The sequence below is a fragment of the Impatiens glandulifera genome, chromosome 3 (genome assembly GCF_907164915.1).
Source record: "Impatiens glandulifera chromosome 3, dImpGla2.1, whole genome shotgun sequence".
Lineage (NCBI taxonomy): Eukaryota > Viridiplantae > Streptophyta > Magnoliopsida > Ericales > Balsaminaceae > Impatiens > Impatiens glandulifera.
The window spans coordinates 55,759,668-55,831,756 of NC_061864.1; the positions used below are offsets into that span (position 1 = coordinate 55,759,668).

Sequence of the window (72,089 nt, forward strand, 5' to 3'; positions counted from 1 at the left end):
GTATATTTTGTGTTGTGGTGGAGGTCGTCATGAAACACGTGCTGCCATCACAAGGAGTTGTTCTTCCCCTTCTTATCACAGGGGCTATCTTTGTTATTTGTGCCTTAATTTTTAAACTGTCATGCTTAGTCACACGGAGTCATGTATTTATATACTAACTGAGCATAGTTAATATTCACAGACATTGTAATAAGTCACATATAACACTTTTCTTGTGAACAAGAAACCGGCTAGAGGGAAAATAAATCATGGAAGGAAATGGAAGAAGATTCTTGTTATATAACATGTTCCCAACATTCTTGACAGATTTTGTATCCATGTGCCTTAGAACAGACATCTTTTTGTAGAATCATCTTCATTCACATGAAGATTTTTATTGCATTCATGGTCTTGGAAGAAAACACATTCATACTAGGAGCATTTACCCCAAAAATACTATGTTATTTAGCCAATGTATTGTACTCATTGGTTAGAGTGTCTGCTTCTTTGAGCGGGTGTTGAGGGTTTGACCCTTACTTCGCGTGTTTCACTATTTAAAAAAAATAAAAATACTATGTTATGTAGCACAATTAATCATGAAATGTTGAACTTTACTTTGAAGTTGAAAAAGTGGTATGTAGCTCATTTGGTTAAGGAGGTTGTTATGAGACTTGTTTCTCTTTCCCCTTTTGTCACATTTGTTATATTTGTTAGTTGTGCCTTTTTCTTCTTTTTACTTTTCCTTTGTCATGCTTAGTCACATAGAGCCAGCTTTCTCGGTGCTAACTAAGCCTAGTGCGCATTCACACGAGATTGTATTTAATCACTTCATTTTCTTATTTTACCTTGTGAAGATTGTAGGACAAGCAGGAAACAGGACTGTGCCCCTTAGATATATGCTGGTCAGTACCACACTTTTCAAGGGTTACCATCCAAATTACCAAAATGTAATAGATGAAGATTTCTCTTGATCCTTACAGTAAGTTTTCTTTTAGATGTAGTCGATATGGCTTGTTTATTAAAGGGGTTATATTTCTGCATATACAATGTTAATCTCTCATGTTTCAGGTTATGGTTGGACGATTTGGGCAGCTTGTACATATGCAACCAGTTTCTCATGTAAGATACAATATTCACATTTGCTCATAATTTTTCCATGTGTTCTATTATTTGTGTTTCTATCAGTGTGTTGAACTGCTATTTTATACCCAAACACAACACAGGCAAACCTCGATACATCCTGGAATAGACTATAATTGGACCCTGTTTTATCACATTTTAGTATTCTTACAAACTTCCTTATTATCAGCATATTGGTACTTTTTCTTTATGAAGCCGAATCAGACTAGCCTATCAGGCAAACCTCGATACATCCTGGAATAGACTATAATTGGACCCTGTTTTATCACATTTTAGTATTCTTACAAACTTCCTTATTATCAGCATATTGGTACTTTTTCTTTATGAAGCCGAATCAGACTAGCCTATTTGGAAACTGTGGACACCAAATAGGCTCTATGGAGGATATTCGTCTTGCCCCCCAAAAGGTTGTTTATCTTGTATGGAAAGTGATACTAATGCACACAGTAGGTCAGTTTTGTTTGTGAGAGGACAAGTGAAATCAATTACATACGAATTACTGACTTCAGATATTCATTTTTATTGCTAGGTATGCTTATTTTTAAAATGGATTCTATTACACTAGTTGGAAATTGGCATTTAAGTACATGGATTTGTTTTCAAATTTTGATTCCATTACAATAAAATATTGGTTTTGTAAAAAATGTATACATTTGGAAACAATGAAGGATGCGACTCATTCCTTTCTTTTTGAAAGCAAAATTTTAGGAAATATTAGTTTGACTATGATTGAAGCCTGAAAAGTTTGACAAAACATAAATAGAAAGAGTAATTTTCAGTTTGAATATATCATTAGTGCTTCTTCTTATCAACATCTTGATATGAATTCCAAAACTAATGACATGTACATATCACTTTCAAAATTATTAGTCCATTTCACCTGTTTCTTCTTCTACTCATCCCTTTCTTGTGGCGACTCTAAAAGCACTTCACTTTTATTTTATATTTAGAAATCATAGTTTATGCTCTGAAGGAAGCTAGCACGATTCCCTACAATCATGCCCCACACATAAATTTAGGACATTTTTAGTAGGAATCGAACTGAGACCTTTGGTCTTTTAGGCAAGCGTTTTTCCACCTATTGGGTTAAGAGCAATTCACTCTCATAAATATAGGAGTAAATAAAGCATCAAGATTAAGAAACATGATAAAACTAAATTTGTAAACTCCCAATAAAGTTTAAGAAGGAAAAACAATTATTTGGTGAGCTCCTTGTACAAGATTAGAAAACTAATATTGTACACAAGCTTCAGAATTTATTAAGAAAGCCATTGCACTTCTGAAATCAAAGCTAATCTGTCTTGGGCTGAACAGCTTCCTCCTTTCCATCATTCTTCATCTCATCTCCATTCCTGGCCTCATTTTCCATTATACAGTCTTGCACAACCTGAACGTAGAGGAGTTATCATCATCAACATTGATCAAAGGAAGTCAAATAATAACATATTTCAAATTTGTCAAATGGAGTGTTTGCTTACCTGCAAAAGCGCAGACAATCTCCTCATTTTACTTTCCTCCAAAGACCTTGAATCAGCAGCTATCACAGAAGTACTGTTGTCAACATGTTCCTTGTTTGGATCTGAGGATATTGTTTCAGACTGTTTTGTAGGCTTAGTTACTTCTTGCTGGAGTTGGTTTCTTGCTGGATCCACATTGATATCAGCTGAGAGGAGATGCTGGCCTGGCTCGAAAACAACACCTTGAAAAATAGTCTCTGTGTTGTCAATCTTAACAGTTATTAGATAGCCTCCATTAAATGTTGCACCAGCTACACCTGTAATTATTTTCCCAATCGCGTCATCATCTGTTACAGCTTCTAGGTCAACTCTTCGCGATTGGTTTCCATTATTATCCTCTTTTAAGACAGGTTGAATCATCATTGTATGAGCACGTCTTCCACGCTTTCTACTCTGGTCTTTACGGGGGCGACCTCTTTTCCTCTTTACTGATATTTCTGTTACAGCTGCTAGGTCAACTCTTCGCAATTGGTTTCCATTATTATCCTCTTTTAAGACAGGTTGAATCATCATTGTATGAGCACCTCTTCCACACTCTCTACTCTGGTCTTTACGGGGGCGACCTCTTTTCCTCTTTACTGACATTTCTGGAGGGATGTTTCCAGGGTTTTCTAGCTCCATCATTTGAAATAGTAATCTGTCAGATCAATAAGATATTGAAAGCTTATGCATCAGATAGGAAACCCTTCTCCAACTTATGCATTATCTGAAAAATCAATAATGCAGCATGATTTCAATCAAGAGCAAATACAAGATCGAAGGAGAACTTATCCGATCATAGAAGAAGAAAGAATGCTGTCGAAAATTACTCAAACAATGAATCAACAGTAAAATAGTGAAGGGAAATGCAGACAAACGTGAGGAATGGTACATCAACAGAGTATAAATATAAATCTGGCTTATAGACTAGGGTTTATAAGATATCTGCAAATAGAAACAGTGAGAAGAGCCTGAAAACCTTAGGGATTTCTCTTACGGGAGGAAGGGATCAACAAACAAAGTATCCAAACAAAGCAAAACAACTGACATGGTTCTTTCTATGATCAAACAATCAATCAACAAAACATGCAACAATATATTTTGATGAAAACAAGAAAACTTACTTCACTGATGTTGTAGGGAAATATGCTCAAATCTGCAATCTAATTCTGCAGGCGCCTGTTCCTTTTTATACTCAATTTTATTTGTCAGAGCTTGTTTGATGTAGGGTTTCTTCTAAATAATTAGATTTTTTTGAAAAAAAAAAATATTATTTGATTAAAAAAAAGATTATTTGATTAAAAAAAAGATTATTTGGGTTAAATAACTAAAGTATGCTTTGTGTAATATTTTGAAATGTTACAAAATAAAATAATGAGGATATTTTAGTATTTTGATTAATGATTTGAATAATTTGATTGATTAATTTATTGGTGAGGAAATAATAAGACCTAAATATATCAAATTAAAGTGTGAATCTATCCCTTGTCATAGCAGGCCTTATCAGCCCGGTTGAGGAAAGTCGGGATTTTTTTGTCAACGATGCACATTAAACTCGTCAAAGATTCTCATCAAACTTATCTTTCATTTTCACCTGTTTATATGTCTATCCTCTTATTAAAAGCTCGTCAAAGATGCTTATCAATCATATTTTTCCTTTTCACCCGTTTATATGCATATCCTCTTATTAAATGTAGCTCAGGTGGAAAGTGTCTTTTTCATTGGTTACTCATTTCAAACTCTTTCCGCGTAAGACTAAGAGCTTCTTTGATGGTACGATTATTTGAAAAAAAATGGATGTAAAAGTAAATTATTTGTTAAAAGACTAATAATTTCAGAAGTTTGTTTAATAAAACAATAAAAGATTATGATTAACACCAAATAACCCTTTGTCAAACAAGGCCTTGAAGGTTGGAATTAAAAGGACTCTTCGACGGCCATGTAGATTGCTGGAAAAGAGAGAAAGAACTAGAAAAGACACTAGTGTGTCGTCCCTAACAAATAGAGCAAGGTCTTCTCATAGAGTAGAGAAATATTTCTCATTAAAGAGAGTTTGTTGTAAATATGACAGAAATATTAAAATTAAGTTGTTAAAACGATGTATTGTAAGGAAGATTGTAAATATGAGAAATAGTTTCAAGGAAAGTTACAAATATGGTATTCTTTCCAAGAGGAAGAGGCAAATCAGATTTTAGAGGCAAGGGTCGAGGTATAGGAATCGAGAAATCTGCAATTGAGTGTTATAAGTGCCACAAATTAGGGAAATTTTGATTTGAATGCCCTAATTGAGAAAGTAACACTAAAGCACACTTAGCTGAAACTAATGAAGAAGAATTTTTGTTAATGACACTAACTGAATCAGAAGGGTCCAAAAGTAGTAAAGAATGAGTGATTGTGTTAAGTTAGTTAATGAAATGCTTACCTAACTTAGAAACTGGAATAATATTTCAATCGAGAATTGAGAATATGAGTTGAGAAAGAATTTCACAATTGAGGTGTGAGTATCCTGCAATTGAGCAATGAGATGAGACGCATAAGAATGAAAACGAAGAGAGAATGAAGACGAGATTAGGTAGAACCTGGAGACTCCTTCCTTTCTGTCTTCTTTTCTTTTTATTGTAAATACTAATTGCCTGATTTAATATCATTGTTGTTTAATAGAATTACTATAATTTACGGCTAATTAACAGTTTATTTGTTCCCTTTGATGACATTGCGTAACCAACTTGCCTAGTCAACTTATTATCTAGGGTTAGTTAACTAACTCTAGAATGAGTATCAGATTGATTTTGACTGTTCAAACTATATGAGTGGAGACAAATTTTATATTTGTTAGACTCGATTTAAGCTTTATACCTTCAGTCAAGATGGGTAATGAGATCAGTTTAGCTGTAATATTTTGTCAAATACTTTATTATACCAGAATTAAAGAGTAACCTACTTAGCATGAGACAGCTTCAAGAAAGAGGGACAATCATAGATTCATAGTAGTGGATAATGAGAATGTAAACTGTATCATCCCCAAAGAGGTTCAAATTTTATTGCAAAAATAGCAAAAAATAGGATTTTCAAATTTAGGAAGAACCCACTATAAAGAAAGATGTGGAGAATCTTTGACATTGCAGATTTGGACATGTTAACTACAATAATCATCAGACAAGAAATGCTCTCATTGTTGTGAACAAGCTGTGCAGAAGTACATAGAGAGCTTCAAGAAAATTAGAGCTGGTTTATTCAAATATTTATGGTTCAATAGCTCCAATTTCAAACAGCCAAAAAAGGTACTTACTTTTATTGATGATTATAGCAGAAAAATGTGGGTATATTTTTATGTGAAAAATCATAGGGTTTTGATAAGTTTAAAATTTTCTAATTGAAGTTGTAAGAGAGAGTGGTGAAGTACTTGCATGTTTAAGAGCTGATAGATGTGTTGAGTTCATTTCAAAAGCGACTTTTGTGAGAAAATGGGCATTAAACGACATTTGACAGTTGCATATACCCTCAACATTATGTTGGTTTTGAGAGGAGAAATCACATGTGTATTTATGTCTTGAATAGGAGCTATACTTCAATACTTGAGAATAAAATTCCTGAAAGCATGTGGGGAAATAAAGTTATTAGATCAGAATTTTTGGCTAAACATTTGTACACATACCAGATCAAAGAAGAATAAACTTGGATGATAAATGCCAAAAATGTGTTTTGTTTAGAATTATTAAAGAATCAAAAACATATCGATTATATCATCCTAAGTAAAAAAAGTTTATAGTCAGTCGAGACGTGGTATACGAAGAGAATGAATGATGGAAGTGGGAGGATGATTCATACTCAGCTGAAGTAGATTTGTGAATGGAAAGATTATTTTTCCAGAACTTTTTTGAAGATGAAGAAGTCTTTGTAAAGGAATTTGTCCAGCATTAACCTGCACCAATTGAGGTTCCAATTGAATCTAATTATGAAGCTGATAGAGATATAAAGCGTAATATAAGTCTACTCGAGAGATCTAGAAGAGAAAATAGGACTCCTAGTTGACTTCAAGACTATACTAGTGAGAGCAGTTTATCTACTTATGAAGAAGAAGAGGATCAAGTAATGTATGTAGAGATGGATCCACTAGTCTGATGAAGCAATTAAGAAGTTAAGTGGAAAGAAGCAATGCAGGAGAAAATTAAAGCAATTAAAAGAAATGAAACTTGGAAGCTTATGGAGCTACCAAAGAATGCAAAATGAATCGGAGTTAAATGGGTTTACAAAACTAAGTTGAACGATCTTGGTAAAGTAGACAAATACAATGTACGGTTTGTTGGTTTGTTGTTAAAGGGTATGCTCAAGAACATGGAATAGATTATAAGGAGAATTTTCACTAGTGGGCCGTTAGGATACTGTTAGACTTATTTTAACAAAATCAACTCAACAAGGTTGGACTGTATCAAAAGGACGATAAAAGTGCTTTTCTCATGATAAATTGATTGATGATGTTTATGTTGATCAATCAAGCTTTGAAGTGAAGGGTCAAGACCATAAAGTATATAAACTCAAGAAACAAGCATGTGAAATTAGTTTAGCAGAATAGATAGTTATTTAATCAATAAGGATTCAAAAGATGTCCTTTAGAGCCAATCTTCTTTGTTAAAGAAGAATCATAAGGTAAACTAGTCATAATTAGCTTGTATGTTTATTACGAATTACAATCAAGGCCTTTAAGGAGTCCACGAAGAAAACGAGTTTTAAATGACTAACTTAGGAATGATGAAATTCATCCTTGGAGTTCAAATAATACAAGATTATGAACAAATATCTATCAACCAACAAAAGTATGCAAATGTGATACTTAGAAGGTTTGGTATGACAGATTGTAAGAGTCCTATCATTCCTAAAACAATAATTGTGAAAGATAAAGATGGCGTAAGTGATACTTAGAAGGTTTGGTATGACAGATTGTAAGAGTCCTATCATTCCTAAAACAATGATTGTGAAAGATAAAGATGGCGTTAAAATGAAGGTTACAGTTTATAAGTACATGATTGGAAGTTTAAGGTATCTCACAGTTACAAAGCAGATATTATATTTGTAGTTGGATTGGTGAGCGTATGTAATATACATATATATAATCACCATCTGAATTACACATGAATCTTGTCAAGAGGATACTTAGATATATCAAAGGAACAACTAATATGGACATTTATTGTAAAAGAGGAAAGTCAGATGAATTGATTATATACACCGATAGTGATTATGTTGGAGATTTAGATGATCGGATAAATAAATCCGGTTATGCTTTTATGATGGGAAATAGAGTTGTTGCTTGGTCTTCCAAGAAACAACCGATTGTGACCTTATCCACAACTGAGGTAGAATTTGTTGATCCAGTTTATTGTGTTTGTCAATCTGATTGGATGAAGAAGTGTACAATTTTATTTTGTAATAATGTGTCTAATATTTATCTATCTAAAAATGTTGTGTTACATGAGAGTTAGTCCAATAAAAATGTTGTTGAACTAATTCATTGCAAAACAGGGGTAATCAAATTGTTGATGGCATGACTCATGATGTTGATGCAGTTTAGTTTAGAGGAATGATTGTTATTTATTTAGTTAGTTAATTAATTATTTTCAGATAAGATTTAGCTTAATTTGTTTTATTTCACATATTTATAACGGGATTAGACTTTAGTCATAAGTATTGACCTACTTTTAAAGATAATTTGTTATTAATCGTAACTTCGATGTTGATTTTTGTTTTTACTCTATGTTATCTACATTTCTAATGGTAAGGATCTTCCTTTTGCAATTAAAAACATTTGATATTGTTCTCAGATTTTCATTCTGAAAACTGTGAGTGGAGGGATTCCGCGGGTTGTAGCCTTGTTTCTTCGATTCTTTTTCGAACTTCAGGGTTTCTTGGTGCTAGATATTGTCGAGCAGAGAGCAGGAATAGGGCGTCAACATATTCTTCAGTTTCAATCTAGGTAAACTTAGAATTTTGGACTTTTCTGTAATTGTTATTGATCTAATAGAAATTGGAATAGTTTTTTTATTTAGAGTTCAATTTCATATTGATTTTTGTTCATGATTCTTTTGAGTTTGAAATATCAGTAGGTTAATTTTGATTGAGTTCGATTTCTCTGTTAGAAACTCAAATTTAAATGTTAAAACAGAGGGTGAGAGATGACGTAAACAATAAAGAAAGATATAGATTTAATGTGGTTCACAAAACTACATCCACTATAAAAGAGAATATTATTGAGGAGCTCAGAATATAGAACATAGATTACATCATTATAATACAAGGTTATAACACGGGTTTATATAATATTCGGTCATCCAAAATCTTAACTGATACAAAACTGAGATTGAAAACGATACTCTCAAAACGAAAATTTTAATTTTCTAAAGTATATGGTTATACTTTTAAATAAGTATCAACTAGATACTTTTAAATATTTTTCCAATTGTATAAGACTATGGTTTTCTTTGTAATAATTTTATTTTTTTATATCAAGATTATAAACAAAAAGATTTAGTTTCTTTTGTTTAATGTTCTATATTTTTGTACCAAACAATTCAAGATTACTAACTTTACATGTCAATGGAAAGTTGATCGAAAATCTATGTTGTTTCAACATCCCAATTTAGTGTTGATATCTCTTTTATCGATGATAAGTCGATTTCGTTATTCGAGTCGATTCCATCAACCTATTCGAATCAAAAGAGTTGAAATGAATAAAAATACAACAAAAGATCTCAAAGTTGTGGTTAAGTATGATATCATAATGTATGTTTTATTTTATGTGTTATCACCAAAACAATGTATTTTAACTATTATTTTATTAAGTTCATTTAATTTGATTTGAGTTTATAAAAATGTATGATCTGATAAGCTTTTATTGGAATTAATTTCGATAACTTTTAGTTAAATTTAGGCTCTAAAACTTTTAATCTCTTTTCCTATCTTAGAGAAGTTAACCAAAGGACTGTATACAAGATGTGAAGCCAAGAATCTAAATGAGATGAAGGAGACAATTCATTTGAAATTTTACTCCTACTCATTTGGAGCAATTGGGCTCGTTAAAGTTTTTTTTTTTCACTCTTGAATTGTGAATTCTTATGCTATATACTGCTACGAGTAGGATTGGTAGATCGTAATTTTTTATTAATAAATTATATCATACAGAAAAATTCGGTTTAAGAAAATCTATACATTTGCTGTACCTTAATAATTATAATATACGCTTAATAATTATAATATACGGTAAATATGTTTTTTTCGATATCAATAGTATAATACCGATACCATACCAAAATTAAGGTACGATAAATGTATGAATTTTTCAATACTAAAACATTCGATACAGCATAAAGTATGGATAAATATAAATATACTGTATATTGTACTGACTCACCTATAATTTCACCTATAATTTCCGTTAATAATGGAAAAACATATTACTTAAACAAACAAAATCAATTATGTATAGCTAATATAGAAACGTTAAACAAAACTAAAATTAAAAACCTTTATCATAAAATAAAATATTATTTTTAATAACAATTTTAGCAACTCAAATCTTCTGCTACCGAATTCTCTATTCCCTGTTCCGAACTAATCATAATGTAACATTATTATTTTATTATTAAATTAAGCTTTGTGTTGAAATGAAGAGACAGACCTGAACCCCAGATATAATTATGGGTCCACTTGATTTATGTAAATTCAAGTTTGAAAATCAAATCACAAAGGAAGAAAAAAATATTTCATATTAGGAAGCGATATTTAATGAAACTTGCTTCACTTCACTCAACTACTTACTGTAAATATATAATTCCTTTAATTTACATCTAAATTCTCTTACTCATTCATGTAAAACCAAAACCTACAAAAACAATACAAAATAAAATATATTAATTATTTTACTGTCTATATAATTATACATTATATAAATATATATATATATATAATATATTTATAAAGTTATTTGTGATATATTTAAATTAATTTGTATGAATTACTTTTTAATTTATATAATAATATATTAAATATATATATATATATATATATATTATATATATAAGTATATTTAAAAAGAAATTGTGTAAGATATTTATATAAATTTATCAAAACAAATATTTTAAAATTTATTGGTAATATATTTAAATAATATATTTTAATTATTTTATATTTTATATAATTATATATTAAATATATATATATATATATATATATATATATATATATATATATATATATAACAAAATGTTCAATAATTTCTGTAATATATTTAAATAAATTTTGTAAAACAAAATATTTTAAAATTTATTTGTAAGATATTTAAAAAAAAAATTTAAATTATTTTATATTTTATATAATTATATATTAAATATTAAATATATATAAATGTTCATGTAAAACCACTAACACATTTATGTAAAAACATTTATATTCATGTAAAATTCATGTAAAAGTAATGTAAAAACATTTATGCTTTCATGTAAATCTGCAAGAGAATAAAAAATGAAACAAGCGCAACCTAGTGAAGATTTGCTTCACTAAGTATTTATAGCTGATATGAGTGAAGCAAACTTCACTAGATATTTACATTTTTAATATATTTAAATGAATTTATTTTAATTATTTTATATTTTATATGATTATATATTAAATATAAATATATATATATATATATATATATATATATATATATATATATATATATATATATATATATATATATATAGATATATATATATATAGATAAAACAACATGTTAAAAATTTATGTAATATATTTAAATAATTTTGTGAAACAAAATATTTTAAAATTTATTTGTAAAATATTTAAATAAATTTATTTTATATTTTATATAATTATATATATATATATATATATATATATATATATATATATATATATATATATATATATATATATATATATATATATATATATATATATAAAACAACATGTTCAAAATTTTCTGTAATATATTTAAATGAATTTGTAAAATAAAATATTTTAAAATTTATTTGTAAGTTATTTTTTAAAAAAAATTAAATTATTTTTTTATTTTATATAATTATATATTAAATATTAAATATATATAAATGTTCATGTAAAATCACTACCATATTTATTTAAAAACATTTATACGTTCATGTAAAAGAATTTATGCTTTCATTTAAGTCTATAAGAGAATAATAATAATAAAAAAGCTACCTGGTGAAGCATTCAGCGCTAATAGGAGTAAAACAAACTTCACTAGATATATACATTTGTAAGATATTTAAATGAATTTATTTTAATTATTTTATATTTTATATTTTATCAAACCACATGTTCAAAAATTTATGTAATATATTTAAATAAATTTGTAAAACAAAATATTTTAAAATTTATTTTTAAGATATTTAAATAAATTTATTTTGTATTTTATATAATTATATATTATATATATATATATATATAACAACATTTTCAAAATTTTCTGTAATATATTTAAATGAAAATGTAAAACAAAATATTTTAAAATTTACCATGTAAAAACATTTATACGTTCATTTAAATTATTTATGTTTTCATGTAATTCTGCAAAAGAATAAAAAATAAAATAAACGTTATCTGGTGAAGCTTGTTTCACTAGGTATTTAGATATTTACAGTGCTAATAGAAGTGAAACAAAATTCACTAGATATTTACATTTGTAAGATATTTAAATAAATTTACTTTAATTAATTTATATTTTATGAAACATGTTTAAAATTTATGTAATATATTTAAATAAATTTATAAAATAAAATACTTTAAAATTTATTTGTTAGATATTTAAATAAATTTCACTTTCATTCCACCACTCCAAGAGATTGAAAGTTTGGTTCGATCTTTTTTTTCAATCTCATGGGTAGGATATAGATTGCATATCTTCAATAATATTTTAATATAATTATATTTTGGTATGATTTTTAAAAATTATATTCCTATAATTAAATTAATATCAATATATTTATTTCCTTATAAGTAATATATATTATATATTTTAATTTATAAATATTATTTCAGTATTTCGGTATATCTCGATATATCAAATTTTTAAAAATATCATACATTTATCGTACCAATAATTTTGGTATCAGTACCATACCCTACCTTTTTCGGTATACCTTAAAAATCGACATTTTTAATATATTGTGGTACGATATTATTTTCGATATATCTATAATATCGTTATTTTTCCTCATCCCTAACCTCAAATATGTTTGAAGAAGCTAATAAGATTTGTTGATTTGTTCATCACGGTTTTGATCTTACTAAAATTTTTATAATTGGTGTGTAAATATAATTTCTAAAATAAAAATTAAAGCATAATTATTTATAATTTAATTAGTCATTATTTATTACTTATAATTATTATATATATATATATATTTAATTTATAATTATTATTTAAAATTTTTGTATATGAGGAGGAAATTGTGGAGGGAATGAGAGATGAAATGACGCGACATCGCCACATTAATTGGAAAAAATAAAAAATGAGGAGAAAGAATATAAATAAATTATTTTATATTTTTAGACAATCAGATTACATCTCATTTTCTCTTTATTCTATTACTCAAATTCTCTCATCAATCATTTCTCTTTGGTATATATATTGATATACCTAAAATTTTGAAAATCTCATGCATATTACTTCACTGATAATTTTAGTATTGGTATTATACATTACCAATTTATTCGGTATATTGAATATAGTTTCTTTTTTATATATTTTGCGTATAACATCTTCTATATATTAAAAATATTTATAATTTTTCTAAACCTTAACTACGAGTCTATAAAATATACATAGAATGATTGTGAATAGTGCATGTTTTTCAAGTGTTGCAAACATATCAATGAAGAATTTCTAGTATATTTTTTTTACACATTTTTTTTTATTTTCTTGATTCCTTTAAGCAAATTGAACGCGACAAAAAAAGGAAACCACTTTTTCATAACATATCAATGAAGAATTTCTAGTATATATTGTTTTACACATTTCTTTTTATTTTCTTGTTTCTTTTTAAGCAAATTGAACTTTAACAGAAAATAAACCATTTTTTCTTAAGCTCTTTTCTAAAAATATTTCTTTTTCAACTTTTTATTATTTCTACCTTTGATGACCATCAAGAAAATTATCTTGAGAGTGAACTTTGTATGCTCTTTGAAATTAAAGTTCTATAGACTAAGGGTAGTGAAATTTGCGATAACATAGTTTAATTTAAATATGATTAAATATGTATTTATAATATAAAATACTGTTCTAAAATAATTATAATATATATATTCGATTAAATTGGAGTATTCTACAACGTAATCTAACAATAACATTGTCAAGGCCTCTCAATGAATATAGATGTCATGCGAAAATCTCAGACTGAGATAGTTATGTTTGAATGTAGTCTTTTCTGTTTGTAATCTCGGTTTTTTTTAGAATGTATGAATGCTAATCAGTTTTTTTAGGGTCTTTTGATTGTCATCCTTAATCATAGTTATGGTTTGTCTAACTTTGATTTATGACCCTCCCACTTTTGAGATTTTAATGAAATGGTTTTAACCGTTTTTCAAAAAAAAAATCAATAACATTGTCATTTAAATAACATTATTTTTGTGAGTTATATTTATTTGTAATTATTATAATTATATAATAAATATATAACTTATAAATATAATTATGGTGTTGGATTTAAAATAATATATTTTAAATATAATATTTCACAAAACAATAAATATATATTAGATTAAAAAAATATTAAATGGAGAGAAAGGAAAAATAAATAAGCATACTCATTGACTTGGTATTTAAATTTGTAAAAAGTTGGCAAATGTGGACCTCACTATCATTTAAGGTGAGATATCGGTTGTCATCTTTAATTGAAAATACAACATCCGTGAGGACCGTGACCTTTATTTATATTTTATTTTAAAATTTTACTCTTGTGTAATTATTTTTCAATAATTAATATATTTATGAGATTATCAGCATTAGAAAAGAGAAAAAACTTCATAAAAAAAAGGAAAAGGATTTGAAACATCTTCCCGATGGAGCTACTGTTTGATTTTGGTTTTATGAACTTTTACAAGTTTTTTTTTATAATATATATATATATATATATATATATATATATATATATATATATATATATATATATATATATTATTATCATTCTAGTTCTTAAATTATTAATTTTATTAACTAAAATATTTTTATTTTTATTAAATTTAAATTTTAAATATAAATAAATATTTTAATAATTAAACTAACCAAAATCCAAATAATTTAATTTTTAAAAACATTCTCAAAACCCACCATATTTTAAATATAATAATTATGTAGTCAAATATTGGACAGCACATCCAATAAATTGAGACATTTTGTCACAATATTGAAAGTCTTAATTGAATATTAGATAATTTATTTTATCAACATATATTTAATCAAATAATTAAACAAGTCCAAGTTACTTTCAACACTTTAGTTAGATAAAAAAAACATTTTAATTAAATCCAATAACATCTCATCACAAACAATTTATTCATCAAATCATTTCAATTTTATTTAAATATTAAATATTTTATTTTTTTACAATATTTTAAAACATTAATACTAATCATTTTTAAATATTATATCTAAATAAACAAATGTTTACACAAACATTATAAAAAACAGATTATTTGATTATAACCCCATAAAACACAACTTAGCTAACTTAAGTAAAAATAATTTGCACTTGAGGAATATATTTGAAGTTTAATTTTAAACAATAACTTTTTAATTTTAAAAAACTAAACTAAACTTAACTCAAACAAATATAAATTATAGCAAAAACAATTTAACGAGTTCGATGTGACATGGTGTAGGAAGGAGAACATTGCTTTTATTTTGAGAGATTTTTGTTTCATTATTTTTTTAAAATTTATTATTATTTTTAGTATGATTTTTTATTTACTTAAGCACAAATAAGAAAACACCCGGTATATATATATATATATATATAGTTGTGGTTAATTTGGATATATATACGTGAGAGTAAATGAATACTTGGATCGTATTATTGGTTTACCCGTCCATAAACTTAAAACGGTTAAAAATAAAATAAAAAATGCTATATGTATGTTTCGAACTTGCAACATAACAAAACAAATGCAACAATTTCACAAACTAGGTTAATAACACTTTATATTTTAATTTCAACACCAAATTTGATAAACGCGAGACATTTTAACAATATAAGTTCAACTTTTTAAGTAACTAATCTGTATATATATAATGATACTTAATTTTTAAAGTGTTGATTGTCGGGTCGATAGTTGTGGTTAATTGGATATATATGTGAGATTAAATGGATACTTGAGTCGAATTGTGGGTTGACCCGCCCATAAACTTAAAACGGTTAAAAATAAAATTAAAAATACTATAGGTATGTTTTAAATGTGCAACCTAACAAAACAAGTACAACCTTTTAACTACTAGGCTAATAACACTTTATATTTTAAATTAAATACAAAATTTGATACGGGACATTTTAACAATATAAGTTCAACTTTTTAACTAACTAATATATATATATATATACATAATTAATGATGCTTAATTTTTAAAGTGTCCGGATTATTGAGTCGAGAGCTATGATTAATTTAGATATATATATAAAGTAAATGGATATTTGGGTCGGATTGTGGGTTGACTCGCCCATAAACTTAAAACGGTTAAAAATAAAATTAAAAATGTTATATGTATGTTTCGAATTTGTAACCTAATAAAACAAGTACAACCCTTTAACTAAATAGGCTAATAACACTTTATATTTTAAATTTAACACCAAATTTGATAAATACGAAATATTTTTACAATATAAGATTAACTTTTTAACTAACTAATATATATATATAATAATGCTTAATTTTTAAAGTGTCCGGATTGCCGGGTCGAGAGTCGTGATTAATTTGGATATATATTATAGAGTAAATTAATATTTGTGTCGGATTGTGGGTTGATCCGCCCATAAACTTAAAACGGTTAAAATAAAATAAAAAATGTTATATGTATGTTTCGAATTTGCAACCTAACAAAAACAAGTACAACCTTTTAACCAACTAGACTATAATAACATTTTATATTTTAAATTCAACACTAAGTTTGATGAACACGAGACATTTTAACAATATAAGTTCAAATTTTTAACTAACTAATATATATATATATATATATATATATATATATATATATATATATATATAATGATGCTTAATTTTTAAAGTGTCCGGATTGCCGGGTCGAGAGTTGTGATTAATTTGTATATATATATTGGAGAGTAAATGGATATTTGAGGTCAGATTGTGGGTTGACCCGCCTATAAACTAAAACGATTAAAAAAAATTAAAAATATTATATGTATGTTTCGAATTTACAATCAAACAAAAACAAGTACAGCACTTTAATCAACTAGGCTAATAACACTTTATATTTTAAATTCAACACCAAATTTGATGAGCGCGAGAAATTTTAACAATATAAGTTCAACTTTTTAACTATTATATATATATATATATATATATATATATATATATAATGATGCTTAATTTTTAAAGTGTCTGGATTGCCGGGTTGAGAGTTGTGGTTATTTTGAATATATATTGGAGAGTAAATAGATATTTGAGTCGAATTGTGGGTTGACCGCCCATAAACTTAAAACGGTTAAAAATAAAATTAAAAATGTTATATGTATGTTTCGAATTTTTGCAACCTAACAAAACAAGTACAATCCTTTAACCAACTAGCTACTAACACTTTATATTTTAAATTCAACACCAAATATGATGAACGCGGAATATTTTAACAATATAAGTCAAGTTTTTTACTAACTAATATATATATATATATATATATATATATAATGATGCTTAAAGTGTCCGAATTGTTGGGTTAAGAGCTGTGGTTAATTTGGATATATATTGGAGAGTAAATGAATATTTGGATCGGATTGTGGGTTGATCCGCCGCCCATAAACTTAAAACGGTTAAAAATAAAATTAAAAATGTTATATGTATGTTTCGAATTTGCAACATAACAAAATAAGTACAACCTTTTAACCAACTAGACTATAATAAAACTTTATATTTTAAATTCAACACTAAGTTTGATGAACACGAGACATTTTAACAATATAAGTTCAAATTTTTAACTAACTAATATATATATATATATAATGATGCTTAATTTTTAAAGTGTCCGGATTGCCGGGTCGAGAGCTGTGATTAATTTGTATATATATATTGGAGAGTAAATGGATATTTGAGGTCAGATTGTGGGTTGACCCGCCTATAAACTAAAACGATTAAAAAAAATTAAAAATATTATAGATATGTTTCGAATTTACAACCTAACAAAACAAGTACAACACTTTAATCAACTAGGCTAATAACACTTTATATTTTAAATTCAACACTAAATTTGATGAGCGCGAGAAATTTTAACAATATAAGTTCAACTTTTTAACTAATATATATATATATAATGATGCTTAATTTTTAAAGTGTCCGGATTGCCGGGTTGAGAGTTGTGGTTATTTTGAATATATATTGGAGTGTAAATAGATATTTGGGTCGGATTGTGGGTTGACCGCCCATAAACTTAAAACGGTTAAAAATAAAATTAAAAATGTTATGTGTATGTTTCGAATTTGCAACATAACAAAACAAGTACAATTCTTTAACCAACTAGCTACTAACACTTTATATTTTAAATTCAACACCAAATATGATGAACGCGAAACATTTTAACAATATAAGTCAAGTTTTTTACTAACTAATATATATATATAATGATGCTTAAAGTGTCCGGATTGTCGGGTTAAGAGCTGTGGTTAATTTGGATATATATTGGAGTGTAAATGGATATTTGGATCGGATTGTGGATTGATCCGCCGCCCATAAACTTCAAACAGTTAAAAATAAAATTAAAAATGTTATATTTATGTTTCGAATTTGCAACATAACAAAATAAGTACAACACTTTAACCAACTATGCTAATAACACTTTATATTTCAAGTTTAACACCAAATTTAATGATCGTGGAACATTTTAACAATATAAGTTCAACTTTTTAACTAACTAATATATATATATCTATAATGATACTTAATTTTTAATGTGTCCGGATTGCCGGGTCGAGAGATAGATTGATGGTTGATTTGTCAAGGGATAAGAGTCCGATAATAAAATATTGATACTGTTGAGATAATTTGGTGCAAAAATGAGGTTACGAGATTAGTAATATGAAATGTCTATTATGTAAGAAATGATAGGGTGCAAAAATGATGTTAAGAGATTATTAATATGAGATGTCTATTATGTAATAAATGATAATTTTGATTGATCGAGAAATGAGATTAAAATCAGTTAACTAATGAGAAAAAAAAGTTAAATGAATGTTTGTTTATCAAATTTGTTATTTTGTGTCTAATTTTTTAATAGTTAAATATAAAATATAAAATTAATATATAAAATCATATTTTTAAGGTAATTTTTTTATTAGTTTTTTATAATTACTTGTTAGTTATAGATAATAATATAATTAATGTAGTATAATACATAATTGACTGATCTAGCCGGTTATCTTAGCATGTAAGTAAGGACTTTCAAATTTTATTGGAAAGACTTTCTAGAATATTGCCACGTATGCTTTTCTCTCTCTATCTCTAGATTTAGTCTAAATATCTTTTTGAACAGACTGAACTAGTTAACGCGTTTTAAGAGGTTAAAATTATAAATTAAAAAAGTCCCTCATCTTTAAGGTGTTACGAACAAATCAGCCTTAATCTTTAATAATTCAGATCTACTATTAATCTAATTGTATTATAAATTTATAAACTTAAAATTTAGATAGTTTTTATAGAATTTTTTATATGGTTTTTAATTCTTCAACAAAAACTGTGACATGTTGGTAGAACCATTATATCATCACATAGAATACGTGTCCAATTTTCTTATCACATTATGGGACTTTATATAAATAATAATTACTTGAATGGCTTGACTTCTATATGATCTAGACAATTTTAAAATGCTTTCTAGTTATAAATCTGAATTTTTGAAAATGAATCTAGACAAAACCTTAGAAGTGTGAAACAATTTCTCACATATCGATTATTCGAATAATCTTCGAATAATTTAAATTTTATACGAGAAATGATTTGGACAATAAAAAACGTGGTCTCACACATTTGCAGGAGAGAAAACAAATATATTTTTTTCAGAAAAATTGCCATGATAGGGGAGATAAACTTTTTTTTGAAAAATTATAGGATTTTTGTTCCGAACATGACCATATTCGAAAGATTTTTGTCCATAACCATGTTCGGAAGATTTTTGTCCGTCCAAGTTAGGAAAAGAGAAAAAAAATTAATTTTTTCTGGGGAAAATGGCCACGAAAGATTTTTGTCCTGAACATGAACATGTTCGGGACATTTTTGTGGCCATGTGCAAGAGTGATAATATTTTTTTCGAAAAAATGCCCATGTTCGGGAGATATTTTTTTTTCTCTCCTACATATATTCGTACATTGCACAAGTAACATGACACATTAGATTCGTGACTTTACTTTCGTTCACAAATTCGTGACCTTACTTTCGTTTACTTTCGTTCTCAAATTCGTTGCTACTATCATGAATTTAAAATATACACCCATCAATAAAATATTATAATACCTGACCGTCGTGACCCCACTTTAAAACACTTTCTAGCAAATTTCTATTATTTGATTTTCAATTCGAAATCAAAAAATCAAAACTAAGACCAACCTAATTAAAATGAAAGTTCTACTAAAAAAAATCTGATTTTGAAAAAGATCTCAATATATTTTTTCTCTAAGGGCTCATTTATAAATTTTGTGAAAGTTGAAGAGCCTTTTTCATTTGCAGAATCACTTTCTTAGTTGCTCAACTATCTCTCTTTGACAAATCTACACGTCTTCCATTTTTTCTCCTTCCTGGAAATTGCCCATCTTCCTTTATATATATGTTCTTCCTTCCTTCTTTTTCATCTTCAAACTACTATATTTCCATTCCATTTCAGCTAATTTACAGAGAATACTGAATCCATCCATCCATACAAACAGTTCATTCATGGATAACAACAACAACAATAATCAGCAATCGTTCTGGCAATTCAGCGATCAACTCCGTCATCAGACTAACAACATGGCGAATCTCACTCTCAATGATTCAATATGGACAAGTTCATACGCATCCAAGCGTCCAGAAGAAAGAAAGAATTTTGATATCAGGGTTGGAGCTGAACTTCACTCAGTCAATTCATCAAACACCATGAAGACAAATTCCACCGATTTCAATGGATTCAATGGTGATTGGAAGATCGGTGGATCTGATGTTAATTTAGTTAACGATAGCTGGAAATTTGGTTCTTCTGGACTCGGATCTATCGGATCGTCGCAGAAAATGGTCAACGGTGGTGGTGGTGGCGGTGGACCTTATTTGGGTCTTAACGGTGGGTTTAACAAAGGGGTTTATTCGAAACCTTCTTTGAATTACAATCATAACTACAACAACAGTATCAATAATGTTAATCTTATGGCGAATAGTAAGATGAACAGAAACGGAGAAGAATATGGTGGGAAAAATGGTAAGAAGAATAAGAACAGTAATAATAAGGAGAAGGATAATAGTAACAATGGTGATGGGAAAAATGGTGTTGATAAGAGGTTTAAGACACTTCCTCCATCGGAGGCTTTGCCGAGAAATGAAACTGTTGGTGGGTATATCTTTGTCTGCAACAATGATACAATGCAAGAGAATCTTCAAAGACATCTCTTTGGTATGTTTCTTTCTTTCCTTTTTACTTGATTAGTTTGGTTATTGTAACAATCCATCATGTTTTTGCTGCTAGATCCAATTGGGTTATAGCAATCCTCAAATGGGTGTAATACCAATTGGGTCATAACAATGGTTTCTTCAATAAATGTTTAGATTGTTTTCCTTATTTGGTATAGAGAGAAACCCAATTGGTGCAAATGCTGATTCTTTATTTTAGAAATTTTGGGTTTATCACCAAAACAACTCGAGTCTAAGATCTTGATGACTCATGTTTAAGTCTCATTGAAAATACCTTGATTGAAATGGGGACATGACAACAATAGTACAATACAATGGTTTTAAAAAACAAAAGGTTGAATTCCAGCCTAGGTTGAGATAGTTTGTTGTTTTGAAATATGAATTTCAAGATTGTTTTTATTCTATATTTCAAATTACATGTCCTCCTTAACTCATGTCTGTTGAATTTCATTTATCCGACCAGGTTTGCCTCCTAGGTACCGCGATTCAGTCAGACAAATCATTCCCGGCTTGCCAATTTTTCTCTACAACTATTCTACCCACCAGCTCCATGGAATTTTCGAGGTACTGGTTTAATCTACAAACCATTTTTCTAGAACAAATTACTATTTGGTAGATTGAATATTAAACAAACCATTTGTTTTCTTTTGTTTCATAGGCTGCCAGCTTTGGTGGATCTAACATCGACCCTTCGGCTTGGGAAGACAAGAAGAATCCTGGCGAGTCCCGTTTCCCTGCTCAGGTAACCAAGCATTAATCGAAATATCTTATATTGATAATGTCTTTTATTTTTTACCAACTAGCCTGATAACATCTTGTAATAATAATACTAATAGGTGAAGGTTGTGACAAGGAAGATATGTGTGCCGCTAGAGGAAGACTCTTTCAGGCCAATTCTCCATCACTACGATGGCCCAAAATTCCGTCTCGAGCTCAACATTCCCGAGGTAAGACACTTGATCCATTCGATAATATCAGACTAATTTGAAAAATATTAGTCAATTAACTCGAGTAATATGAAAAGAAGCTCATGGTTTGTTCTTGTAACTTGCAGACACTCTCTCTTTTGGACATATTTGAAGAGAACAAACCTTGATCTGGAATGCCCGGGTGGTTCGAAGGAGGACGAATAGCGGATAATAGCAAAGGTGGAAGAATAATAAAAGAGTTAGATTAGATTATGGTATACTGGCAAAAACTATAATGTATATTTGGAGGAGTGAAAGAGAGCTTGAAAGGAGGAACGACAATGGTGGTTTCTGTTCAGCCAACTTCTTATGCTTGTGTAAAATGTGATGGAATGAACTTTTTTGTATATATATACTTGATGGTATAAAATAATGAATAAGAACCAGACTTATAATAACTTTTTCTTATCTTCATCATATTGCAACATTTATTCTCTAAAGAATGTTAGGACAATCATTATAGTAAGTTGAAAAAATATGATAATAATTTTATTAGAGATCATTGATGAAATATTTTTCAATATATTGAGTCCTCACCAGACATAATACCAACAAAAAACCTTTGCTCTTCAAAGTAAGACATACACTTTTGTGTTCTAAACATAATAATAATATATATATATATATATATATATATATATATATATATATATATATATATATATATATCCACATCCAGATGAAAAAGCCTGATAAAACAACTATAAGAGATGCAAGTTTTTTGTACTTGAATCAGGATCTACTTGCACACCTTGTTTTCAAATTGAATTTCATATATCACCCATATGAAAAAATCGGATAAACTAGGAACAACTTTTTCAGCACTAAATTCATATACATCCTTTGTTTCCAAATAGAATCTCATCATATATATCCACATCCATATGAAGAAATCGAATAAAAGAATGACACGGGGAACAATCTCCTTTAGGTGTACTTGAATCTAGATTTAAGTCGCACTAAATTCATATACAACCTGTGTTTCCAAACAAAATCTCATACATATCCACACCCAGATGAAAAAATCGGATAAGACAATAACATGAGGAACAACTTCTTTGGGCATGCTTGAATCTAGGTCTAGTCCACTAAATTTATATACACCTTTGTGTTTCAAACATAATTTCATCTATATCTACAGCTAGATGAGAAAACAATAACACGATGAACAACTTTTTTAGGTGTACATCAATCTAGATTTGGGCCGCACTAAGTTCATATACACTTTCGTGTCTCCAAACAGAATCACATCTCTATCCACACTGAGATGAGAAAGCTAAATAAAACAATGACATGAGGAACAACCTTTTTTAGGTGTATATTAATCTGAAACTTCATATACCAAATATAGAAACTCATTCTGATCCATACCCAGATGAGAAAACCAGGTAGTGCAGCCAGAACAACTAAAAAAGAGCAAATAAAGAGGCCTAAAACTTGAGAATTCAGCTAACATTTCAAACATTTTCAATAGTAAAAAGGTTTACTGTAAAATCTTTGCAGTTAAAATTCAAATATTTACTCTCATTTCCTTTCATACTATCTCTTACTCTAAACCCTGCAAAATGTAGGGAGAGCAGTGATGATGAACCATATGCCACTGACCATTACTGAATTCAAAAATGTTAGTCACGTTGTAAGGCCCAGCACCTTCTTCTTCAACAAACGCCTTCATAGTAATCCAAGCCATACCTGTTACTACACGAATACAAGGGTCTTGAACCTGGAAATCAACCACCACTTGATCCCAATTAAACGCAAACTGCCAGCTTCTCATAACTGCTTCGTAACTTCATACATAAAGAATAACCATTAAAAACCCTAATCTGAATTCTCATATTCAATCCATTTAAAAACACTTTTCATAGTCATAGACTCATAGTTCATACCCAGAAAAGGATTCCCCAGAGGCATGCACGCATTTGACATAGTCTGCATTAAGCCAAAGATTATCCATTGCTTCAAGCGATCTATCTCTGATAATGTTAAAGAATTCTGCATTAACATTCAAAAGAGCTTTTGTAACCGCGTAATAAGCCTTCCAACCATTATCTGGTATCACATTGTGCTGTTCCAATGTGAAATCCTACATCATAGAACAAGTGTGCAGCCAACATATAGAAGAAAAAGAATAAGAAAATGACAAAACAAAGTAAGTATCATTTCTATACTATGCAAATGCAACCCAATTTCAATATCAAAAGATATGAATGGAATTTTAACCTTTTGATAAAGTGATTTCCAAGCATCATCATCATTAGCAACCTTACGCATCAGAGAATTAGTCATCGATAACCTGCAAAGACTAGGATAATCCAAATAACTGAGAGCATGATTAGTGATTTCGGGAACCAGCTGTTCCATCATGGAGGCCCCCATCTGTAATTTACCCGGCATAAGACCTCCGTTGGAATCAGGATTGTTGGATGCCGTCGTTCTGATTTCCGTGTTTGTAGCGTCGTCGACGACACAGGAACAGATGCAATCGCAAGGATGTTTGGGAAATGTTTTGCCACCGCCGTCAGAATCGACTGATTTGGATTTCAAGCGAACAGAGACGACCGCGAAGGAACAACAGAGAGCAGTGAAAACTAGGGCTAGAAGGATGGAGAAAGTTTCGGAGAATATAGAGGCGATTTCCATCCAGAAGACGGGAGAAGATGAAAAGCCCTAGAAAACGAAAAGAAATGGAGAATCTTCCATTGATGATGGTATTAGCGACAGAAGAGAGAAGGAGGGTTTTGTCTCTGCCAAGTTCAAGAACTTCGCTTTGTAACCTTCATGTTACAGGGCAAAAGGGCATAGCTGAGAAGAGAAGATTATTTATAAAATATTATTTAAAGGTTAATATCAAACATTTTATTTTCATATATTTTTTACTATTTCTCAAAATTCTACCTCTTCAAATTCTCTTATTTCAAATAAGGAAAATAATATCAAATATTGTGAATTAAAATTTGTAAAGAATGATTGAAAAAAAATCTTTACTTTATATAAATCAAATTTAACTTTTTCTTTCTTTGGTTGAAAATTATGAAAATATTAAAAATTGGTTTTTAAATTTCTATATATACATATCCAGTAGACTCTCGATAAAATAATATTCGATAAAATTATAACCTCAATAAAATAATAAATTCTTACCGTCCCGACTCGAGCCGAATAGCTAAAAGAATAATTTCGATAAATTTATTAAGTAATATAATTTTTTGACGCATATAAGTCTCAACCGATATAAAGTAATAATATACTATGTTTTTAATAATTTAGAGTATCTTAGTGAAATATGAGTCCACCGTTGTTTGCTTTGTATGAAAATTTATATTCATTTGAATATCATCCCTCACTTTTTGCAAAGCTTTATGAAGTTGTGGAGTGCTTCTATCATATTGTAGGAGAAAATCACTAAGTTTCATTGTTGCTCTAATTGCTTCTTTGCCAAAACACGACTATTATCCTCATTGTCTTCATCTTGATTTCTCTCTAAGACTTTTAATGATTTCTTTAACAGTTAAAATCTCGATCGTGTCGTTTTCACCCAGATAATCCAAGAGTTGATCAACATTCATTATGTTACGATAGTGTAACTCCTTTATTGTTGACCATAATTCCATAATGACTTCTTCTTCTAAAGGATGTGAAACCACATTTTCTACCGAACGAAGTTTGCAATGTTGAAAGCAATTTGCAATTGTGGTATTTTTAACATTGTTCATCAAAGCTGAGATATCAATGTTGATTGCATCTAGAACATTGATCTTATCTGGATTTGTTTCTCCAGCCTCAAAACTCTCTAAAATACGACAAAATCTGCGACGATAATGCATCTTAAATGCTCTTATAATTTCCGCATCACATGGCTGAATTTTTTAAGTTGTATTGGGTGGTAAGAAGAACAATTCAACATTTGTAACCCTTGAATTACCTTTGGATGGACAGGACAATTGTCAGTAACCAATAAAACCTTTCGTACATCCATCTTTTTGTCGAACCATCGAACATATTCTTCAAACAATACTCCACACAATATTGACAATTTAAACTTTGTAAATTAACATTTTTGAAGCAACGTGGTTTCGCAAACTTATCGATGATCCATAATGACATTTTCTCTGACCCATCTTTATTGCAACAAATGGCTACTGTCATTCTTTCTTTGTCCTTTTTTCTTCCCTCAAGTTGTTTTGTACCCAATGAATGATCAGCTTGTAATCTATAAAACAATCTAGTTTCATCCATGTTGAAAACATCTTTCATGACAAACAACCCTAGTTTCTCTCTTATTGTTGGCAAGTTGTTATCCACATCTCCCATATTGACAAACTCACTTTCGCCAAAACGCCTAAAGGACTTGATATCATGCCGTGATTTAAACTTCTCCACCCAACCAAGAGAGTAATCAAACTCTAGACCATTATCACTATACAATAATTTCATAAAATATTTTACCTTCTCTTGAATTAACTCTCCCGATATATTTACTCGCTCTTGATGTTGAAGAATCCATTCATACAAAACATTTTCTAGATTTGGATGTTAAATTTTTCAGAAACCCATTTTTGTAGCTCTTTTAGAGACGAAGATGGATTCTCGCTTTTATACTTACACAATGTTTTACGCATTTCACATGTCATGGTTGTATGTTTCACCCTTTGAGATGGGAAGGTATTAGAGATTAATACAACAAGAAAGAAGAGTAGTATAAGATTGATTAGAGAAGAAGAGAAAAAAGAATATAGAAGAGTGGTAGAAGATTGAGTACTGTATGTATGTACTTGAAGATTTTGAAATGAAAATCATCTTACAACATATGATATTACACCATTTACAGTACATATTAAATGACTTTGAGAAATAGAAAAGGTTTTACAATTGATTATACTTTAACAATTTATACAATAAATGAACCCACTATATATGATTTGAATTTTAAAATTCAACAACATTCAATAAAATTATATTTTATTATTATACATGTAAAATAACAAATTATTACTTTATTGATTAAATAATATTTTAATAATATAATATTTTTTTAGCTGACCCAACGTTATTACTTTATAGAGAGTACTATAGTTGAATGATAAGAAAAGGAAGAAAAATATTTCCAAACCAAATGATATTAATTAAAAATAGTAAACTTATCCATTTCTCTCTTTATAATTTTAAATTATAGATGTGATCATAATAAATAATAAAAGTATTTAATAATTTCTTTTTTTTAATTTTTTATTATTTTAAAAATAATATTTAATAATTTATCTTTTTTTCAACTTTATTATTAAAATATTATAAATAATATTTTAAAATTATTACTATGTTTTTATTTGTGATGTATATATAATTTTTTTTAAATAATGTCTTTACATTATTTTTGTTATTATTTATTTCATTTGAAATTTGATACAATTTTTTAATTATTAAGATATTCAACTCAAATCACACATTATTATTATTATTACTATTATTAAATATAAATAAAAAGAAAACACTAAAAATGTGTTTGGTAATCCTATAATTGATATTATAATTAGAATTGGGGGTACAATTACAATTATTAAGTTTGGTATACTATTTAATATTAAGAATTAGAATTGACAAGATAATTCTAATGAAATTCAATTTAGCATAATTTTATAATTCTCAATTTCACTTTTTTTTAGCGGAATTGTATTTCCAATTTTTTTTGTAATGTTTTTTTTCAAACATTATTATTTTATCATTTAAAATATGATTAAAGTTTCAATGCCACCATGCCACAAGATGCATTAGTCAATGCCTATATGTTCTATATCCTCCTTATTTGATTTAGAATTTCCCTAAGATAACTTAACTGATGCATTCGTCGATACTAGATGGCCCAAATGCATTCGGCGATGACGGATGACCCAAATGCATTTGTTGATGTCGGATGACCCAAATCCATTCGTTGATGCCGAATGACCCAAATGTATTAGTCAATTACGGATGACCCAAATGCATTCGTCGATGCCGGATGACCCAATTGCATCCGTTGATGACGGATGAACCAATGTATTCGTCGATGTTGGATGACCCAGATGCATTCGTCGATGTCGGATGACCCATATTCATTCGTTAATGTCAGTTCATTCGTCAATGTTGGATGACTTATATGCAATCATCAATGCTGGATGACCCCAAGTGCATTCGTTAATGTCAGATGGTCTAGATATATTCGTCAATGTCAGATGAACCAGATGCATTAGTAAATTCTGGATAGCCTTAATGCATTTTTCAATTCCAACGATGACCTAGATGCATTAGTCAATACTAGAGGTGACCCAAATACATTAGTCAATGACTAGATGCATTACTTAATACCAAAGATGGCCTAATTGCATTACTCAATGTCAGATGACCCATATGTATTAGTCAATACTCAAATGCATTATTCAATATCAGATATGATCCAGATGCATTACTTAATGTTAGAAATGGCCTAAATACATTAGTCAATGCCGGATGGCCTAAATAAATATGTCAATGTCAATGATGGCCAAAATGAATTCATCAATGCTAAAGGTTATCCAGATGCTTTAGTCAATTTCCATATGCATGACTCAATGTTAAATATGGCCTAGATGCATTACTTAATTTCGTATGATGGCCCAAATGCTCTATCATCTCTCTTTTAGATTTAAAGTTGTCTTCAAGACATTTAACAATTTCTTTATTAACCCAAATATTCAAGTTTACTCAATAAATCTCCACATTAATTTGAATACTCTAAGATGTCCGTGATTTATTAGTCCACTCTTCTAAGACCTCGATGATGATATTATCTACATGTCACGACAAAATTGTTGAATGTGACTTTTCCTCCAGAATAATTATCTCAACGGTTATTCCTGTTCCTACCAACAACTTTAGCGACCCCATAAGCCTTATTATTTCATTAGCGGCCACATCTTGATCTGTTATACTACTTCCTGAGAATGATAATCTCAACTGTTATTTCTACTATTGCCGACAATTTCAGCGACCCCATAAGCTATGTTATTTCAGTAGAGCCCACATCTTATTTGTCATACTACTTCTTGAGAATGACCATCTCAAGGGTTATTTCTGCTCTTGATGACAACTTTAGCAACCCCATAAGTCATGTTGTTTTAGTAGAATCCGCATCTTGATCTTCTATAAATTGAAATTATTCTCCCCGTGAATGTGTTGATCTTAATGCTTCCTAGTGTAATCTCAATTGGAAAATGAATAGTTGAATAACCTGAAGCTCTGATATTAGTTTGTTGTAATGAAAATACGAGAGATGACGTAAACAATAAAATGATACAATTTGAACGTGATTCACCAAGATAAAATTTGGCTACGTCCACCAAAAAGAGAAAATATTGTTTTGGAGATCAGAACATAAATTACATCATGAAAAATAGGATTATGACACGAGTTTTTATAACACTCGGTCCCCAAAACCTAACTCATACATAATTGAGACTAGAAGCGATGCTCTCATGGTAAAGACTTTAGTCTTTTAAAGTGTCCGACTACACTTTTATATAAGTCTCAACTAGGTCAATACCAATATCTTGGTAAAGAGTCTTCAAAATATTGTCACAATATTTTCCTAGTTGCATTACCATAACAAAAGATTAGATTTCCTTTTGTGTTAATCTTATTTCTTTACATCAAGATTATACACAAAAAATATAGTTTACTTTTATTCAATATTCTTTTCATTGTAACAAACAATTCAAGGCTATTAAGTAGAAGAAATTCTAGAAATACTAATCCACTGGTGTGGATGAAAAACGGTTGCAATTCAATTTGAAATGAATGAAAAATAAATCAAAATATTCACCGCCTTCTTTTCATATTTTCAACTTGTAAAGATTCAAAGTATATAGAATTTCTTAGTAATATTAATCAATACACTCAATTAATGAATTATAAACATGTTGCTTCAAATATAGAATAGATTAAGCCAATGAATGTTGAGCTAAATGCTTTAAAACAAAACAAAACTTGAACATTAACTGAATTCGCTAAAGGAAAAAAAATGCAATTAGAGTCGATGGATTTATAAGAAAAAATTTAATGCAAATAAAAGTATTGATAAGAAGCTATATATGTTATTTAAAGGGGTATTATCAAATAGATAGAATATATTTTCATCAAATTTATGCTCATGTAGCTAAAAATGTAATGATACAAATATTTTTTGCCTTAACAGATGCAAATAAATAGCATTTATATAAAAAATATGCAAATAATGCTTTCTTGCATAGTTGTCTTGAAGAGGATTTATATAGGAAAGTGTTTGAAGGTTTGAAAAGGTATTTCACCAAACAATCATTTGTCAACATTTACAAATATCTAATATTTTGAATGATTTTAGTTTTATTAAGTCTAAAAATAACTATTGTTTGTTTATTAAAACTAAAGGCATTCATATTATTTGTTTATTAATATATGCGGATGATATTCTTATAGTAGAAACTCATTGCATATAAATTATGTTAAATAAGCTATTAATAGTATATTTCAAATTAAAGATTAAGAAAATGTTAATTTTTTTAAGTCTTGAAATAATGCAAACTAGTAAAAGAATTTATATAAATCAAAGAAAGTATTACTTGATTTGATTTCAAATTTATGTTTGATTGATGGTAAACCAATATTCACTCCTATGACTAAATGTATAAAATTTACCAAAGAACTAATTGATGATTCTACTTGTGATTGTGAAAAATATAGAAAACTGGTATTCGAACTTTATTAGATTTGCTTATTCAATTCAACAACTTAGTCAATATATTAATAACTATTTTCAATCACATTTTAATGCAACATTTTAATGCAACAATTCAAGTTATCAAATATTTGAAAGGAGCACCATCTATTATTAGGTCTATTTTATTTGTCTTAGAATGATCTTAAAGTCATGCTTTTTTTGATAGTGATTGTGCATCATATTTTTGATATATATATATATATAATACATTAATAACATGAAAAACTAGGAAAATAACCAACTGTTTTTAGATTTTCAGTTCAAGCTAGCATGTCAGTCACATTTTGTGAGATACAGTGAATTATTTTTTTTGCTGGCTGATTTTAAAATGCAAATTGACTTATCAATTGTTATTCATATATAACGTATAATCTAGTATTTAATGAACGAAGGTAAGAAAAATAAATAAAGAAAATATTGAGATAAGTATCGTTATTAAATTTTATATTTTAATAATACTAATGATACTTATTTATTTTGCAGATTGTTATATTTGTTTTAGAATTAGTTATTTTATTATTATAAGTTAGATGGTGATTTTAAATATTATAAGATACTCTAAGGGCTAAAAGTGATATTTGTATATCAAACTTTGCCTATAGGATATATCACCCTTGTAACCCCTTTTGTTAAGCTAATAAGCATCAATAATACAAATGTTCAGTTTTTATTTTTCTTCTTGTTCTTGAGTTCTTGGCAATTTTATTCATTTTTTTAAGAGATCTTATATGAGAGTACCTGATCTCTATATGGTATCAGAGCACTTCGACTTTGAAGGAGACAATCTACTTGAAGACACAGAAGAGGAGGACAAAGACACATATCAAGGTAATCTTACAAAATTTAGGGAAAACGTTCTTGAAAACCCTAACCGCGGAGAAACTTCTTCTTTGAATCATTCTTCTCCAGATTCATCAAGAATGACAACCAAGAAGAGACATTGTACAGATCCACTTTACATACATAGTGGAGAAATTCCAGGTGCAACCCTAACTTCTACAGTACTAACTAGGGCGGACTATTTTGAATGGACCACAAGTGTTGAACTGTTATTGACGGCAAAGATGAAGATGGGCTTTGTTGATGGGTCTTGCACTAAACTTGAAGATCCACAAGATGCGATACTTTGGAAGATGATCGATGCCATGGTCAGATCTTGAATCATGCATACAATTGAAAAGAAAGCAATAATTCATTTCCAAAGTGCAACCACATCAAAGGAGTTATGGGATGAAATCAAGTCTAGGTATGAGACAGATAACTGGACAACTCAATACAAGTTAAAGAAGGACATTTGTACAGCTAAACAAGGTAATCTTGATCTTGAAGATTATTATTCTAAAGTTAGATTGTTATGGGATGAGTAATTACATTTACAGCCACACCGAAGATGTACATCTGATAGGAATCAGCAAGATTGTGTTGGTTGTAAACTAGAAAAAGAAGTTATAGGGTTTATGGTTTAGGGTTTAGGGTTTATGGTTTAGGGTTCAGGGACAAGTAGTCATATATGTAACAATAGAAATCTTCTAACTGAAATTAGACAAATTGAAAAAGAAAAAATTCTTTATCTAGCAGATGGTTCAAATAAGATTATAATAAAATTGGTAATTTGGTATTAAATAACAAAATTACTTTAAAGGATGTACTATATTCACCTGATTTTAAATACAATTTATTATCTCTTGTTAAACTAATTAGAGATGAGAAAATGAATTATATTCTTTATGAAAATAATTGTGTGATGTAGGACCTTAATCAGAATATCTCGTTTGAACTTGGAAAAAGATTGAGAATCTGTTTTTTTGTTCTTCTGCAAATGAATTTGATGTAAAAGAAATAGTTTCTAATACTTTTAATTCCTTTTCTGTTAATGATTGTTACAAGATGCACCTAAGATGTGGGCATCCTTCAAATAAAGTACTCAATTTCATTTGTTCAAATTCTGCAAATAAAATTCCTCATTGTGAGACATATTTGCTTTCAAAATCTCATCGCTTACATTTCCTTACTAGCACAACTATGACAAAAGATGTTTTTGATTTAATTCATATAGATCTTTGAGGTCCCCACAAAAAAGAAATCTTTCACAAAAACACTTTATATGTTAAATATTGTTGATGATTATTTAAGATGCACTTGGATTTTTCTTCTAACTGATAAAACTCTTATTTTCAACAAAATTCAAAATTTCTTTTTTCTAATAAAAAAATCAGTACAACAAAAATATTAAGAAAGTTAGAAATGATAAGGGAACTGAGTTTGTAAATTTAAAATTCAAAACTTTTTTTGAACAAATGGGAACAATTCATCAAACAACATGTGCTTATACACCACAACAAAATAGTGTTGTTGAACGAAAACATAGACATCTTCTGAAGTAGCTAAATCATTAATGAGTTATTCTGGTTTGCCTATAAATTTTTGGCCCTTTTCACTTTTAATAGCTACTTATTTGATAAATAGAATGCCTACATCAACATTAAATTGGAAAACACATTTTTATGTGTTACATGAAACTAAAATTGATTACACTATGTTGAATTTTTTTGGATGTCTATGTTATATGGCTAATACATTTCCACACAAATCAAAGTTTGAAAATAGAGGGATTAAGTGTGTTTTTATTGGATACCCTTCAAACAAAAAAGGTTATCTTTTATATAACTTTGATTTATATGAAATAGTTACATCTAGAGATGTTTTCTATGAATAAATATTTCCTTTTAAAGAAAGCACAACCAACACAAATCAATACACAAACTATGATCACATTACTTTGTTTTCTGATCCCAATAATATTTTTAATGATGAAATATCACAAACAATTGAAAAATCTACTTGTGATGTGTTCAATTTAGAAATCTCTAGATTCATAGACATTGAGAATAACAAAGTCAAAACTAACTCTATTAGAATAAATATATTTCTAAATGAGAATAGTACAAATGATAATGATTTAGAAAATATTTTAGAAAAAGTTCTAGGATCAGATCTGCTCAAACTTGGATGCAAAATTATGTTGTAAACCAAGTTGAAACAGAAACAAACAAAGGAAATACACTCCTAAAACCTTCCTTTTTTACATCTCTAACATAGATGAAGAATGCATAAATTTTTTATCAAACATTGATCTTCACAAAACTCCTTCAAACTACAACCATGCATCTAAAGATCCAAAGTGGATCAAAGAAATGAATGATGAATTAGATATTGAATTATATAAGTTATGTCTATTATACAATCTTCTTTCTTTATATTCTAACATGGTATCAGAGCCAAACTTTTGTTCTTGAGTTATAAATTTAGCCTTCCGCTGCCTCCATCAATGGTTACCTTAGCCATTGATGGAGGACTCTAATAATTTTTAATTAATTATTATTACTATCTCTTAATAATATTTTCCTCTTTCAAATAATTATGTTGATATTCTTATTTTTTTCGACAATCATATTCTTTGAGTTTGTTTTCAGTTGTTTCTTTATCCCAGTAGTAAATGCCATATTTTTTGGTGTTAATCCAATCATATGTCTTCCTTTACTGGTTATTTAGTCAACACATTGTCATTCTCTCGTTAGAATGAGTTTTACAGGTGTTGTTTCACTCCAACATTCTATTCCCATGGGATTCTACATACCTTCTTCATTGGTTTTCTTTAATGCAACACACTGTCATCCCGTCGTTGGATGGATTTCGAGACTCGCGAATAACTTCAGAGTTCATTCGGTTGTTGTTTCACCCCAGCATTTTATTCCCACGAGATTCTACCTCTTCGTTGGTTTATCCGTCAACACACTGCCAAATTAATTAAAAATTATTAGAGCCCTCCATCAATGGCTAAAGTAACTATTGATGGAGGCAGCGGGAGACTATCACTTGATTGACTCAAGAACGATAATAAGACTCTGATACCATGTTAGAATAAAGAAAAGGAGATTGTATTGAATGATATATATTGAATTACATAAGTTATGTCTATTATATAAACATTACATTGAGCTTATAAGGAAACTAATAATATAATATAATATAATATTGATATAATATAATATACTAATGATATTATCACAATTTATAATATTGTGATAATATCTTACATTATATATTATCTTATATTCTAACAAGATGCTTTGAATTTAAATCAAACTTGGAAACAACTAATTTATCAAAAGATAAAAAGACAATTGATTGTAAATGAGTATACAAAACAAAATTGAATGTTGATGGTACTTTAAACAAATACAAGGCGCGACTAGTTGCAAAAGGATACAATCAGAAAGATGAAATAGATTTTCATCATTGTTTTGCTCCCGTAGCCAAAAGTGTTACAGTTAGATTATTTATTGCTTTAACAACATCTAAAAAATGACATTTACACCATATATATGTAAATAATGCGTTCCTTCATGGAAATCTTGAGGAAAACATTTATATGAAACTGCCACCAAGTTTATACGAAATCCAAAACATGAAAAACAAAGTTTACAAATTGAGAAAAAACCTTTATGGTTTAAAACAAGCTTCTCGATAATGGTATACCGAATTATCTGTATTTCTTATAGAATCTAGTTTCAATAGATCTAAACACGATCATTGTTTGTATTTCAAACGAAATGATTATAGTGTAACAAGTCTATTAATATATGTTGATGATATCTTAATTTCAGGAGATAATCTTAAAGAGATTTCAAACATAAAGAAACTTATTATAAATTTCCAATTAAGGATTTAGGAAATGCAAAATTCTTTCTTGGACTGGAAATCAGTCAAGACAAAAATGATATATATATAAAATCAAAAGAAATACATTCTGGATTTAATAGATGATACATGAATGATGTGATGCAAACCTGCTAAAACACCAATGGTAAAGGGTACAAAATTTGAGAATGAATCTCAAACTCCTTTAGAGGATCCATCTCAATATCGAAGACTAATTGGTAAGTTTTTGTATTTAAACTACACACGTCCAGATATTTCATATGTAGTACAACAACTTTCTCAATATATGCATAAACCACTTATGTGTCATTGGAATTCTTCTCTTTACTTAGTAAGATATCTAAAATGAACTGTTTCAATTGGAATTTTTTATCCTTTTCAAAACAAGATATATCTTGAAGCATTTTCATATTAGATTGGGCTTCTTGTATAGAAACCAGAAGATCTATTACAAGTTTTTGTATTTATCTTGGTAATTCTATTATATCATGGAAAACTAAAAAACAAACAACAATTTCTAGATCTTCTGCTGAATCAGAATATAGAAGTTTAACTACAACTATTTGTGAATTACAATGGATATCTTACATTCTGAAAGATTTTAAATATGAAATTCCTTTACATATTTCATTATATTGTGATAACCAAGTTGCTATACATATTTCAAAAAAATCCTATTTTTCATGAAAGAACAAAATATTTAGATATTGATTGTCATGTAGTTAGAAATCAATATATATCTGGTTTTATAAATCTGCAACATGTGAATATGAAAAGACAGGTGGCTGACATTTTTACAAAGGCGCTTGATTTCCCACAATTTGAAATCTTGAGGACTCGACTATTTTTGCAAGATATTCATCTTGGGGGGTAATATTGAGATAAATATTATTATTAAGTTTTATATTTTAATAATACTAATGATATTTATCTATTTTGCAGATAGTTATATTTGTTTTAGAATTAGTTATTTCATTATTATAAGTTAGATGACGATTTTAAATAGTATAAGATAGTCTAAGGCTAAAAGTGATATTTGTATATCAAACTTTGCCTATCGGATATATCACCCTTGTAACCTCTTTTGTTACGCTAATAAGCATCAATAATACAAATGTTTAGTTTTTCTTCTTGTTCTTGAGTCTTGGCGATTTTATTCATTTTTCTAAGAGATCTTATATGAGAGTACCATATCTCTATAGAAAATGTTTTTTTTAACACTTAATGCTTTTGGCTTACAAAATGTAGATATATTATTAAAGCACTTGAAGTCAAACAATTTCAAGAATTGAGATTCAAATTATTCTTACAAATTTTTTATCATAAGTGACAGGGACGGACCCAGGATTTTAAGTTAGGGTGGACTTGAATTTAATGTAATAAATAATATAAATATATATGTTTTCTTTTTCTTGGATCTTGTTCAATAGAATTAGAAGATGAATTAAGTTCGTTGTTAAAAGAAAAAAAATTGAAGACTTTCACTATATTGATTTTGGATAGTAGAGTTTGCAGATGAAGAACTTTCACTAATTTGACGATTTTTTTTAAAGAATGAAGATATCTACGTCTTTCCTTTCTTTGCAGCAGATTCATCTTCCATTTTTTATATATTTATACACAATTTTCAAGATGAAATATTTTATCAAAAAATTATAATGTAAGATAAAAAAACATTAAAAATCCAAGTAAATATTTAATTGAATAGTTAAAGATTTAAAGTACAATGAAAAAGTAAAAAAAAATAATACTAACATGATAAATTCTCAAAATTCTATAATTAATCAAACATACATAAATCAATTATAAATATGATATATATACTTAAATTGAGGGTGGTTTAAATACTGCCCCGGATCGGGTGGTCATTACTTGCCTGGACTGATTCTTGATAACCTCGTCCCAGATGTTCTCCGCCTCTGAGAGATCTAGGAGATTAGACAGTAGGGAACCGAAGCCAAGAGCTAAACATATGCATGGGCCTCCAACTCCTTCGTGGGCGTGAGGGAATTTTGGAATCATAGAGGGCGGATTACCAACGGAACCCCAACCCAAACGTGAGGTGATCAGTCCTACTCCCTCGAATGCCTTTGCAGTTAGCAGCAGAAAGAGATAATATTATATCAATTAAAAATATGAGAATTAGAAAAAATAATATTTGAAAAAGGAATTTTACCTCTTAGAGAATATGTTTGTTTACAAAGAGTTGTGGAGGATATTAAAAAGAAAATCAATAGTAAAACTATGAAAGAATGATGATATATAAAATAATTGAAATATATATACTAATAGAGAGTGATTTTTAATTTTATTTCATTAATATAATATAATATATTATTATATATAATAATATATAATAAATTTTTAATTTTTTAAAAAAAATTAATTAATAAAAAAAAACATTCGAGGAGGGATGGGCTTAAGCCCACCTCAGCCCCATGATGGTTTCGTCCCGGATAAGTGACGAAATGAAAAAATAATTGATAAAAAATTTTGAATGCAAATCCTGATTTATAATAGTTAAATATATTGTTTATAATTTGTTATCATCAACCATCATCCTAGGCTCAAACCCCAGACTTTCTCCTCCACTAAAATCTCTTTTTTCTATTATAGATGGAACATTCATTAGTTACATTTCAACAGCTACACTTATTGATGCAAGTCAGATCTTCCAGCCTTTTGTTATCTTCTCTAAGAACCCGCACTCTAAACAAGTTTATACGCCGCATATTTCAAGTAAACATGTCCAACCAACATTTTGTTTTGCCCAGTAGAGTCTGGGCTGGCCCTGGGATAAGCCATATAATTATAAGCCCATGAGTTATGACTAACCAATTTCAGGGCAGCCCACCAATGTACCTATATGCCGAAAGGTCAATGGAATAAGCCTAAGACATTTTATTTTTTCTAATTTTATTATATATAATAGTTCAATAGTTTTAAAATAAAAATTAAAGTAATTTATATTTATTAAGTGAAACTTATCCATGTGAGAAATTTATTAAAGTAATTAAAATATTTAATGTAACTAGGGAAGCCCAATAATCAGGTTGCCACTTAGCAGAGTAACGAGAAACTATCTTTTTAATGTTTTTTTGAATGTTATTCCAAACTGTTTTTTAGCCTAGCAACAACAAAATATGGATATCTTTAGCATCCCTGAGGTTTTGGGCTCGAGTCTGTCAGACTACAAGTTCTGCATCTGGTTAAGTGTGTTTGCGAGTCATTTCAAAATAGAAGCGAAACTCGGCTTTCTAAAATATAAAAAACTGCTTGTAATTCCTTATGAAAAATCATAAATTATACTCTTTTGTTTTAGCAAAAGAAAAACAAACTTATACAATAATGAAAAAATGAGTAAATAACATGAATCAAACAAGCTTATAAATGGACATTTTTCAGTTTTTTCTCTTCTTTTTTTTTACTCTCTCTATTCAAAATATACTTGAACAGTTAAGGTATAAATCTAATCAAACTTTACCCTTATCTTTATCAAACTAGGCCTACATGTAAACAAAAGAAGAAACACAAAGTAAAAAGAAAGGACAGAATCCACTAATTGAGGAGAGAAAAAAGGCTCTTTATTTCTCATTTTTGTCCTATTAATAAGAGTAAAAAATATCACAATTTGAACATGGCGAAATCGCAGGCGACCAAATCGCCGTCGTCTGGTTCAAACGCAGCTTCATGCGTTGTGGCTACAATCTTCTTAATCTTCGTGATCATCATAGTACTGATAATCTTCTTCACAATATTCAAACCTAAGAATCCTGAAATCTCCGTTAACGCCGTCCAACTTCCCGTCTTCTCCTTGGTTAACGGCACCGTTACTTTCACTTTCCCGTCTTCTCCTTGGTTAACGGCACCGTTACTTTCACTTTCTCTCAGTACGTCTCCGTCAAGAACCCTAATTTGGATGTCTTCACTCACTACGACAGTTCTTTTCAGATCTTCTACGCCGGCGTTCAGGTCGGCGTTCTTTTTGTTCCCGCCGGGAGAATAGAAGCCGGTCGGAGTCAGCTCTTCACGGCAACCTTTTCCGTCAGGTCTTTTTAATTTTAATTTTTTAATGGGCTTGTCCCAAATTGATTTTTTTAAGATTTTATTAAAAGAAAAGAGTGAAGATTATTTGGGTTTTTAATTTATTAAATTAATATATTTTTTTATATTTAAATTTATTTTTTTTTAAAATAAAATAAAAGTATTTTAGTATTTTATTGATAAAATAAGTGATTTAATAGTTATAATGATAATAATGTAATAAAATAGAATTTATAAAAAAAATATATAAAATCCCCAAAAACAAATCTAAAAAACCAAGATCAAACAAGCTCTCAAGATAATGTGTCCAATTTAATCCTCATTTACTTAGGGCTTATTTTGATTTTGTTATTTAAGAGTTTTTAAAAAAAGAATTGATGAAAATTTTGTTTTTGTTTTTTATATTTTGTTTGGTTAATTATTATAATGTTTTTTGATATAAATTTTTAAAGAATACATATTTTTTTTTTAATATTTTGGTTAATTAATTAAGTGATTAAACAATTTAAAATTTTATAAAAAAATAGATTTTAATTTTTAAATTAAGTAATTAAATAATTAAAAAAAATAAGATGTGATATATGAGTTTTTAGGAAAAAAAGCATACAACTGGCTCTAAATTTGAATTTTTTTTTCTTATTTTATTAAATATATCTCATTCAAATAACTATTAAAATCACAGAACAATTTGAAACAAAACTTAATTATACCAAAATTTATATATTAATTTAAAATGTCTCAAAACAAACTTAAAGTTCTGATTTTGTTTGAAAATAACTAGGAATTGGGGCATTTGAATTGTTAAATTTTATAAAACTTGTTAATATATATTTTAAACTATTATTTCATTCAAATCAATATTTTAAATAACCTAGTCTTGGTCAAAAGATTTTTATCAAATTAATTAAAGATTTGTGTTTTTTAATTATATTATTACATCCTCCTATGAAAATGCATAAATTCAAATTTAATACATAAATAAATCCACACATTCTCAACACATTACATTTTAAATAGCCCAAATTAAAAATAAAAAAAAATTCAAACAAAACTAATCAAAATGAATAATATTTTATAAATTAGACCCTTAATGTTTATTTTATATATTGTTATTTTTGTTAGATCATTTGCAATTGGGGGAAGAGATTCAACCGTGGAGGTTGGGCCCAAGTTAACAAACGGTTTGGTTGGATCTAGGATCGGGCCGGGTATGGAGATTGACTCGAGATTGGAGATGTCGGGTCGGGTTAGGCTATTGCATTTCTTCTCTCATCATGTTGAGGCTAAGTCCGATTGTAGGATTGGAATCTCTGTTAGTGACGGTTCTATAATGGGATATCGGTGCTAAAAATTTCATTTGATTAAAAACATTATTATTTAGAATTATTTCGATTAAATTATATTTTTTTTATTTAATATTTTAATTTTATAAAAAAAAAATTGGAGTAAAGTAGATAATTTAAATAAATGAATGGTTTAATTAATTAAATAGTTATAATTAAAATGAGATTGTTTGAATCAAACAAGAGTCTTAATATCTTCTTTGTTGATGTTCAGTCAGAATTATTTAGAATTTTTTTGATTTTGAAGTAATTTTTTATTTTTTCTTAGAAAATTTTTGTTTGATAAAAAGTAAATTATTTAGGTAATTTGATTTAAATGATCAAAATATTAATATTATTTATTATTTTTAAATGTTTTAAATAATAAAATGAAGAAAATATAAAATTTACTTTATTATTTACATAATTATTGAAGAAATGTTTAATTATAATAATTCACTCAAACGAGTTTTGGGATTTTTTTTTTTTTTGCATGATTTGAATAAATTTAAATTATTTAAAAAATTGGGTTAATTTTGAGAAAATAGTTTTTTTGGTAAGAATTTTTAAAAAAATTAATATTTGTGATAAAAATATAAATATTTTTGTAAGAAATAAAAATTATTTTAATTAATTAAGTGATATAATTAAAGAAAAAAGTAAGTAAAATAATTTTCTTTTTTAAAACACTCGTTTTCGTTTTTCATTTGGAGGACAACTAATCTCAAGGATTTAAACACCTAACTCGTAAACATACTTATCTAATATTTTTTTGAAAAATATATTACCATTTTTTTCTATTCTAAATTTTGGCCCATTATAAAGTTAGTAAGATGTGATCTTACAGGTTAATTTCTAATAATTTAGAAAGAAATATTTCCCAATTTAAGTTGTAAACAAATCTATAAAATAATTTTTTGTTGTAGTATAAATAGTCTAGTGATTTTTGTTTTGTTTCATTTAAAAAAAAATGTTAATAGTTCAATAATAGTAGATAGTATTGGATCAAAGAAAGAGAATAAATAATAAAATAATTATAATTAATAAATACAATATTTTATTTTGGAGAAGTGATAAGGAGATATAATTTGTGAAACAGAATGAGAGAGAAAATAAGTGTCAATCACTTCCTTAATTAAAAAAAATGAAAGAAAAAAGAAAAGATAAAAAAATTATTTGATTTTTCAACTAATATGTTATTCCTTTTCATATTTCCTCAACCATCCCTCCCAAAATCATTTTTCTTTATTTTATTCAAACTTTTATTTTTTTAATTAAGTTAGAAAGGTGGATAAATAAAATAATGTTTAATTGTTTAAAAATTTAAAAATCATTATTGAATAAGACTTGATAACATTTTAAAAACATGAAATTTAATTATAGACACAAATTTATTAATTATTTCTAATATGTAGTTGAATTCACATTGATTATTTCTTATATGCATTGAAATTGACATAAAATCAAAAGTTGTTAAAAACATAAATTTAAGTGTAGACACAAATTTATTAATTATTTCTAATATTTAATTGAATTCATATTGATTATTTCTATATGAATTTTTCTTATATGCATTGAAATTCACATAAAGTCAAGTATTTCCAGATACATATTATCCTTCCAATTTTTCTAATTCAATTTAGAACTGGCTTCTCATAATTTTTAAATAAAATAAAGTCCACATTGGCCATATTTTGTTAGCAAACTAAAATATATAAATATCTTAATATTTGTGGACTAGCTTTATGCCTTTATTGAGAAATTAATTCTCAAATTTATTTTCGTTTTCGTTAAACCTACTAAACTAACTTATTTTGTTCATTTATTCTCAAACTAATTTTGTTTCGTTCAACTTTCCAAATTAACATATTTTGTTCATCATTCTCAAACTAACATATTCTACCATTCAAATTCAGTTTTCATATATTTTTTTAATATTAGCTTTTAAATTTTATTTATTTACATTTAAACTCATTAATATATATTTAAATTATTATTTTTTATTAAAATATTTAAATTATTATTTTTATAAATTTGATTATTTATATTTTAAGAATAATATCCATATATAATGTTTTAGACCTATCCATAGAGTTTTGATGTATCATTTACGAATATTTAATTAAATGATCTAATTATAATTTCAACCAGGACTATATATATATATATATATATATATATATATATATATATATATATATATATATATATATATATATATATATATATATATATATATTTGACAATTTCAGATCATATCAATAATATTATTAGAATATTGATTTTGATAATAATATTAAGAATATATATTTTAAATTTAAAATTTTAAATCGAATATATATATATATATATATATATTTATTTATCTTTTTAATTAAGATTGATATATCTTTATATTATATTAGATTATATGATGTTATCATTATTGATGCGAAGAGATATCTCATCCCTAAATTTAGGGGTATTTAGATTCTTAAGAATGATAATTTCTTTTAAATTATATATATATATATATATATATATATATATATATATTGATTTTGATAATTTAAACCATAATATTAAAAATATATATTGATTTTGATAATCAATTTTAAGAATATATATATCTTAGATGATGAAAATTTTAATCAAAAATATATATTTCATTAAGATTCATATATTCTCTAAATTTAGATTAAATTTTGTGATGTTATATAATTACTATAGATTAAGAGATATTTAAGCAAGATTTGACGATAGATTAAGGTTAAACAATTATCATTAGATTTGACAATTATCGTTAAGATATATTCCTAGATTTATGGATATTTCAAGAATCTATATGTATGCCATTTAGAGATGGCAATGGGTACCCGTATGTCCGATACCCGTGGGTATCCGATAGTCGGATTCGGGTATTTTAAATTGGGTTCGGGGTCGGGGTCGGGCATGGGGAGAGGGAGAAGGTACCCGGTCGGGTACGGGGTCGGGGATGGGAGTGTGCGAAACCCAAACCCGATACCCGGTTATATTAATATTATTGATTTTTTTTTATTAAAGTTTAATGTGTGACTTTTCAAAAATGCTTCATCATTGCAAATGTATCATAAATATGCATCATTTAATTTGATCTTATTCACACTTCACTCGAACCATAGTCATAAATACACTACACTCCAACTTTAATTATTTTATATTCTCAGAACAATATTTCTCTACATAACTTTAATTTTTATTTTAATAACAAAATATTACTCTCTCTCATAATTTTCATATTCAATCTCTAGTTTTTTCTAATGTTCATTCTAATTTTTATTCACTCTAGTTTATCTTCTTCAATATTTATAAAAATTATGAGGTAGGTAAGTAATTGTTTTATTTTTATTTTTAATATTTTAATATTACTAATGTTAAAATTATTTATTAAAGTTGTGTTTCTTTTTCTTCAAACTTTATAATCTTATAAGTAATTTAATCGGGTAATGGGGTACCCGTCGGGGATCGGGTACCCGACGAATCGGGAATAGGTATAGAAGTAGAGATACCCATCGGGTTCGGAATCAGGGTCGGATAGTAAAATGAAAATCGGGTTCGAGGATGGGTACTTCACTACCCGTCGGGTAGGATACCCGTTGCCATCCCTAATGCCATTGATAATAAGAGCACGTTATTATTATTTAGGAATATATATATATATATATATATTAATTTGTCAAATAAATTTGGATCCAGATGTTAATTCCCAGATTCTTATGGTTTAGGAAATATTTAGAGATACAGTATCTCACTTAATGATATATGGAATTTCACTATTCCAATGGTCCACAATATATTTTGAAGATTAATTAATTATTCTTTTAAAGTATGGTTAAAGAGGAATTCTACAATTTATAATATCTATTTTGATATAGAGTAATGATAGGGAACGCGAATCTGGGGCCGCGAAAGTCCGCTAAAATAGAATATTCTATTTAAACACGGAATATTTTTTCCCCTCTTATTAATTAATTTCTCTCACTAATTAATTTATTTAAACCCTAAACTCTAAACCCTAAACTCTAAATTCTAAACCCTAATTAATATCTCTATTTATATTAAGGTTAGTTTAGTTAAATTATGAATTTATCAAAGAAATGAGTGAAAAAAAATTAATTTATTAATAATTAGTCACCAATTGTGTGGAGAGAAAATAATTAATAAGTCAATAAAAAAATAATAAGAAAAAAAAAGAGGACATAAAGAATAAATAAAAAATATTTGATAAATAAAGGAATTAAAAATTCATAAAAATATAAAAAAAATAAAAGAGATAAATTCATAATTTAATTAAACAATGATATTAATTAGAGTTTAGGGTTTATGATTTAAGATTTAAGGTTTAGAATTTAGGATATAGGATTTAGAGATTAGGGTTTAGTGAAAAAATTAATTAATTAATAAATCCAATACATTATTATTATTATTTAAATATATTATTAAAATATTTAATGTGAGAGTTTATTGTAAAGTGTTGAGTTATTTTACCAGTTAAGTTAAATGAGAGAAAAAATTAATGAAATAATTAATCGTGATAACAGGATAAATTAATCGGTAGAAGTATAAAAAAAATAATTAGTAAGAGAAGAGAGAATATTCCGTGTTTAAAAAGGAATATTCTATTTTCGTGCACTTTTGCGGCCCCAGATTCGCGTTCCCTATCATTACTCTTTTGATATAATATATATTATAAATTTAAAGAAATAATTAAGTAATAATTTTATTGTGAGGATTATATAAATCAATAAATAAATATATATATATATATATATAAATTAATTAATTATATCAAGGTTAATGATTATCAATAAATTAATTAATAATTTAATTTCTGCCATAAAAATATTTGAAATTCGATCGAGTAAAGATTTATTATTTAATTTAATTAATATGAGATATTACAAATTTAATTCAAGAATTAAGATTTGACCTACGCTATAATTTTATTTTTTTATAATAAAATAAATTACATGTTTCTTGGAAAATTCTATATTATTGATTTGGGTTATATACAGTAATATAATATTTAAATTTAGAATAATGATATTATTGTTCATTATTTGAATTGTATTGATTGATACAAATAATCACTAAAGTGACAATGTTTGTTGAAATTAATTCAAGACAATTTTGAATGGTAGTATGGTGTTAAGGATGACAATTTGAAACCGCCCCGCGAAAACCGAATCGAATTGTCCCGTTTGGGACGGTTTTTCCCCGAAACCGAACAAGGATGGGGCGGGGATGGTATTTGTGTCCCCCGCCCCGACCCACCCCGATTTCACCCCGTTTTCACCCCAATTCTGCCCCGAATACCATAAATATATTAAATCACCAATATATTTATTTATTTACTATATTTTATAAAGGTATTAAAATTATTTCTTTATAATAATATAAAATTTTAATATATTACAATATATATTATATTAAAAAATCCGTTTATATAATTTTATTGTATAGTTTTTTTTTGTTTTTTTTAAATAAAAATTATCAACGGTGCCCCGCGGGATTCCCCGAAACCGAAAAAAACCGAACGGGGCGGGGATGGTATTAAAAAAATCCCCGAAATTAAAATGGGGCGGCGATGAGAATTGCATTCCCCGCCCCGAACCGCCCCATTGCCATCCCTATATGGTGTAATTCATGTGATTATATTATTTGACCCAAATGTTGATAATTAATTGACAAAATTGCATTAATACTTGTGATGATAAATATGTAATAATTATAAAGTGTTATTTATGTGGATAATTAATCCATCCAAAGATAGATTGATTATTTGATATGTCTTATTATTAATGTTTGATCATTACACCAAAATACTATTAACAATTAATATTACTGAAGACTTGATAATAATGTTGCATTAAATATTTTGAGATGAGATAAATTATTATTTAAATTTAGTTGTTACTTAAGTTTATAAATGTGAGCAACTATTTTATTGAATATTATAAGTGATTAAGGGCTATAATTTTTATTATGTCAAGTTAAAGATAATTTTTTTAGACGATACTGCAATATTTTTTTTTTGAGAATATTGAGTTTGAGGGGAGAAATAATTTTGTCTTTAAAAATGATTTAGATTAATAATTTCTATTGTGAAAAATTTGATTTATATCTCAAGTGTTTTTGACATTGATAAGGATTTTATTGATATTGATGATAATGTTCAAAAATTAAGAGTAACAAGACAATATTGATCAAATTCATTAAGTACAAACTCAACAACCTCAAAATCAAGTGTCCAATTTATGATACTCGTTGTATATTTTGATATAGAGCTTCACCATAATAGATGTTAAGGGTTTTTCAATAGAGACAATGAAAAACAATTTGGTGCAATGAGAAAACTTTGTGTCGAGAGACCAAATTAATATGGTTTGTAAATTAAAAAAATTCATCTATAGACTTAAAGAAGCGTCTCGTTAGTAATACCATAAATTCACAAAATAAAAAATATCTCTTTTGGTTTTGATGTGAATTTAATTGATTATTGTGTATCACAAGTTCAGTGGGAGTAAACGTTTATTTATGGTTTTATATGTGGGTGACATTTTGTTTGTCACAAATTTTGCTTAAAATTAAGTAGAAGAATCAAAATCTAGATCCGAAGAAGTAGAAGAATTCAGATCCAGATCTAAAGAAGAAAAAAAATCTAGATTCAGATCTGAAGAAGTTAAGAGTTTGTAAGCTCTCGCTCTCACTCGTGCTCCATTTCATACTCTCGTTCCCACCGCTTCATCTTAGATTCCCCTTTCTTTCTCCCCCTATTTATCTCTTTCTAGGTCATATAGTCGGAGAATGAGTGATGCAAGGTATGACTAAGGATCTGGATACGGAACTTCGAAAGCTAAATTGCAGAACGACGGGTGGATTCATAAAGTTGGTACTTACTGACCAGAAAAATCATTCTCTTTGTAAATTTGCATCATTTTTATCCTGCTGCTAACTTCTCCTTTACATTCTCTTCTCCGGTAATCTCTCTATTTCTCTATTTCTCAGGTAAGGCATGCCCAAGGGTTCCATAATGTAGCGGGATAAAAAGAACATAGTGCATACATTTCAGAATAGTTTTTGGTGCAAAGCTCACAAATCTTGGCTGACAGTAGGTAATAAAATTTGCGAATAATTCATGTCAGATTATGGTTGGAGAATGAGTTTATTGATGCAAAACTCACACATCTTGGCTGACAGTAGGTAATAAAATTAGAATAGGTGTAGAAGTAGAAAAATCTAGATTCAGATTTGAAGAAGTAAAGAGTTTGTAAGCTCTCGCTCTCACTCGTGCTCCATTTCTTACTCTCGCTCCCACCGCTTCATCTTAGCTTCCCCTTTCTTTCTCCCCTTGTTTATCTCTTTCTAGGTCATATAGTCGGAGAATGAGTGATGCAAGGTATGACTAAGGATCTGGATATGGAGCTTCGAAAGCTAAATTGCAGAACGACGAGTGGATTCATAAAGTTGGTACTTACCGACCAGAAAAATCATTCTCTTTGTAAATTTGCATCATTTTTATCCTACTGCTAACTTCTCCTTTACATTCTCTTCTCCGGTAATCTCTTTATTTCTCTATTTCTCAGGTAAGGCATGCCTAAGGGTTCCATAATGTAGCGGGAGAAAAAGAACATAGTGCATACATTTCAGAAGAGTTTTTTGATGCAAAGCTCACACATCTTGGCTAACAGTAGGTAATAAATTTAGCGAATAATTCATGTCAGATTATCTCATGTAAATATACCTTAATTTACAATAACATAATGTTGGTATTGCAGACATTGATTGATTTTAGGATTCTGTGATTTTGATCAGATTGGAAATTTAGAAGATTATGAAGCTCCAAATGATCTGAGGAAGATTAAGAATCGAATGGGTGGGCAATGATGAACAAGAAGAAATTGGCGGAAGAATGATTTGAGGGAAGGAGGGCGAAACCCAAATGGAGATTTCAGAATATTTTTTTTTAGAAAAGTTTATTATCTTTGAGATCGTAGGCTTTGCCCTTGGTAAAAAAATTATAATTATATCCGATAACCACAACTGCTCTCGGTGAAATCTATTTTTTTCTTCACCGACACCGTCTGAGAGCATTTCATGCCCTCGGCGAAAACAATCACCGATGGCATTTTGACTTTCTCCCAGGGATTATTCCCTCGTTAAAAATCATTTTTCTACTAGTGGGTTTTTATGGATCATGTACAAATGATCGCAGTACTTATTGACAAATAATATCTTGGACCTATTGACATATAGGGTTTTGATGGATCATGTACGAATGATCGCGATACTTATCGGTATATAAGGTTTTGGACTAATCTACACATAGAGTTTTTATGGATCATGTACTAATGATCGCGACACTTATCGACATTTAAGGTTTTGGACCTATCGATATATAAGGTTTTGATGGATCATATACAAATGATCGCGGTACTTATCGATAAATAATGTTTTGGACCTATCTACCGATAGGGTTTTGATGAATCGTGTACAAATGATTGTGGTACTTATCGACACATAAAGTTTTGAACCTATCAACATATAGGGTTTTGATGGATGATGTACGAATGATCGCGATACTTATTGGCAGATAATGTTTTAGACCTATCGACATATAGAGTTTAATGAGTCATGTACGAATGATCGCGATACTTATCGACATATAAGGTTTCAGACCTATCTATAGATAGAGTTTTAATGAATCATTTACGAATTTGACCTCCTTAGAAATTTTCGGAACAATTTTGGAAAAAATGTTTATTTTAGCAGAGTCATATCGGGTGTCTCATAACCCTAAAAAGTTTCATAATCGAGTGGATTTTTTTTTTAAAAATACGTTCGTCATGCACAAAAACTCTCGAGATTTTCCAACTCTTTTGAGAAAATTCTCGATTTCAGTTGTTGCATACTTCGGGGCTCAAATATCTCTCTTCATTTCTTAATGCACATTCCAATATACTGGTGAAGTCCTTTCTGTACAAGGATTCACAGTCTAAATCTGCAAACAAATCTTCAAGAAAATTGGCAATGCAAGAGTTACATTGTGATTCACATGTGTGTCGAGGGAGTGCATTTGAGTTTCCATTTCATATTATTTAAGACTAAAAAACCTAACAAGAGTCCATAATCAATTTTGGACTAATCATAGGATATTCGGTTAAATAGACTTAAGACATGATAAATGAAAATCAAGAGAATTATAATGGTTTAATGCCAACCTTTATTGGAATCTAATATGATTACTCTTTCTAGATTAGAGACAAGGTTAGGGCATGCACAAGCAAAAAAATTATGAACTTAGAATTCACAAATAAATGACCAACTACATTTAGTAGAGGCTATCCCATGGGATAGGCGCATATGACCTAGCTGATGCAACCTTTTCCTCATGAGTAACCAATCACCGAACTCTTAATTCGTGAATACTCTATTTTTTTTCTTTAAAGTTTTTTTGAAGTAACTAAAGTGTCGACTCTTAAATTCAACCGAATTACTACGTTTTTGAACACGTACTAATCTAGAACATGTACGGGACAATCAAAATAAGTTATTGTATAAAACTCTACTTTGGTTCCTCATCTCAAACAGATAAGACAACATCCTATATGGATAGTTCTCTTATCTACCTATTGTGAGATTCGAGAGAAATGTAAGACACAGGGTTATTTAGCATAACTTTCGTAGTAAAAGATTTTTCTAAAAAAGTGCACAGGTCGTGTTACCATTTAAGTTCTTCGTTGCGTCCCCTCCATGGGTGGAGTACTCAAAATGATAGGTAAGGCATGAGACCGACCAACTTCGGATTGCACAAAACACTCTTAAAGATGGAGCATTCGAATGGTTAAATTAATATTAGGATTTGATCATTCATGCCCTAAAACAAAAGACGTTAAGTGGATCCTAAAATTGGTAGACGCTTAATAAGAGAGAAAGTCACGCGTACGAGGTGAAATTAAACGCGTACAAAACGCTTAATAATCAATCTAAAATCTCAATGTAAATTTCAATAATAGTCTTCTTGTTACCCTCTGTGTGGAACTGTGGAAGAATATGAATTACTCATTATTTGTTAAAAATAACTCTTCTTTCTATTTAAATATGTGAGCCTCAAAGAGGTTTGAGATTTTTTCAATGGTAAGAATTTTGATTCTCCTCTAATGGAGACCAATATGGGAGCTAGAGAAGGTTGGATTCCTCCGGAAGAAAGATGGACAAAAATTAACACTAATGCCTCTTACCTTGTTTATGAATCGAAATCTTCGGCTAGAATCATTGTTCGGATCAATTAGGAAGACCAATTCGTGTTCTTGCACGGAGGTAATTGCCATCCGATATGCAATGTGCTTTGCTATCGACAACTAATGGCACATTGTAAATTTTGAATCAGATGATAAAGAGGTTGTATCATCTATTTTCAATTCTTCAAATGAATGTCATTATAGTCATGATCCAATCATTCAAAATATTAAATGTTTACTACACCGTCATCAATCATTCAATCTTCAGTTTATTCCACGCAATGCTAACGAATCCACCTGATTATTTCTTTTCATTGTCATTTCTGTTTGTTTTACCAGCACCTAAAATCGGTTGTTTTGTAATGACTTTACACTCGTAATAATATTTTGAAACACTTTTATAAAAAATGAAGTATTCTAATTTGATTCATAATGTTGGGTGAAAACAACTTAATAATAAGATGTTACATTTTTATAAGTGCTATATGAAAGGGAATAAGTTCTAACAATCAATATACAATAATAAAAAAATACAGATAAGAAATCTAATAAAAACTGACATAAGTTCAAACAATCAATATACAACCATAACCAATACAAATAATAAAAAAAAGCCAATAAATTAAAACTCACAAAAACTCAAACAATCAACATACAATAATAACAAATACAAACAAGAAAATCAACAAGAACTCACAATAACTAAAACAATCAACATACAACAATAACAAAATATACTCAAAGGGAAAACAATCCATATTGATAGAGATATTCTTGCCGTTGCCATGTCCTAATGATCATATAGAGAAAATTCTTGAGCATCAAATTCCAGGTTAGGTTTCCACCATTGGTAAAGTTTATGAGCATCTAAAATTCCGTGTGCCCGGTTTATTATGATCAGCTTTGCTGATGGAAGTAAATGCAGTGGAATATCTGATTTCTTCCCCATGATCTTCCTCCAGAAATGTATAGTTGAAATCCTAGCAGCAATGTGTGCTATATCCGCCATTCCATTTTCCACCATCTTCTTCATATCATTGAAATAACTTTGATATTCTGAACAGATCAGATCCTCTTTATGAACACATATATTTGGTTTCCATTCAGCCAATTTTGCAAACATTTCCTCTTCTTTTTTATCTTCTTCTCTTCCTGTAAAAGCTATAATACTTCCAGTAACTTTTAAAAATACCATTGTCTGTCGAATAACATTTTTCATTTTCCTAAACTTATTGTGACCTAACAACATTATAGCAGTAATGTATGGTGGGTTAACAACATTATAACATTTTTCATTTTCCCTTATCAATGACCATATGTTTTCCAGCACACATAGCTATAGGAATGCCCGGCAAGAAAAACATTATCCTGTCCAAATTCATCAACTTTTTTCTCTACAACTTCCATTGCGCTTTCAAAACGGGATTTCCAACTAAGTTTATTTATTAAAATGGACAAATTCAGTTTCATGTCATGAAATAATTCACGTCCTTTCATGGTGCCTCTAAAGGCAATTACACATCGTCGGTCAATTACGTAAACAGCACCGAAGATGCTTTTGTCATCTTTGTCATAAAGTTTATCCTGTAATCTGAAGCCGAAGAACTCCCACCAACGAGGGGCTAACGCATTGTCCCCGTGTCGATGTCTTTTTTTGTCACGTGGCAGGATATAAACGTCTTTAACTGAAGACGCATAAATAGTTATTTGATGACAATCATTATCCCTAACAAGAAGTTAGATGTTGCAATGTTAGCATTTAATTATTATAAAACACAAATATAAAATAAGGTGAAAAAAATGTTTAAACTAGATGCCAATTTTGTAACCACAATGGTTGAAAAGTGATGGTTACTTCATAGAATGGACAAACAACCATAAAAAGAATAGTGGAGGTTAAAAGTTCAAAAAAATAAAATAAATTAAAATAGTTGGTTCATATATATATATATATATATATATATATATATATATAAACATTTTTATTTTTATTATTATTTTTTTTTAGGCATTTGAGAGATTAACTATTATTTTTACATTTATTTTCCTTGTTATATTAAAACATATAATAGTCTTGCAGTATTATAATTAACTAAAAAAATAAAATGTAATTTGTTAATTGATATAATAATATTTACATTGGTGGTAGGTTCAAACCATTGTAAAAACATGTTTATAACTTGTTTTAGGAGTCAAGGGTAGGGATGATTCAAAAACATTATACATTATCAAGCTACAATTCACTTAGGTGTTTAAATTTTTTATTAATTGTCGCAAATTATACTATTGAATTCATGTATAAATTAGTATTTATTACTTTTTTTTTTATCTTATATCTGATTTATTCTTAACCACATAAAAAAATCTGACATGACATCAGTTCTATATTAAAAGTTTGTAATGTTGATTATTCAATTAAAAACTATTATAAATTAGGTCTTAAATTATTCATATAATTTTTTTTTATTCTAATATTATTTAATTTATTAATTAAAATATATTTTATTTCAAATTATTATTTTTTATTTTATATATATATATATATTCATATGTTTAAAGTCTTTTATAAAAAAATAAAATAAAAAATCAATACGTACATAAAATAATCTCAAATCATTATTTTCTCTTATAGACATCCAGGTTATTCAAATAACCTCAATTCGAACTCACCTTTAAATTAAAAAACAATATTTAGATAAATCTTTTAAGGCTGGAAAATAAAAAAATAAATAATATATTTAAATTTGTTTATTAAAATGTTTTATATATTTAAAATTTAATAAAGATAAAATAAAAATATTTTAATTAACAAATTAATTATAATGATAATTATATAATAAAGATAATTAAAAAAATTAAAGAGAAAACCAAAATTAAACCATCTAAAGATATTTAAAGTGTCTTTAAAATAGTGATAAATTGATCAACATAAGAATAAAATTATGTTCTCCAATCTCCATCAATTAGAAATTGCCCATATCATTATAAATATTTTCAAGAATATTTATATGAATATTTAGAGAGTAGAATACCAGTCAACACTAAGTCAACACTAAGCAAATGGTATGGTCCAGATGAATCAAAGACATCCTTATCTGATCCCATCGAAACACTAGATCATGAACAACACCAAATTAAATATATTTATTGCAAGAATATAAAATGACAAATTAACAAAAACTAGCATGTATCTCGTACATTTGCACGAGTAATAATATAAAAAACTGTGAAAAAAAATATTACGGTAAGAATTTTATGGGCGGGTCAACCCACAATCCGACCCAAGAATCCATTTACTCTCACATATATCCAAATTAACCACAGCTCTCGACCCGGCAATCCGAACACTTTAAAAATTAAGCATCATTATATATATATAGATTAGTTAGTTAAAAAGTTGAACTTATATTGTTAAAATATCACGCGTTTATCAAATTTTGGGTTGAATTTAAAATATAAAGTGTTATTAGCTTAGTTGGTTAAAAGGTTGTACTTGTTTTGTTAGGTTGCAAGTTCGAACCATACCTATAGCATTTTTAATTTTATTTTTAACCGTTTTAAGTTTATGGGCGGGTCAACCCACAATCCGACTCAAGAATCCATTTACTCTCACATATATCCAAATTAACCATAGCTCTCGACCCGACAATTCGGACACTTTAAAAATTAAGCATCATTATATATATATATATAGATTAGTTAGTTAAAAGTTGAACTTATATTGTTAAAATGTCACGCGTTTATCAAATTTTGCGTTGAATTTAAAATATAAAGTGTTATTAACCTAGTTGGTTAAAAAGTTGTACTTGTTTTGTTAGGTTGAAAGTTCGAACCATACCTATAATATTTTTAATTTTATTTTTAACCGTTTTAAGTTTATGGGCGGGTCAACCCACAATCCGACCAAAGTATCCATTTACTCTCACATATATCCAAATTAACCACAGCTCTCGACCCGGCAATCCGGACATTTTAAAAATTAAGCATCATTATATATATATATATATAAATTAGAAGGTATATATAATCAATTCACATGATTAGTTTAAGCTACTTAATTTGTGGGTTGAAACAAATGAGAAAGGAAATAAGAAATAACAAATTATGAAAGAGCAAATGAGTCACTCATTTATTTATATACTAAATAAACTAGGTCAACTAATCAAAGTCCATAAGGTCAACTTGAGCGTTGGAAGAATATTAATTATGAACATGTTCAACTGTCCGTCATAAATTCAACCGTGTTGTTCATTTTTGTTATTTATTAGCATTGGTGGAATTTAATCGCAAGAAGAAAAATAATTATGTTTTTTAATATATATATATATATATATATATATATATATATATATATATATATATATATATATATATATATATATATATATATATATATATATATATTGTTAGTTAATGCAGTTTGAAAAGTTTAGCATTAAATATTACGTGTCCAAATCTAATAAGGGATACAAGTAAACTCCTTAATATTGATCACAACATTTTATATTTAAGCAATTTTCTTTTAATAACTAGGATTTTGTTTGAGAGATGTATCTAATTGATTTTTTTATACAACTTAATGTATAAAATATTTTTATTAGGTTCCGTTTGGAATTTATTTTTAAATTCTAATACTTTTCTAATATTTTTCGGCCTTGTACCCAATATTTGTTAACTGCAATTACAGATATACACCTCTAAATAATTTTGTACAATTATTTACGTAGTCCAGACTTATCCTTATTTAGGACTCCGAGACTACTAATTAAAGGAAAATAAATTTTACAAAAAAACTTTTGATAGCTAGGCTTTTAAAAATAAAACTATTTTCAAACAGGCGCGGAGGACATAGTGCGCAAGCCCTTTCCCGATCGTAACTAAATAACGAATCCCTTATGGAAACTCTAGTATAAATTACGTTTCCACACGTACATCTTTTTATTGATTTTTCTAAAATCAATTAAAAACTCTATTTTCAAATAAATACTCTTTTTCTTAAATTAATTATGTTTAATTAATTTAAACCGAATTTCAAATCAAATTATAATTAGATTATAACAAATTCCCATATTATTAAAATTTGAATAAAATTAATTAGTTTTACCTAGTTAATTTTAAAAGTTGTCATGCATGGTCAAAATCATTTAAAAATAATGTTTTATTTTAAAACAATTCTGACACGTAAACTAAAGTTGAAACCAATGAACCTCGAGCCACCCCAGGTTCCCGTATTGACATGTGTCCTCCAAACACGTGCTAATCTACTGACTAGATTTTTTTAGGGTTATATATATATATATATATATATATATATATATAATATAATTATATATTATAAAATAATTAATACAAATAGAATTATATATATATATATATATATATAATAAAATAGAGTTAAAAGATAAATGACTTTTTAATCTATTATTTTTAAAGTTTAATAATTAATTATGCATTTATTAATATTTAATATATATATTTCATTTTTATTAAATAAAAAAATAGAATTATTTATATATATTACTATTTATTAAAAACAAAATTTTATTTTGAAAAATAAATATAAAAATTTTAAAAATTAAAATAAAAGAAAAAGAGTTAAAATAATAATGTATCTAATAAATAGGAGAGAATTAAAAATATTAATATAAAAATGTGATAAATAAATATTTTTGTTAAACAAGTTGTTATATTTATAATATATAATTATATATATTATAAAATAATTAATACAAATAAAATTATATATATAAAGGTGAGAAATAATAAATATTTTATTTAAATATGTTATTATATATAATTGTATATATTATATAATATAATAAAATAGAGTTATAAAGATAAAATAATTTTTTAAATACTATTCTTTTAAGTATATATATTTTTCTTTTACTAAATAAAAAATAAAAAACTTTTGGTATAATTTATATTATACTAATTATTTTACTGTCGGTTTATGATAAAAATCCGACTCAAATATTGATTTTATCTCATAAAATATCCAAATTAACCATGTTCTTCAAGATAATCCTAGCTGTTTAAATATATATTTATTAAAAACAAAATTCTATTTTGAAAAAATAAAAAATAAAAATAAAAAAAAGTTTAAATAATACTTTATATAATAATAATTATTTATCTAAACAGGTTTATATATATATATATATATATATATATATATATATATATATATATATATAGAGAAATGATTAGGCGAGGGAATTTGGTGAGGGAATGACGTGTCATAATTTTATTCGCTGAAAAAATTAAATAATTTCTCTCTTTTCTCTCTTTCCTCCTACTTTTACATTTTCCAACCAATGAAGGTGATGCCACGTCATTCCCTCACCAAATTCCCTCACTTAATTCCCTCACTCTATCATTCCTCATATATATAATTAAAAAAGATAAATGACTTATATACTATTTTTTAAGTATATAACTTTTTTTATTAAATAAAAAATAATAATTAAATAAAAGACTTTTTGTATAACTTATACTCATGCTCATTAATTTATGATAAAAATTAGACTAAGTATTTATTTTGTCACAAAAGTATCTAAATTAACTACGTGTTTGTGTTTCTTTGAAACAAATCGCCCTTCAACTTTTCAACTTTTCAACTTTTAGAAAGTTGATAATGGCCGTTTAACTTTTTGTCAATCATAACGGGTTAAGATTAAAAAATATTTTTTATATATTATCTTTAATTATTATTTTTTTATGTTTATATAGATATAATTATTAAATCACTTATTTATATATATATATAAATATATATTATCAATAATTTTTATATTTATATAATTATTAAATTTTTTATATATATATATATATATATATTATTTATTTTTATCTATGCATATATAATCATAATTCTGTGTTCGACAACGCGTTACAATGAAATCTCCTCTCCATCATAAATTTCCTCTCAAGGCCGAAATCATTGCTTTCTTCTTCCTCTTCCCTAAAGAAATTATAGGATATATATGTATGGATAAAAATAAATAATATATATATATATATATTATCTATATATAAAATAGATTTAATAATTATATAAATATAAAAATTAATAATAAAAGATATATATATATATATATATATAATATTATATATATATATATAAAAGCTATTTAATAATTATATATATATAAATATAAAAAATAATAATTAAAGATAATATATAAAAAAATATATTTTAAACTTATTTAGATATGTTTAACCAAAAAGTTAATAGAAAGGCCATTGGTGACCTTTTTAAAAGTTGAAGGAACGATTTGTTTCAAAAATTAACTTGAGGACTAAAAGTGAGCGAGTAGAGTAATTAGAGAACCATCCAAATCATTTGTCCTAATTAATATGTTACATTATTAAAAGTGTATGAAAAAGAATATAAACTCTTAAAAACTCTAAAAATAAATTTTACAATTATAACAAATACAAATAAGAAAGTCAATAAAAACTCTCATAAACACAAACAATATTCTAACATACAAGAATAACAAAATACTCAAAGGGAAATCAATCCATAGATATTGATAGAGGAGATCTTGCAGTTGCCATGTCCTAACGATCATATATAGAAAAATCTTGAGAATCAAATTGCAGGTCACGTTTCCACCACTGTTGAAGTTTATGAGCATCTAAAGCTCCTTTTGCCTGATTTATTACGGTCAGCTTTGCTGATGGAAGTAAATGCAGTGGAATATCTGATTTCTTCCTCAGGATCTTCCTCCAGAAGTGTATAGCTGAAACCCTAGCAGCAATGTGTGCCATTTCAGCCTTTCTTCCCCATATTTTTTTCATATCACTGAAATAACTTTGATACTCTGAACAGATGAGATCCTGTTTATTAACACACAGGTTTGGTTTCCAAACAGACAACTTCTTAAACATTTCATCGTCTTCTTCTCCTGGCAAAACCACAATGCTTCCAATAATATTAAATAATGTCACTGTTCTTCGAATAACTTTTTTCAATCTCCTAAACTTATTCTCACTTAACAACATTATAGCAGTAGTGTGTGGTGGGTTAAAGAGAAAAGCTTTTAGGAAAATTCCCTTCTGAATGACCATTTGTTTTCCAACAAGTATACCTAGAGCAGCCCCCAAGGAATGCCCGACAAGAATAACATTACCCTGACCAAATTCGACAACTTTTTCCTCTACAACTTTCATTGCAATTTTAAAACGTGATTTTCTATTAAGTTTATTAGTAAAAATGGCCAGATCCAGTTTTATGTCCTGAAATAATTCACGCCCTTTCATCGTGCCTCTAAAGGCAATTACGCATCGTGGGCCAACTACGTAAACAGCACCAAAGATGCTTTTATCATCTTCGTCATAAAGCTTCTCCAATAGTTTGAAGTCAAAGAACTCCCACCACCGAGGGGCCAATGCATTTTCTCCATTTCGATGTCGTTTGTTGTCACGTTGGAGGATGTAAGCACCATTTACTAAAGACGCATAAATAGCTTTTTGATGACCCTCATCATTCCTAACAAATTAGATGGTAGAAAGTGAGCATTTAATTATAATCAAATAAAATACAAATACAAAATAAGGTGAAAAAAATATTTAAACTAGATATCAATATAATAACCTCAATAGTTGAAAAATAATAATTGTTTAAAAAAATGGACAAAAAACCATAAAAGAATAGTGGAGTTTAAAAGTTCCAAATAAAAATAAATAAATGATACTAAATTCATATTTTGTTGGTTCATATATCTAAACTTGACTTAATTGATTAACTCATTTTTTAAGGTTGTTGAGATTAATGATGTATTTGTATTTATATTATTAAAGATTAATATAAGTAGATAGACAGTGATGCCCTCTCAAAAACACTATACATTATCAAGCTACAATTCATTTAGGTGTTAAACAAAAAAATAAAATTGCATAATTTTACTATTGATATATATTAATTTGGTTTTTATCTAGTATTGTGGTTTATTCTCACCCACATAAAAGTGTGCTGACATCACCATGCTGACATCATCGTGATAACACCAGCATAAACACATGTTGATTTCAGGTTTATTCAAATTAAGATTATAACTTTAATTGAAAGAACAATATTTAGAAAATTAAACCATCTCTAAATAATTAAAATGTTTATATAGAGAAGTTTAAAATAGTGATAAATGGATCAACATAATAATAAAAGTATGCTCTCCATCAATTACAAATTCCCCGCTTATATGAATATTTAGAGTGTATAAATCTTACTACGAATAATATGAGTCGTCTTAAATAGAACTTAAAATAAAATTATATATATATAATATAATACCAGTTAACATTGTCCAGATAGTATGGTCCAAATGAATCAAAGACATCTTCATCATTTAATTCCATCGAAACACTATATAATGAAAAATAAAATCAGCACCAAATTAAATATATTTATTTAACAAAATTGAGAAGGTATAATCGACTCACACAAGTGGTTTAAGCTCCTTTGTGGGTTGAAACAAATGAGAAAGGAAATAAGAGAGATGAAATTATGAAAGAGTCAATGAATTACTCCATTTATTTATAGACTAAAAAAAGTAGTCACTTGATCCAAGTCAATAAGGTCAACTAGAGCTCTAGAAATTTTTATTATTTATAAAAAATATATATTAATACCAGTTGTTATCTAATAGTTGACCAAAATAAACAACACCGTCCAACTTAATTATCTAAGACCATTTTCAACTGCCTGCCGCAAACTCAAAATCCGTTTCAATCGGCCCGACAAACTCAATTCCAAAATGGAAATTCACATCCACTCTCCAAAAAAAACTATTCATTTACACCCCCTTAGACTTTTTTATTTTTAATAACTTTCAATATTTATACATATAAATTAATCCTTCGTGCTTATATTTTTTTTTTACTTATAAGATAGAAAATTATAATATTTTTAAAGGTATAATTAAATTATTAAATTTATTATACTCGAAATTTTATCTATGTGTACACCAATTTCGAGGATTGATACATCGTTTATGCTATGTGTACGTGTAACAAGTGTTTTTATTTATTAATAATGTTAATATAATATGTTTGTTTATTTAAATGTATTATTTAATTATTTTATTGTTTATGAATTATTGATATATATACCTAATTTTATTTTAATATTATTAAATGAATGTGGTTAAATATGTAAAGTAGATAAATATATAGATAATATTAATAAGTTTAAAAACTTAGGGTAAGAAAGGAATATTCTAAATATTCTTTTGGGTTTGAAAATTAGTTTTTGCATTGGAGATAAATTATTGTTTCATGTGACGTTTATTGCATTTTGGGTTTGAGAATGAGTTTGTGGGTTGGAGATGGTCTAAGCTGAAGTTCAAAATTTTCATAAAAATGTACTTTCATTTATTTTGAATTTTATTTTATCAAAATAAAAATACAGTAAAAATAATTTAAATTATTTTGAAATGTATACAAATCATATGAAGTTGTTCTGTATTTCATAATCATAAAATTAAAATTGAAATAGAATTTCAGTCGAATTTAAAATAATATAATATTTTAAATAAAATTGAAATTATATTTTTTTGACTAAATATTATATTTCATCACGTATAACTATATATATATATTTCAATTAAAGACATCCATAATTTTAATTTTATGTCATAAGTTTATTAATAATTATTTAATAACTCATTTTTTCTAATTAAAATATATATATATATATATATTTATTTATTTATTTATTGGATGTGTTAGTCAAATTTATTAATAATTATTCATTCACTTTTTTAATATATTATTTCTTTAACACAATTCATTATATATAACTCATATATTCATTATATATACAAATATATTTTATTTTATTATACATATTATTTAACTTTAAATAAATTAGTTATACATTTTAATGAGTAGATTAATTCATTTAATAATTAATTTAAAAAATTAGTTTATATTAAAAGATTAATATATACACTAGTTCATTAGTAATTAATTAAAAAAATTAATTCATATTAAAATATTATACCTTCGGAGTCTTTATCATTTTATTTAAATCTTTATAATTTTGTATCCAAGTTTTAATTTATATCATGCAAATTAAAAAGTCATTATTTATATTCTTAAAATGATGTATATTATAAAGTTAAAATGGATATTTGACTTTTGTAAAATTATATATATATATATATATATTAATTTTTCTGTATTTATATATTAGATTAGATCAATATATTTATTATAATAATAATTAGTTTCACTGGTGAAAAAGGGGTCAAAACCGAGAGTAAAAAACTCTCGGTTTTGACCCTATAACTTTCGGTATAGACACATTACCGAAGGTTTTGGTTACTCTCGCCATCCCTCGGTATTGACTCTCTCGTTAAAAACAATTGGGCATTTACCGAGAGATATCGTAGAGTTTTCAATTTAGATACCCTAGAGTAAAACCGAAAGGTAATTGAAAAACTATCGGTTTTTCTCTTTGTGGAAAAACCGAGGGTTTTACAAATAACTCTCGGTTTTCTTCAAATGGAGAAAACCAAGAGTTATTTGAAAACTCTCGGTTTTCTCCATTTGAAGAAAACCGAGAGTTATTAGAAAACTCTCGGGTTTCTTCTAATGGAGAAAATCGAAAGTAATATTGAAAACTCTCGGTTTTCTCCATTTGAAGAAAACCGAGAGTTATTTGTAAAACCCTCGTTTTTTCCACAAATGGAAAAACCGAAAGTTTTCATATAACTCTCGGTTTTCCTCTTTGGGTAAAAACCGAGGGTTTGTCATATAACTCTCAGTTTTCTTCAAATGGAGAAAACCGAGAGTTATTAGAAAACTCTCGGTTTTCTTCAAATGGAGAAAACCGAAAGTTATTTGAAAACTCTCGGTTTTCTCCATTTGAAGAAAACCGAGAGTTATTAGAAAACTCTCGGGTTTCTTCTAATGGAGAAAATCGAAAGTAATATTTTGTTTGTCACAAATTTTGCTTGAAATTAAGTAGAAGAATCAAAATCTAGATCCGAAGAAGTAGAAGAATTCAGATCCAGATCTAAAGAAGAAAAAAAATCTAGATTCAGATCTGAAGAAGTTAAGAGTTTGTAAGCTCTCGCTCTCACTCGTGCTCCATTTCATACTCTCGTTCCCACCGTTTCATCTTAGATTCCCCTTTCTTTCTCCCCTTATTTATCTCTTTCTAGGTCATATAGTCGGAGAATGAGTGATGCAAGGTATGACTAAGGATCTGGATACGGAACTTCGAAAGCTAAATTGCAGAACGACGGGTGGATTCATAAAGTCGGTACTTACTGACCAGAAAAATCATTCTCTTTGTAAATTTGCATCATTTTTATCCTGCTGCTAACTTCTCCTTTACATTCTCTTCTCCGGTAATCTCTCTATTTCTCTATTTCTCAGGTAAGGCATGCCTAAGGGTTCCATAATGTAGCGGGAGAAAAAGAACATAGTGCATACATTTCAGAAGAGTTTTTTGATGCAAAGCTCACAAATCTTGGCCGACAGTAGGTAATAAAATTTGCGAATAATTCATGTCAGATTATGGTTGGAGAATGAGTTTATTGATGCAAAACTCACACATCTTGACTGACAGTAGGTAATAAAATTAGAATAGGTGTAGAAGTAGAAAAATCTAGATTCAGATTTGAAGAAGTAAAGAGTTTGTAAGCTCTCGCTCTCACTCGTGCTCCATTTCTTACTCTCGCTCCCACCGCTTCATCTTAGCTTCCCCTTTCTTTCTCCCCTTGTTTATCTCTTTCTAGGTCATATAGTCGGAGAATGAGTGATGCAAGGTATGACTAAGGATCTGGATACGGAGCTTCGAAAGCTAAATTGCAGAACGACGAGTGGATTCATAAAGTTGGTACTTACCGACCAGAAAAATCATTCTCTTTGTAAACTTGCATCATTTTTATCCTACTGCTAACTTCTCCTTTACATTCTCTTCTCCGGTAATCTCTTTATTTCTCTATTTCTCAGGTAAGGCATGCCCAAGGGTTCCATAATGTAGCGGGAGAAAAAGAACATAGTGCATACATTTCAGAAGAGTTTTTTTATGCAAAGCTCACACATCTTGGCTAACAGTAGGTAATAAATTTAGCGAATAATTCATATCAGATTATCTTATGTAAATATACCTTAATTTACAATAACATAATGTTGGTATTGCAGACATTGATTGATTTTAGGATTCTGTGACTTTGATCAGATTGAAAATTTAGAAGATTATGAAGCTCCAAATGATCTGAGGAAGATTAAGAATCGAATGGGTGGGCAATGATGAACAAGAAGAAATTGGCAGAAGAATGATTTGAGGGAAGGAGGGCGAAACCCAAATGGAGATTTCAGAATATTTTTTTTTAGAAAAGTTTATTATCTTTGAGAGCTTAGGCTTTGCCCTTGGTAAAAAAATTATAATTATATTCGATAACCACAACTGCTCTCGGTGAAATCTATTTTTTTCTTCACCGACACCGTTCGAGAGCATTTCATGCCCTCGGCGAAAACAATCACCGATGGCATTTTGACTTTCTCCCAGAGATTATTCCCTCGTTAAAAATCATTTTTCTACTAGTGGGTTTTTATGGATCATGTACAAATGATCGCAGTACTTATTGACAAATAATATCTTGGACCTATTGACATATAGGGTTTTGATGGATCATGTACGAATGATCGCGATACTTATCGGTATATAAGGTTTTGGACTAATCTACACATAGAGTTTTTATGGATCATGTACTAATGATCGCGACACTTATCGACATTTAAGGTTTTGGACCTATCGATATATAAGGTTTTGATGGATCAGATACAAATGATCGCGGTACTTATCGATAAATAATGTTTTGGACCTATCTACCGATAGGGTTTTGATGAATCGTGTACAAATGATTGTGGTACTTATCGACACATAAAGTTTTGAACCTATCAACATATAGGGTTTTGATGGATGATGTACGAATGATCGCGGTACTTATTGGCAGATAATGTTTTAGACCTATCGACATATAGAGTTTAATGAGTCATGTACGAATGATCGCGGTACTTATCGACATATAAGGTTTCAGACCTATCTATAGATAGAGTTTTAATGAATCATTTACGAATTTGACCTCCTTAGAAATTTTCGGAACAATTTTGGAAAAAATGTTTATTTTAGCAGAGTCATATCGGGTGTCTCATAACCCTGAAAAGTTTCATAATCGAGTGGATATTTTTTTTTAAAAATACGTTCGTCATGTACAAAAACTCTCGAGATTTTCCAACTCTTCTGAGAAAATTCTCGATTTCAGTTGTTGCATACTTCGGGGCTCAAATATCTCTCTTCATTTCTTAATGCACACTCCAATATACTGGTGAAGTCCTTTCTGTACAAGGATTCACAGTCTAAATCTGCAAACAAATCTTCAAGAAAATTGGCAATGCAAGAGTTACATTGTGATTCACTTGTGTGTCGAGGGAGTGCATTTGAGTTTCCATTTCATATTATTTAAGACTAAAAAACCTAACAAGAGTCCATAATCAATTTTGGACTAATCATAGGGTATTCGGTTAAATAGACTTAAGACATGATAAATGAAAATCAAGAGAATTATAATGGTTTGATGCCAACCTTTATTGGAATCTAATATGATTACTCTTTCTAGATTAGAGACAAGGTTAGGGCATGCACAAGCAAAAGAATTCTGAACTTAGAATTCACAAATAAATGACCAACTACATTTAGTAGAGGCTATCCCATGGGATAGGCGCATATGACCTAGCTGATGCAACCTTTTCCTCATGAGTAACCAATCACCGAACTCTTAATTCGTGAATACTTTATATTTTTTTTCTTTAGAGTTTTTTTGAAGTAACTAAAGTGTCGACTCTTAAATTCAACCGAATTACTACGTTTTTGAACATGTACTAATCTAGAATATGTACGGGACAATCAAAAATAAGTTATTGTATAAAACTCTACTTTGGTTCCTCATCTCAAACAGATAAGACAACATCCTATATGGATAGTTCTCTTATCTACCTATTGTGAGATTCGAGAGAAATGTAAGACACAGGGTTATTTAGCATAACTTTCGTAGAAAAACATTTTTCTAAAAAAGTGCACAGGTCGTGTTACCATTTAAGTTTTCGTTGCGTCCCCTCCATGGGTGGAGTACTCGAAATGATAGGTAAGGCATGAGACCGACCAACTTCGGATTGCACAAAACACTCTTAAAGATGGAGCATTCGAATGGTTAAATTAATATTAGGATTTGATCATTCATGCCCTAAAACAAAAGACGTTAAGTGGACCCTAAAATTGGTAGACGCTTAAGAAGAGAGAAAGTCACGCGTACGAGGTGAAATTAAACGCGTACAAAACGCTTAATAATCAATCTAAAATCTCAATGTAAATTTTAATAATAGTCTTCTTGTTACCCTCTGTTGGAAAGTGTGGAACTGTGGAACTGTGGAAGAATATGAATTACTCATTATTTGTTAAAAATAACTCTTCTTTCTATTTAAATATGTGAGCCTCAAAGAGGTTTGAGATTTTTTCAATGGTAAGAATTTTGATTCTCATCTAATGGAGACCAATATGGGAGCTAGAGAAGGTTGGATTCCTCCGGAAGAAAGATGGACAAAAATTAACACTAATGCCTCTTACCTTGTTTATGAATCGAAATCTTCGGCTAGAATCATTGTTCGGATCAATTAGGAAGACCAATTCGTGTTCTTGCACGGAGGTAATTGCCATCCGATATGCAATGTGCTTTGCTATCGACAACTAATGGCACATTGTAAATTTTGAATCAGATGCTAAAGAGGTTGTATCATCTATTTTCGATTCTTCAAATGAATGTCATTATAGTCATGATCCAATCATTCAAAATATTAAATGTTTACTACACTGTCATCAATCATTCAATCTTCAGTTTATTCCACGCAATGCTAACGAATCCATCTATTGGGTAGCAAACCATTGTCATTTCTGTTTGTTTTACCAGCACCTTTAAATCAGTTGTTTTGTAATGACTTTACACCTTCATAATAATATTTTGAAACACTTTTATAAAAAAAGAAGTATTCTAATTTGATTCATAATGTTGGGTGAAAACAACTTAATAATAAGATGTTACATTTTTATAAGTATGGTATATGAAAGGGAATAAGTTCTAACAATCAATATACAATAATAAAAAAATACAGATAAGAAAGTTAATAAAAATTGACATAAGTTCAAACAATCAATATACAACCATAACCAATACAAATAATAAAAAAATACAGATAAGAAAGTTAATAAAAATTGACATAAGTTCAAACAATCAATATACAACCATAACCAATACAAATAATAAAAAAAAGCCAATAAATTAAAACTCACAAAAACTCAAACGATCAACATACAATAATAACAAATACAAACAAGAAAATCAACAAGAACTCACAATAACTAAAACAATCAACATACAACAATAACAAAATATACTCAAAGGGAAAGCAATCCATGGAGATTGATAGAGATATTCTTGCCGTTGCCATGTCCTAATGATCATATAGAGAAAATTCTTGAGCATCAAATTCCAGGTTAGGTTTCCACCATTGGTAAAGTTTATGAGCATCTAAAATTCCCTGTGCCCGGTTTATTATGATCAGCTTTGCTGATGGAAGTAAATGCAGTGGAATATCTGATTTCTTCCCCATGATCTTCCTCCAGAAATGTATAGTTGAAATCCTAGCAGCAATGTGTGCTATATCCGCCATTCCATTTTCCACCATCTTCTTCATATCATTGAAATAACTTTGATATTCTGAACAGATCAGATCCTCTTTATGAACACATATGTTTGGTTTCCATTCAGCCAATTTTGCAAACATTTCCTCTTCTTTTTTATCTTCTTCTACTCCTGTAAAAGCTATAATACTTCCAGTAACTTTTAAAAATACCATTGTCTGTCGAATAACATTTTTCATTTTCCTAAACTTATTGTGACCTAACAACATTATAGAAGTAATGTATGGTGGGTTAAAGAAAAAGGATTTTAGGAGAATTCTCTTATCAAAGACCATATGTTTTCCAGCATACATAGCTATAGCTGCCCCTAGGGAATGCCCGGCAAGAAAAACATTATCCTGTCCAAATTCATCAACTATTTTCTCTACAACTTCCATCGCGCTTTCAAAACGGGATTTCCAACTAAGTTTATTTGTTAAAATGGACAAATTCAGTTTCATGTCATGAAATAATTCACGTCCTTTCATGGTGCCTCTAAAGGCAATTATGCATCGTCGGTCAATTATGTAAACAGCACCGAAGATGCTTTTGTCATCTTTGTCATAAAGCTTATCCTGTAATCTGAAGCCGAAGAACTCCCACCAACGAGGGGCCAACGCATTGTCCCCGTGTCGATGTCTTTTTTTGTCACGTTGCAGGATATAAACGCCTTTAACTAAAGACGCATAAATAGCTATTTGATGACGATCATCATCCCTAACAAGTTAGATGTTAGAGAGTTAGCATTTAATTATTATAGAATACAAATACAAAATAAGGTGAAAAAAATGTTTAAACTAGATGCCAATTTTATCACCACAATAGTTGAAAAGTGATGGTTACTTTCATAGAATGAACAATCAGTCATAAAAAGAATAGTAGAGGTTAAAAGTTCAAAAAATAGAAATAAACTAAGATAGTTGGTTCATATATATATATAAACATTTGTTTTGGTAGGTTTTTGAGAGGTTAATGATTAGTTTTACTGGCCCTTTGAATCATAAAATGGAAGGAAATATTATCTATTATCAAATTTGTAGTAGTTAATTCATAGCATTGTTGTTGAGTAAATTCACTTCATAATCAATTTTTTTTTAACATTTATTTTACTTGTTATATTAAATCATATAATAGTTTTGTATTATAATTAACTAAAAAAATAAAATGTAATTTGTTAATTGATATAATAATATTTACATTGGTGGTAGGTTCAAACCATTGTAAAAATATGTTTATAACTTGTTTTAGGAGTCAAGGGTAGGGATGATTCAAAAACATTATACATTATCAAGCTACAATTCACTTAGTTGTTTAAATTTTTTATTAATTGTTGCAAAATTATACTATTGAATTCATGTATAAATTAGTATTTATTATTTTTGTTTTTATCTTATATCTGATTTATTCTTAACCACATAAAAAAATCTGACATTAGTTCTATATTAAAAGTTTGTAATGTTGATTATTCACTTAAAAACTATTATAAATTAGGTCTTAAATTATTCATATAAATTTTTTTTATTCTAATATTATTTAATTTATTAATTAAAATATATTTTATTTTAAATTATTATATTTTATTTTATTTATATATATTCATATCTTTAAAGTCTTTTATAAAAAAATAAAATAAAAAATCAATATGTACATAAAATAATCTCAAATCATTATTTTCTCTTATGGACATCCAGGTTATTCAAATAACCTCAATTCGAACTCACATTTAAATTAAAATAACAATATTTAGACAAATCTTTTAAGGCTGGAAAATAAAAAAATTAATAATTTATTTAAAATTTGTTTATTAAAATGTTTTATATATTTAAAATTTAATAAAGATAAAATAAAAATATTTTAATTAAAAAATTAATTATAATGATAATTATATAATAAAGATAATTAAAAAAAATTAAAGAGAAAACCAAAATTAAACCATCTATAGATATTTAAAGTGTCTTTAAAATAGTGATAAATTGATCAACATAAGAATAAAATTATGTTCTCCAATCTCCATCAATTAGAAATTGCCCATATCATTATAAATATTTTCAAGAATATTTATATGAATATTTAGAGAGTAGAATACCAGTCAACACTAAGCAAATGGTATGGTCCAGATGAATCAAAGACATCCTTATCTGATCCCATCGAAACACTAGATCACGAAGAACACCAAATTAAATATATTTATTGTAAGAATATAAAAGGACAAATTAACAAAATTAGAAGGTATATATAATCAATTCACATGAGTAGTTTAAGCTCCTTAATTTGTGGGTTGAAACAAATGAGAAAGGAAATAAGAAATAACAAATTATGAAAGAGCAAATGAGTCACTCATTTATTTATATACTAAATAAACTAGGTCAACTAATCAAAGTCCATAAGGTCAACTTGAGCGTTGGAAGAATATTAATTATGGACCATGTTCAACTGTCCGTCATAAATTCAACCGTGTTGTTTATTTTTGTTATTTATTAGCATCGGTGGAATTTAATTCGCAAGAAGAAAAATAATTATGTTTTTTTAATATATATATATATATATTGTTAGTTAATGCAGTTTGAAAAGTTTAGCCTTAAATATTACGTGTCCAAATCTAATAAGGGATACAAGTAAACTCCTTAATATTGATCACAACATTTTATATTTAAGCAATTTTTTTTTAACTAGCATGAACCTTACGTTGTACGGGAAAAATATAAACGAAATTTTTATAAAATATTTAATTTAATAAAAGAGAATATATTTATACGAAGAGAAAATATAATATATATATATATATATATAATTAGAGAAAAAATAAAAAAAATAATTATTATTAATTGTTTCATAATATAAGTAAATTGTATAAAAATAAATAATAAACAAATAATATATAAATAATTGTGGAAAAATTATGTAAGGAAAAATATATTTATATAAAATTAATTATAAAATATATACATGAGAAAAAAGAATGATTGATTAAAACTGAAAATAATAGTAATACAATACAAACCAAAAGGCTTGATTTAATTTAAACTATTGAAAGCAAAATAAAAATTTAAGTTAACACAATATTAAACAAACATTCATAAAAAAATAAATAAATGTATAACTCTAGTATAATTTAAGATATCCTATATTATAATAGAGGAATGATAGAGAGCGCGACTCTGAGACAGCGACTGGGAGCGCGATGGTCTACGTGGCCCGACAGGTGGAATTAATAAATAAAAATATAATAATAATTAAAACATATAATATTCTCTCCTCTTATTAATTAATTTCTCTCTCCTCTTATTAAATAATTTTTCTCTCTATCTCTACAAATTAAATTATCTCATTTATCCATATTCTCACTATTATTATTTTTTGATATTTATTATCTCTCATTTAACCGGTTAAAATAACTCAATAATTTACAACAAACACATTAAAGATTTTAATAATATGTTTAAATAAATTCTAAACCTTAAATCTTAAACCCTAAACCCTAAACTCTAAATCCTAAACTCTAAACTCTAAACCCTAATTCCTAAACCCTAAACCCTAATTAATATTATTGATTAGTTGAATTATGAATTTATCTCTTTTATTTTTATTTTATTTGTATGGCTTTTCAATTCATTTATTTATCAAATATTTTTTATGGCCTCTTTTTTCTTTTTTTATTATTTTATATGATAGAAATTATTTAATAAGAAGAGAGAGAAAATAATTAATAATAGAAGAGAGAAAATAATTAATAATAGGAAAGAGAATATTC

At 27.8% G+C, this 72,089-nt stretch overlaps 5 protein-coding genes, 1 long non-coding RNA gene and 1 pseudogene across 6 annotated transcripts; 3 read left to right on the top strand and 4 right to left on the bottom strand.

Annotated features, from left to right (window-relative positions):
* Positions 1–830: 830 nt before the first annotated feature.
* On the top strand, positions 831–8,731 carry LOC124928913. Its single transcript, XR_007098610.1, has 3 exons — positions 831–958; positions 1,048–1,098; positions 8,435–8,731. It is a non-coding gene; the product is annotated as an uncharacterized LOC124928913 (long non-coding RNA).
* An 11,965-nt stretch (positions 8,732–20,696) lies between these two features.
* Positions 20,697–22,869, top strand: LOC124932169 (B2 protein-like). Its single transcript, XM_047472784.1, has 5 exons — positions 20,697–21,486; positions 21,967–22,067; positions 22,162–22,245; positions 22,340–22,450; positions 22,558–22,869. Exons 1-5 carry the CDS (start codon positions 20,778–20,780, stop codon positions 22,597–22,599), a joined length of 1,047 nt encoding a protein of 348 aa, XP_047328740.1. The 5' UTR covers positions 20,697–20,777; the 3' UTR covers positions 22,600–22,869.
* Positions 22,870–23,765: 896 nt separating this feature from the next.
* LOC124930800 (F-box protein SKIP8-like) lies at positions 23,766–25,249 on the bottom strand. Its single transcript, XM_047471158.1, has 3 exons — positions 24,695–25,249; positions 24,361–24,557; positions 23,766–24,261 (listed from the first exon to the last, which is right to left on the bottom strand). The coding sequence occupies exons 1-3, from the start codon at positions 25,112–25,114 to the stop codon at positions 24,018–24,020; spliced, it is 861 nt and encodes a 286-aa protein (XP_047327114.1). The 5' UTR covers positions 25,115–25,249; the 3' UTR covers positions 23,766–24,017.
* A 689-nt stretch (positions 25,250–25,938) lies between these two features.
* Positions 25,939–27,140, bottom strand: LOC124930423 (annotated as a pseudogene).
* A 12,446-nt stretch (positions 27,141–39,586) lies between these two features.
* On the top strand, positions 39,587–41,381 carry LOC124932351. The gene is made up of 3 exons (XM_047472971.1): positions 39,587–39,777; positions 39,819–40,009; positions 41,127–41,381. Exons 1-3 carry the CDS (start codon positions 39,598–39,600, stop codon positions 41,350–41,352), a joined length of 597 nt encoding a protein of 198 aa, XP_047328927.1. The 5' UTR covers positions 39,587–39,597; the 3' UTR covers positions 41,353–41,381.
* A 17,664-nt stretch (positions 41,382–59,045) lies between these two features.
* Positions 59,046–61,068, bottom strand: LOC124932567 (GDSL esterase/lipase At4g10955-like). Its single transcript, XM_047473216.1, has 3 exons — positions 61,033–61,068; positions 60,884–60,955; positions 59,046–60,082 (listed from the first exon to the last, which is right to left on the bottom strand). Exons 2-3 carry the CDS (start codon positions 60,946–60,948, stop codon positions 59,152–59,154), a joined length of 996 nt encoding a protein of 331 aa, XP_047329172.1. The 5' UTR covers positions 60,949–60,955; positions 61,033–61,068; the 3' UTR covers positions 59,046–59,151.
* Positions 61,069–68,109: 7,041 nt separating this feature from the next.
* Positions 68,110–70,486, bottom strand: LOC124930426 (GDSL esterase/lipase At4g10955-like). The gene is made up of 2 exons (XM_047470769.1): positions 70,425–70,486; positions 68,110–69,055 (listed from the first exon to the last, which is right to left on the bottom strand). The coding sequence occupies exons 1-2, from the start codon at positions 70,484–70,486 to the stop codon at positions 68,110–68,112; spliced, it is 1,008 nt and encodes a 335-aa protein (XP_047326725.1).
* Positions 70,487–72,089: the final 1,603 nt, after the last annotated feature.

Excerpts from the sequence above, each read along its gene's own strand:
- LOC124930800 (XM_047471158.1), bottom strand. The coding sequence starts at position 25,114 with ATGGAAATCGCCTCTATATTCTCCGAAACTTTCTCCATCCTTCTAGCC. Across the intron at positions 24,558-24,694 it reads GGAAATCACTTTATCAAAAG|GATTTCACATTGGAACAGCA; the intron begins GTTAAAATTCCA and ends TCTATGATGTAG. Across the intron at positions 24,262-24,360 it reads TCTGGGGAATCCTTTTCTGG|TTACGAAGCAGTTATGAGAA; the intron begins GTATGAACTATG and ends TTATGTATGAAG.
- LOC124932567 (XM_047473216.1), bottom strand. The coding sequence starts at position 60,948 with ATGGAATTAAATGATGAAGATGTCTTTGATTCATTTGGACCATACTAT. Across the intron at positions 60,083-60,883 it reads TATCTGGACAATGTTAACTG|GAATGATGAGGGTCATCAAA; the intron begins GTATTATATTAT and ends CTAATTTGTTAG.
- LOC124930426 (XM_047470769.1), bottom strand. The coding sequence starts at position 70,486 with ATGGGATCAGATAAGGATGTCTTTGATTCATCTGGACCATACCATTTG. Across the intron at positions 69,056-70,424 it reads CATTTGCTTAGTGTTGACTG|GGATGATGATCGTCATCAAA; the intron begins GTATTCTACTCT and ends CTAACTTGTTAG.
- LOC124932351 (XM_047472971.1), top strand. The coding sequence starts at position 39,598 with ATGGCGAAATCGCAGGCGACCAAATCGCCGTCGTCTGGTTCAAACGCA. Across the intron at positions 39,778-39,818 it reads AACTTCCCGTCTTCTCCTTG|GTTAACGGCACCGTTACTTT; the intron begins GTTAACGGCACC and ends GTCTTCTCCTTG. Across the intron at positions 40,010-41,126 it reads ACGGCAACCTTTTCCGTCAG|ATCATTTGCAATTGGGGGAA; the intron begins GTCTTTTTAATT and ends TATTTTTGTTAG.
- LOC124932169 (XM_047472784.1), top strand. The coding sequence starts at position 20,778 with ATGGATAACAACAACAACAATAATCAGCAATCGTTCTGGCAATTCAGC. Across the intron at positions 22,246-22,339 it reads AGTCCCGTTTCCCTGCTCAG|GTGAAGGTTGTGACAAGGAA; the intron begins GTAACCAAGCAT and ends TAATACTAATAG. Across the intron at positions 22,451-22,557 it reads TCGAGCTCAACATTCCCGAG|ACACTCTCTCTTTTGGACAT; the intron begins GTAAGACACTTG and ends TGTAACTTGCAG.